This window comes from Notolepis coatsorum (genome assembly GCF_963971535.1).
Source record: "Notolepis coatsorum genome assembly, chromosome: 10".
Classification (NCBI taxonomy): domain Eukaryota; kingdom Metazoa; phylum Chordata; class Actinopteri; order Aulopiformes; family Paralepididae; genus Notolepis; species Notolepis coatsorum.
The window spans coordinates 43,001,952-43,074,040 of NC_140174.1; the positions used below are offsets into that span (position 1 = coordinate 43,001,952).

Genomic DNA, 72,089 nt, shown 5'->3' on the forward strand with positions numbered 1-72,089 from the left:
TTCTCCCCAAGCAGAAACTATTTATGAGTAACGCATACCTACTCCCATTATGGGCGGTAAGTGTGTACACAAAGTTAAAACACAGATATACACATTCTCTCCTCAAGTAGATAATGTTTTTTTTTGGGTTATCAATGAATTTTACATGTATTAACTCTAGAATTGCCACAGTTATCTACAATAGCAACGATAAAGAAGTGCCAACCACATATTATTATAATAATTCATCCAAAAATTCATCCATTTTAAGTGTTTTGGTTAATCAGAGTGTTTACCAATCGTATATTATCGTTTTTTTTTGTTCCAAGTGTTATTTTTGATTACATCACTAACAAAAGAATAAAAGAAAAAAGACTAATTTAATCAGATTAATCACTTTATTCAAATTGAGGATTTACTTTGAGGATAAAAAAAATAAATAAAAAATAAGATTTTTTTTTTTTTATATTTTTTTTATTATTGCAAAACAAAAATTATTAAAAGTCAGTACTCAACACATAATGCATAATGAAACTAACAGTCAAGGTGGTTAAAATTACATGCAAGTACAGAAACAAGACAAAAAAAAAGTCTATAATAATATTTTAACCGTATACAGTGTATATCCAGCGAAATTAACAATTATACAAATGCTTATATAGGACATACCCCTAATACCTATTTTCTAAAACCCTACACACATATGCTCCAGCTCGAACCCCCCCCCTCCCGGACCCCTCCTTGGATAGTACCTCCATTATCCCTCACTCCTAACCAGACACTACCATTATAAGCTAGCTTTTATTCTCTCCACCACTTCTACCCACATTGACATTTTGGATTCGTTGAGACCCAGAATTCTTGCTGTAGATATTTCTTAATATATCACATCGAGATATGTAAGAGACCAAACTTTCCGGCACATTTTTTCCGGTTGAAACCAGCGTGATGCGATCAGTTTTTTAGCTACTGTGATACCCGATAAGACCAATCTCTTTAGCTGTGGATTTACTGCAAACTCAAAAACATCATTTAAAAGCAATACAGAGGGGTGTACTGGTATATTCCAAGATACGAGTTTTGATAATTGATGGGTCACATCTTTCCAGAATGCCTTAACTGGTGGGCAGTCCCAATACATGTGCATAAATGTCCCTTCGTCTCCATTTGTACATTGGGAGCATTTTGAGTCCTGTTTCAGGCCCATTCTGTTCAGTCTTATAGGAGTCAAGTATGTCCTGTGAATATAGTTAAGATTGATTTGTTGATGGTCCGGGTTCCTTGATGTAAGACGGACATTTGCCCATGCTTCTTGCCAATCAAAGTCACTTTCCAGGTCTGGAATATCCCTCCTCCAGACAGTGTCTAGTTGAAGGGTTTCATACGAGGACGTTAGTAATTGATAATAAAAACCTGATACAAAACCTCCCAATGTTTCTCTTTCATAGAAAATTTTGTGGTATCTGTGGTGTTCAACTGGTATGTGTAATGGCACACCGTGAGACTTCAAACATAGGCGTAACTGTATGTAAAAAAGCCATGTGGACTCGGTGAGGTTAAACTTTGTGCATATTTCTCCATAACTACAGAAGCCCTGGTTCCTGGTTATTAAAAATATCCCCTAATGAGTGTATGCCTTGCTCTTCCCATATAGGGAATCTTATAGGACGTTTTTCCATGTTCGGATTGCATGGGTAATTATGGGGCCAAATTTCCGCTCACAGTGCTTGATTGGAAGTTTAGTGTGTGCTATGTCCTTCAGTCTCTGTGGGGCTACTATGTTTTCTTCCAATTCTCTCCAAGATACCAAAGCCTGGGGATCAAACCATATTGTCAATGGTCTTAATGTGAAAGCCTTAAAATATTGTAAAAAATCTGGAACTGCCATGCCACCGTCTGCTTTATTTCTCTGTGCGGTGGATCTTTTTATGCGAGGTGGTTTGTTATTCCAAATAAATTTGTATGTGGAGGAGTGTAATCTTTTCCAGTAGCCCTCTGGAGGGGGTAACGGTAGCATTGAGCTGATGAAGTTGATTCTTGGTAATACATCCATCTTAACTATTGATACCCTTGCCTGTACTGAGTTTTTAAGTTTTGCCCACCTGTCCAGGTCGTCTTTGATTTTGTTCTGTATTTTTGTGTAATTGTGCTTCACCGTTTGTCTTATGGTGGGAAATATTTCCACACCCAAGCATCTAAAATGTTTTACCATGGGTATCGCACCTGGGAGGGTTGTGTCTTTTTTTGCATGGATGTTAAGTGGAAGGAAAGCCGACTTCGGCCAATTTATTTTAAATCCCGATAAATCACCAAAGTTCTCTATCAACTTGAGTAGATGAGGCAATGTGGTGTTGGGGCTTTGCATGAACAATATTACGTCGTCCGCATATAAACTAATTTTATGTTGTGTGCCCTTTATTACGATTGGTTCTATGTATTGGGATTGTCTTATATATTGTGCTAAAGGCTCTAATGATAGATCGAATAGTCCGGGACTAAGAGGGCAACCCTGTCTGGCTGAGCGTGATACCAGAAAGATTTCGGAGATGAATGTGCCTGTTGTAATCATGGCCGATGGGTCCTTGTATAATACTTTAATCATATCAATGAATCCTTTTCCTAACCCCATCCTTTCTAATACTGCCCATAGAAACGACCATTCCAGCCTGTCGAATGCTTTCATAGCATCCAGGGATAGCATCGCCTTAGGTGTGGTGTCCTCTTTGTCTGCATCTAGTACGTGCAGTATTCGTCTTATGTTATCATTGATCAGGCGACCTCTTATGAAGCCAGTTTGGTCCGGATGAACTAAAGACGTCATATGCTTTTGCAATCTGATGGCTAATACCTTAGAGTACAGTTTGACATCGGTTCCGAGGAGGCTTAAAGGTCTGTAACTACCGCACTCGGTGGGGTCTTTGTCTTTTTTGAGAAGGACTGAAATGAGTGCGATATTGTGGTGTTTATGGAAGCTCCCCTCCTTGACTGAGTATAAGATCATATTTAGTAATAAGGGTCCAAATATGTCCCAACAAGAAAGGTACATTTCTGATGGGATACCGTCTCTTCCCGGAGCCTTACCATTTTTCATTCCGGATATGGCCTTCTTGAGTTCTTCTAATGTGATCGGTGCTTCTAACTGTTTAGCGTCGTCCTCCGAAAGTTTAGGGAGAAAATAAGAATTTATTTAAAAAGAATTAGAATTAAAAAAAAACCTGACGAAGTTTGAATCCCAAAAACAGGCTTCGGGGACAGGCTACAGCCTTACCAAACATTAATTATATTATTCAAATGGGACTCAAACATGTTCCGTTGTGATGTCACAGTATGATGTCATAATAGTACCTGGTTAAATAAATGTCATAATAGAACATTCTAGAACATTTGTGATGTCACAGTATGATGTCATACTGTGGATCTATTCTATTCAACAATGCGCTCAGATCTCATTGTGCATCTTCAAACAGTACTGAACAGTACTGAATATATAGACTAAACAGCCTGGGCTGCATTTCTCAACCAAGGCCTACCGTTTTGCTGTGGAAAGGCCTACTTCCAATTCATTACCTATTCGCACAAATCAGCAGACTTTCAAACTTGGTGCAGAGTATTACCGTGAGTAGCCTACCAGTGCAGACTCGGGAGCGTGCAGTGTTTCCTTCCTGCCTCCAGCGAGCGCGCGCCTCTGACCCCCCCCCCCCTCCGCTCGTGCATCCAGAGGAGCCCACCGCCTTTTAAAGCCAACGGACCCAGTATGACGTTCTCCAGTCGGCCAGAGGACGGGACGCAGTGAGGAGCCGTTGTGTCGCTCATTCGTATCCCCTTACCTGTTGTCACCCCCATTGTGTTTGTTTAGTTGCTTTCTTTTTAAACTTTCGTTTACACAATAGTTAGCTCGCCCTTTTTAGTTATGTACCGGTATTTCGGGGAGCTGCTGACCCGCTCGGCGGGCAGTGCTCTGGCCTCGGCGGGGTGCGTGGAGTCCGCGCTCCCGGCTTCCTCCGCCTTGATGCGGGTGCGCCACTATGCCGACGCGGTGGAGCAGCCCGACGACCCCAACTTCTTCAGGATGGTGGAGGGCTTCTTCGACCGCGGCGCGGCCATCGTGGAGGACAAGCTGGTGGAGGATATCAAGAACCGGGAGAGCCCCCAGCAGAAGAGGAACCGCGTGAGGGGCATCCTCCGCATCATCAAGCCCTGTAACCACGTCCTGAGCGTGAATTTCCCCATCAAGAGGGACAACGGGGAGTGGGAGGTGATCGAGGCATACCGCGCCCAGCACAGCCAGCACAGGACGCCCTGCAAGGGGGGTAAGAGACCACAGGAGCCATGGCTAGCTACCGTTTAGACTTAGCACAGTTAGCTAGCAATAGCACTAGCCCATTACAGTACTGCCTATCTGTATGTCATGTATGTCATATATGTCCTGATTAATTGAAAATGGGAGACCCTGATGTAAACAAGACGAAAGTCTTTCTCTGGTCTGCATCCCCTTAACAATTGTGTGTATTGAGCTGTACTGTATTGTACCCATTCTGCAATCTGTTAATAAAGTTTTCAATCAATCAATCAATTACTGTAACTAGCCGGTTATTACCCAATACCGTTTAGACTTAGCACAGTTAGCTAGCAATAGCACTAGCCGGTTATTACCCAATACGCACAAGCACTAAGCATACAGCATATACTGGTAACGGCTGCCCCCCGTTGATTAATGCATTTCAGTGGTTTTGTTCACGTCGTTCGTCTAAACTCTAAAGGATTGCCACGTTGACGTTAATGCAGGCCTCCCCCCTGGCTTACAACATTTTTCGTGGACAGTTGTGTCAGATTTTGAATGGTAGCTTCTTCTACAGTGACCTTCCCGTACACCTGTGGCTGTAGTAGTTGGTTAGCTTCCAGGCTAGCTGAATGCTAGCTGTCAAAACTGCAGCAGTGTCCTGTCATTCATTGTTGGTCTCAACTGATAGTGCGCTTGTGGGGCTAAAGTTATCAGCATCCATTCCATCCATCCATCCATCCGTGTTGTCCTTGTATGTCCCTTGATCATACTAACCACGATAGACATTTTTTCATTACACAACAAGATGGTGATTCCGCCACATCATTTAATGATTTGATCTGATTTGGAATGGGATGTAGCTGTTGTTTATTGTTGACTTCAGTCTGAGCAACAGATGTGTCTAACGTTAGCCTACTTAGCAGCTCAGGTGGGTGCCATAGATGGAACGGAAGGCTGGTTAGAGGCACCAGGTGGTATTTCAGCCGGCAATTGATGCACTTACGTTGCATCATATTTAGGAATAGACCCCTGGTAGGCTAGACCTACTGCTGATATACACTGCTCATTCAGGTACTAATTCATGCATTCATTCAGGAAAAGCTGTGGGTGGGAGTGAAATTGCCTGTGTGCCCACTGCCCAATGCCCATTCGGCCATTTCAGCAGTGGTATAGATGAGGGGTAATATGAGTGATACATGTTACAGGGTTCATAGATCAAGGTTCAGAAGCGGGGGGTTGTGGGTTCTGGGTTGGTGTAGTGATGCACTCTGGGTGATTTACAGACGTACAGTGAGGCAGGGGAGTTGAGAGAAAGGGGTGGTTATGTGTCTCTGTATTCCAATTCGTCAGTAGTGTGACATGTGGGGGAAGGGCACAGAGTATAGAGGAGGGGGGCCGGGGGTATTCTCAGTCAGTAGAGACGGTCATTCAGTCAGTTATAGTCATGGGCAGTCAGTCAGAGGGCATTTAATGGTGTGGGGTGGACATTCAGGTGCACTCATGCTGTTGTGCAATGGTCTGCAATGCATGCACATCAGATTGAAAAGTAACAGGATTGGGGGATTCTTAAAAGTTTTAGGCCTAACCATGAGGCTGTTAAATCAGGTACGCCACATTTGAACACCGGTATAGTACGATCCTTCAGTGTTTTCATGGCAGGAACGTAACCTTTTCATCCTCATGGCAAATTTAGCTTTTGTCAGATCACCAGACACTCATCTCAAAATCTCAAACCCTGCCCCCTTTTTCTTGATCCTCCAATCACAACTTGTTTCAGGGGGCAGGTTTGAGATACATTTTAGAATAAGAACGAGTGGTTTACCTGCCAGGTAGAGTACAGTCTAATAGATTCTAGTAGAGTAGAGTAGAGAGTAGAGTCTAGTAAGTCTAGACACACCTGTCCTACCAGCCACAGAGAAAATCTATCTGCATTTGCCTGGTACTAATTCCCCACCATAGTGTTTTATTTTCCCAAACTATGTAACATGCTGAACATTTGCAGTATTTCGATCAAGTCCATGATGATCAATAGGCATATCAAAGCAGCAGCATCCATGTCACATAGCCTAAGGGCTCGGCTATACAGTATTGATTCATCTAAAAACTGAGATAAAACAGACAATGTCTGTCTGTTGGTTCGTTTTTAAATTAAAATCTAATGTAATTGTATGTTTTCAGAAACAACAGTTTGCAGTTAGTATGACATCCATCAGATCAAAAACAGACACAACTGTTAGAGTCCTGTGTCCTACAAACAGATACTCCTCATTGGGAAATAATTAAAAACAGATGTAGACGGACTGACGCAACAGATCAATGTAGCTAGTAGCTACTAGCCAGGGCTCTAAATCCTAAACCCTGCTGTAAATCCGAAACCTCTCCACCAGGAGCCCAGGACAAAATATAACGATTTTATAATATCGATATTCCCATTAGCCTTACTTAAGATAATCTGCCATTCTCCAAAACCTGGACTAAGGCTCAACCTGCCAGTGGTTGGATCGATCGGCTTCTAATAGAATAGACCTACTAGGCCTGTGAGCCTTAATACTGTTTGGGACACTAACCGTGGATTGACCGTTGATCAGCCATCTATAAATCCATGTTAATATCTCCCTCACTCAGGGGCACCTACAGGATAAGAGGGGGGTTAATGATGGTTATTTTCCAGAGGGTTTAATCATTAATCATTGATACCACTTGTAGACCGTTGGTCCTGCTTAGATCAGTGCACAATACATTACAAAGTGCAAAGGCTGTTTTTGCATTTGCTGGTAGTGCTGGCTAATACACCCCTTACAGCCAATCAGACGATGGGATGGCCCACACTGCTCTCTACTGACATGCATGTTGTGGGTGTGTCTGGTGGGTGTGTGTGTAGGTAGGTGTGTCTGGGTGAGTGTGTGTGTGTGTGTAGGTAGGTGTGTCTGGGTGGGTGTGTGTGTGTGTAGGTAGGTGTGTCTGGGTGAGTGTGTTCGTGTAGGTATGTGTGTCTGGGTGGGTGTGTGTTTGTGTAGGTACTGGTAGGTGTGTCTGGGTGAGTGTGTGTTTGTGTAGAAATGTGTGTCTGGGTGGGTGTGTGTTTGTGTAGGTACTGGTAGGTGTGTCTGGGTGAGTGTGTGTTTGTGTAGATAGTCTGGGTGGGTGTGTGTTTGTATAGGTAGGTAGGTGTGTGTTTGTGTATGTAGAGTGTCTGGGTGTGTGTTTGTCTAGGTAGGTGTGTATGGGTGTGTGTTTGTGTAGGTAGTTGTCTGGGTGGGTTTGTGTAGGTACAGTAGGTGTGTCTGACTCTGAGTGTGTGTGTTTGTGTGGTGTGTGTAGGTTTGTTTAGGCATGTGTGTGCGTGTACAGTAGGTATGTATGGGTCTGTGTGTGTGTATGTGGGTGTATGTGTGGGTGTTTGGTGGAGTGTGTCTAGGTGAGTGTGTTTGTGTGTGTGTGTAGTAGAACATGTTAGAAAATAGTAATACCCCACTGTTAAAACAGTGCAACAAGTCATTATTTAATTAAACATGCAGAAGTGAGAGAGAGACACCCGTGCCTCGTACAGTAGCACATTACCAATACCATACAGTATATCCTCCTGTAGGAGAGGAGCCACAGGTTATTATGGTTTCAATCCCTGTCTGGCTTCGGTGTGGTTATGCTAGCTCTGTAAACTGTGTGTTTGTACAAGTGTGTGTGTGTGTGCGTGAGAGGGCCTGCCTCCTCCTCGATTTCTGTCCAACATATTTTTCCACTTGTGGGAAACAAACCCACGTCTCTGATCACCAGATAAAAAGCATTTGAGGCTGTTCATTCCCGGAGACCCGCTTCCCGCTCAAGAGGAATGTGTTTACAAGCGTGTGTTTTGTTTCCTTGGCACTGCGGTGGCACAGAGAGGGGGGGGGGGGGGGGGGTGGGAGGAATATAGTGCAGGCTGTGCAGCATAATGGCGCTTTTTGTTCACCAGGCGAGCTCGTGTGTTTATTCAGTACCACAAGTTACTGTCCTCAGCTGAGCATGGGCTGAACGGACAGTTACAAGGCTTTTCATGATCCTAGGAAGAAAATGTCAAGTTAGACCGCGCTCTCAAGATACGACACTGGGTGCTGAAATCCCATTAAGTATTATATAAAAGAAGCAGTGAAGCCAGACCAGCACTCTCAGGTTCAAAATTTAATGGCAGCGTGAAACAAACATGTTTCGGAAATATTGCAAGCTATAACACTGAAGAAGGAATACATATTTCCGAAACATGTTTGTTTCAGGCTGCCATTAAATTTTGAACCTGAGAGTGCTGGTCTGGCTTCACTGCTTCTTTTATATGATCCTAGGAAGAGGAATGAGCTTTGTATATACAGTGCAGTAGACTAGATTTAAAAAGACAGACTGTGGGGATGTATGGCCGACTTGGCCGTCATCATACAGCTCATGCCAGTCATGTCGTTTGAGATCCACGGGAGAAACAGACTAAAGGATAAACGGGAAATTATTGAGATATTGCAAAAGACATAGGGAGTGGCCTTGTTTTTGGAATGGCTGGTGGACTGGAGCAACAGCCAGGCCCAGGGGGTGGGGCTAAGAGATGATGTCATGCAGGAAAATCAGCTGGGTGGGCTTGTGTTCATCTATGTTTTGCTTCCTGTCTGACGTGGCTCTGCGCTGCTACTGATTCAGAACACACACACACACACACACACACACACACACACACACACACACACACACACACACACACACACACACACACACTCTCACTCTTCCTTGTTCTTTACAATTTGTGGTGCGTGCCTTTGGTTTCTCTGTGTCAGCTAACTTTAGATGAGCTAAATTTGGTCGTGATGGAGGCCGACACACACAAACACAAACAAACACACACACACACACGCGCACACACATGCACCCTCTGCCCACACCAGTGAGGTTGGGTAGCTAGTGTGGCTTACTATGTGGCTTACTATTGGGGCTGCATGATTAATCGTAAAAAGATCTCAATCTGCTGCATTCACGTTCACGTGTTGACTTATTTGCTTCGGAACAATCCCAGTTGCGATATCAATCACACTTACCCGATGTAAAGCAAAACACGCTATTAATTCAACATTCAATATATTTTCTTACTTTTGTGTTGACTTGTTGCCAGATTCACCAGGCGGTGGTATTCGACCTTTGCGATCTCAGACACATTGCCACACAGTACCACAACCTTCCTGGATGATTTATGAATGGAAATAGCGAATAAAAGAAATAACGATCCAATAACGAGTATACTCGTTGTTGGCGTTATTCGATTGGCGGCCAATAACGAGTATACTCGTCGTTGGCGGGGAATGAGTTAAGAGAGTGCAATAAATGTTTTTATTTAAAAAATAAGAATCGTGTGAGAGAATCGTGATCTCAATTCTTAGGGAGAAAAATCTTGATTCATTTTGAGCAAGAATCGTGCTATATTCTATTGTATATAATATCAGTTAGGGAAGGAAACAATCTGGTCCACAGATGTTACCAATTTACCATGGTGATGGAAGTTCATTCTAGCGAGTGGGAGGGAATGACTGAGGCTTTGAGGTTGATTGGACGGCTGGGATTGTCTCATCGTACTCGCCCCACCCCCCGCCGATTGTCGTGACTACCAGAAGCAATCCGGTGACCTTTGGCCTTTTTAGTGAGCAGCTGTGAAGAACATGCATACTGATTTATTATATATATGGTTGGATCTTTTCACACAGCTCTGTCTGCAGTGAAAGACAGCAGTTTGTCTTGTTTATTGATTCCCTGTGCCTGATGTTAGAAGGTGTAACAGCCTACTTAACCAATAAGTATGGTTATAGGTAATGTACGGTTCCACATACCATACAAAGCACTTGAACGGGCTCTCATTGGGTCTTGTGTGAACATTTTCTTTATAGATTAATTGAAAATATATAAATGTGTTAAAAAATGTAATAGAATATCTTCAGTTTATAATGATATATTTGGTAATAGTAGATATAGGCCAGTCATATGTTTTTATTTGTTATTACTGTAGATGTACAGATTAGTGTTGTCACGATGCTGGAATTTCGACTTCGATACGATACCTTGAAAAGTATCGATACTTTCGATACTTTCAATACCAATTTTTTTTTTTTTTTTTTTTTTTATTATAATAATATTTTTTTTTAACAAATTTTGCTTTTGTTGCTGGTTGATTCTCCTCAGCTTCTCTCTGGTACTATACGAGAAGATAAATACACTTTTAAAACCCTTTGTTTATCTTTAGATCAGAGAGAGAGAGAGAGAGAGAGAGAGAAAGAGAGAAAGAGAGAGTGGCTGCTGGAGATTTTAAGTCTACTGAGCGCACCTTTCTAGTTATGACCTGAAAACAAGGGTACTTGAGAGAGAGAGAGAGAGAGAGTTCTCCGGAGCTATGCTCGGAGCATTTATTAACGTTACATTTTCAACAACATTGCTGCTAATTGGACACTTCATGGAGGCGGGGTAACGTTGTGTCGAGTTCATGTGTGTACTGGTGTAGGATGGGCTCCGGCTCCGCTCGACCTAACGTTGGAAACGGGGTAGTTGTGTCGAGTTCATGTGTGTACTGGTGTAGGATGGGCTCCGGCTCCGCTAGACCTAACGTTGGAAACGGGGTAGTTGTGTCGAGTTCATGTGTGTACTGGTGTAGGATGGGCTCCGGCTCCGCTAGACCTAACGTTGGAAACGGGGTAGTTGTGTCGAGGTCATGCGTGTACTGGTGTAGTGGGCTCGGCTTGACGTTACTCCGTTTCCATGAAGTAATAGGTGGCCAGCTAGCTAGCATTAAGCTAACGGAGGAACGACAGCTAACGTTAGCTAATAATAGCGTTGTTTACAAACTGAAGACAGGGCTGCACTGCCCGGCTGTGAGGGGGAGGAGGCTGCAGCAGCTTGTGTCTGTTGCTCTGAGCGAGGAGGAGGAGGAGGCGGAAGGGCAAGGCTCTGGCAGCGCGTCTGTCTGTCAACAACTTGCGGGAGCAAGCCAGCTGGTACCGATACTGCAGAAAGTATCGGTACTTCGGGAAATGAGTATCGAAGCCGTTTTAAATATTCAGTATCGATATGTATCGATACTTCGATATTTTTGACAACACTAGTACAGATATTTTACAGCATTACTGATTGATTGATTGATTGAACATTTTATTAACAGATTGCAGAATGGGTACAATACAGTACAGCTCAATACACACAATTGTTAAGGGGATGCAGACCAGAGAAAGACTTTCTTCTTGTTTACATCAGGGTCCCCCATTTTCAATTCATCATAACATATATGATATACAGTTAGACAGTCTGCTACATCTATACATTTATGACATACCAGATTACAAATACAGTACTGTTTTTGATACAAGAAGAGTAAAAAAGAGAGTATATACATTTGACGAAGAAACTGTACATTGGAGGAGGTTGGTAGGTAGGAGGTTGGTAGGTGGGGTGGGGGGGAAACTGTACATTGGAGGTGGTGGGGTGGGTAGGCGGGGTGGGGGGGGGGGGGGGGGGGGTGTAACTGTAAATTGGATTATCGACGAAACCTTACTTGGTCCCAAGAAGAGGGTCTTGTGTATTATTGGGTTTAATAGGACATTTATTGTACATTGGAGGGGGTTGCGTTAGGACATTTACAGGGGCCAGTTTCGAATTGCAGTCTCTCGTAGGACGTGCTCTTTGAGAGTAGTTTTGAAAGTGGGTAGTGATTCACATTCCTTTACAGCTGTGGGTAGGGTGTTCCACATTGATGTGGCATAATTGCGAAACGTGTTTAGTAGTCCCTTGTTTGAGCCGAATCTGGGTTTAACATGATTTGTGGAACTCCCTCTGGTGTTGTGGTCGTGGAATTCACTCACCTTTGGGAAGTATTTTGACATGTACATGGGTACCTTAGTCGTGTAGTGTATCTTGTAGACCAGGCCCATTGCAAGTTGCTGTACTCTGTCGTCTACTCTAAGCCATCCTAGGTTGTCAAAGTGGGCAGGGGTGAGGTGGGTTCTAGGAGTAAGGTCAAGCAGTAGTCTGAGATGTTTGTAATTTAGTTTTTAGCGCCTTTGAGGTGCTTTGGTACCATGAGGTGCAAGCATAGTCGTAGTACCCTTGAATGAGTGCTCCTGCCAGTCTTCAGGGTATTCTTGTTTACCAGAGAGGAGATCCGGTACAAGAATCGAGTTCGTTGGTTGACTTTTTTTATTACATTGAATGCCATTTCACAGGAAAGATTTGCCTCTAGGATGGAACCTAGGTATGTAATTTCATCTTTCCTTGTGACAATATTGTCACCCACTGTAACTGAGAAGCCGTCGGTCTTGCTGAGTTTGTTATTTTAACCGAAGAGAATGGACTCTGACTGTTTTACCCAGGTGTAATGATAGTTTGTTATCAGCGAGTCAGATGCAGATTTTGCCTAGTTCCGAGCTGAGTTTTTTTTTTTTTTTTTTTTTTTTTTGTATCCACTTTTTCTCCTATTTTCCTCCCATCCCAATTTTAGTCATTATGCCAATTCCCCCCTCCCCTTCCTGGTCGTTGCGTGCATGTGCCCCCCACTGGTCGGTCTAGGGAGCCCTGAAGTCTATCACATGCTTCCTCCAATACATAGGAGACAGCCAGCAGCCTCTTTTCACCTGGCAGCGACGAATCTCATTGGTGAAGTGTAACGCATGGGAGGTCACACTACCTTCACCATTTCCCTCCCTCGCTGTGTAGGCGCCCTGACCGACCTGTAGGAGTCGCTGTTTACAACGACCAAATTACCACCCACCGGCTTCTCTCCCGCTGACTCTGCCAATTGAGCCAGTATGACGACCGGCCAAGCCGGAGGCACTGCTGACAGCCGGATTCAATACCAGTGTCTCTGCAGTGGTAGACAGACGCTTAGTCCGCTGTGCTACCAGGCCGCCCGGGCTGAGGGTTTTTTCAACCTGTAACTTGTTCTTGTCAGAGACCAGCAGGGCTGAGTCTTCCGCGAACAGGAACAAGTTGCAGTCACAAGCTGACGACATGTCATTTGCATAAATTAGGAACTACATGATAATAAATCACAACTGGAGTTGAATCTTGGAATACTACTGTAACCTTGAATAAACAGCTTCGTAGTCATACTACGGCTAATTATACGGATATCTTTGGTAAGCTCTAGATACACTTCTAACAGATTAAATCAACTGCGATTAGTCGGCAACTTCCAAATTCCACTATTAGCCTAGTGGACTGACACAAGTGTGATACACTGTAATGTATGCCTGAGAACGAGGGGTGAGACGATCTGATTTGATTCATAACGTTACAGTACATGCTACTGGCTTCACCATTCTATATTATCACAATATTCTGAACAAAACTTGAATGAAGAAAATGTATGGCTGAATAAATATTTGTATTTCATTTTAAAGGTATAATAATAATAATAATATAATGCCATGAAAACAATATGCAGTGTTGTAGTCATCCTGTCATAAATGGCAGTATGCAAAAAGTGACATTTCATATTGCTACAGTATCTTGTGGCATGGTGGTCTAATGTCAGACCCCTGTCACACAACTTCCATTGCACTCTTTAATTCTGTGGTAGGCCTATGTGTTGGCTGTTGACTGACCACTGTGTGTGTGTGTGTGTCCACAGGTATCCGTTACAGTCCAGACGTGTCTGTAGATGAGGTAAAAGCCCTGGCCTCTCTGATGACCTATAAGTGTGCTGTGGTCGGTAAGTACCAGAGCCCTACCCTCCCTCGAAGCTTCCAGCTGGTTGTCCTCCTTCTCAGCCCCCGTGACCCTCTGCCATGTGCTGCTTTCATTTGATTTAAGGCAAATCTATTCAAATCTATTCAGACCAAAACTTTAATTCCTTCCATCTTCCTGCTGTCTACCATCTGTCCTCCATCTAAGTGTGACACACATGTCTCTTGTCTTGTCTCTCTTTCTTGTACCTTTGAAGTATCCTCCTGTTTATTTGATGGCATGCTGAAAATAAAATTACACCCTCATCTCTTCATATTGTAGCTTTTTACTGTATGTGTGTTTCCAAAGCAACCAAAGCTCATTGTAATGATGATGTGTCGATGTGAGTGGGATTTATTGTTTAGTTTATTTGACACATTCAAATACAGTAGTTAAAACAATTCAGAGATATTGTCAGGGATAACATGACAAAGTCCCAGGACTTATTTCCATCAGTCCATCCATGTCCCAACAAGATGGAGACAGTTGTTCAACATTAAAGTGTAAGACATACAACTACAACATGCTACATCTTAACATTACAATCTATTTACATTTTCAAAAGGTGCAGACCATTAATAAAATAAATATGCGAATAAAGAATTAATGAAAAATAGTGCTTTTTTCCAAAGCGTTTTACAACTTATGCCTCACATTCACACATTCACTCACACATTCACTCACACATTCACTCACTGATGGCGGAGGCAACCATGCCAACCTGCTCATTGGGAGCAGTTAGGGGTCAAGTGTTGCTCAAGGACACTTCGACACACTGCCGGGAGAAGCTGGAATCGAACCAGGAACCTTCCGATTACCAGATGATCGCTCTACACCCTGAGCCACTGTCGCCCCATAATAATAATAACTTTCCTTTTTTAACCTATTTTGGTGTATTAATATGGCCATGTCCTTATTTGGTTATCTAGCAGTCTCTGTTTGACCTTTTTCTTAAATACGTGTGGGTTGTGTAACTTGTGTCCCTCCTTAATCGCAAGAGGCAGTTTTTTTTCCCATTCTCTAATCACCAGCATAGATAAAAGAAACCTTCCCCGTCATGGTTTTGAAACTTTTGAAAAGGTTTGCTAGTACCCTTTGCTCTGGTGTTGTGATTATGAACTTCTCCTACCTTCTTAAAGTACTTGTCAAGGTAACCAGGGGCTCTACCATTTTAAGATCCTGTGATGTGTGTGTGTGTGTGTACTCCTCAGTGTCTGTTCTTAATCCCAGTGGTATTTAAGCTGTAGTCTCACTCTCTCTCCAGATGTGCCGTTTGGGGGAGCCAAAGCTGGTGTCAAGATCAACCCTAAGAATTACTCTGTAAGTCAGACACCGTGTCAACCCCCCATACATCCATACACACGTGTAGATATAAGCACGCATGGTTATGTAGTGCACTGTGTATGTGTGTGTGTGGGGGGAGGGGGGAAGGGACATGTCTTGGTTGTGATGCGGCTCAGGGCTCTTTCTAGTGTGTGCACAAAGACGCAGCGCACTCCGACCAAACGAGTTGTCATGTGATTCTTAGCTGCTGCCTCTCTGGATTGATTATTTTGGGAAAGCGGCAAGCCTGTGTTTTTAGTTAAATACACATGCATGCACACACACACACACACACACACACACACACACACACACACACGGTTCTGTAGTTAAGTAGTGGGTACTGTAGCGTGCATGATGTATACAGTATATATACATGCACGCAAGGCTGGCAGCTATGGTGGAAAGTAACGCTCTGGTGCACAGGACACTGTAGCCAATCTTGTCACATCAGTGATCCATTTCACATACACACGTGCACACACACACACACACACACACACACACACACATGCACACTGGATGATTTCTCTGTTGCCAGAGGACAGAAGGACAAACAAGGGTTTAGATTTCTATCCTTTCACCTTTTCTCTCGTGTGTGTGTGAGAGGGAGAGGAGGTCACATATTTAAATTGTGCAGTCGGTGCAGTTAACTGCAATTTCTGTCTGTTCTCAAGAAGAGATCCACGTGTGGCTAGATGACTGGATGGATAGATTTGAGATGTTCATGATTTTAATGATCAGATGTTTTATTTTTAAGTGTTGATTTTATACAAGTTGTATTTTAGTGTGATTAGGCCCCATTATATTTAGCGTGTATAGACTTACAAGATACTTGTATTTTTATCTTGCGAAATGCCTCTATGACCGGCAACGTCACTCACTCACTCACTCACTCACTCACCACTCTGCCCCTAGTGGCGATTAACTGGAATGCTACTTCACGTAAGACCAGTTCCAATCGATGTCCTTGTGTTATTTAATTTTTTTATTATGTTTTTGGTAGATATTTTATTGGTTTTTACCGGGCAGTCCGGTAGAGAGAGGAAGTATGGGAGGATAGAGGGGGGAAGACATTCGGCAAAGGTCGCCGGGTCCGGGAGTCGAACCCGGGACGGCCGTGTTGCACCGCAGTGCTGTACGTGGTGTGCCACCCTGGCGCCCCTCCTTGTGTTATTTTTATTACATAGACTAGTGAGGATGCATACAGATGAGCTGATGCTGCAGCTTGAAGGGCATTGGGAACATGTCCAGCATAGTGCTTACGTCTCCATGTCCAGAGCTGGCTGTAAGGAGTGGGACTGCTCAGCTGTTTGCAGTAAGACAGACAAAGAGAAGAAGGAGGCTCATCTCTGTTTCTCTACAGTATAATGATAATATATACTGTGCAGTCTGTACGTCTGAGTATAGTGTACAGTGTGTACTCCAGCACATTGCATTTGAAATGTAACAATGACTATGATTTTAAAGGGCCAGACTTTCAGTTATATTTTGACATTGTTTACATCCATGTTGGGTGAATTGTGTAGGAATTGTAGCCCTTTTTTATTTTTTGAATACACAATAACCTCATTCTAGGGGACCACAATTAATTATACTGTAGCGACCCTGGGATTTGGGTGATTGGTCAGCCGAGCTGTCACGCTGCACTCTACCAACCTGGGGCTGGCAGGGGAAAGGTATAAGAGGGTGTGGCACCTAGGGTGCGCTCTCTTGGTCTATGGGAAGTTATGGGGATGAGTCGCACAATTGCAGGCAGAGGTGATGCACCCAGACTTGTATGCTGAAACTGATGCTAAGCGTTGAACACGCTCACACACACACACACACACACACACATGCACGCATGCGCACGCGCGCACACACACACACAGAGTGAGAGTTAACATAAATATATGTTATATTTAGATATACTAAAAAGCTATTTATCATTTTTGTCTCTCTCTCTCTCTCTCTCTCTCTCTCTCTCTGTCCTTCAGGACAATGAGCTGGAGAAGATCACCAGAAGGTTCACTATTGAGCTGGCCAAGAAGGGATTCATTGGTGAGACACACACACAAACCTTCTACCTTGTGTGATTGGTTGGTGTTTATTCACTTGTTTTAGCACTTACACTTGTATAACTGTGAGGCTATATAGCCAGTCATCTCTCTATCACACACACACACACACGCACACGCACACACAGGAGGTTAAGAGCCTGTGTGTATCGTCCCCTATAGTCCCATGTAGATTAATGTTCAGCTCAAACACCAGAGGGACAGAGAGGTGTGTCATTATTTCTGTCGTGTGTAATTGTGTATGTAGATTCCAGTAGTAGTTTGGTGGCCTTACTGTATTCATAGTATTCCGATCGCAGCCATCTTGGTCTGAAAACAACAGGTGATCGTCGTTTAAACCTGTGGCCAGTGAGCTGTGGCATTGCACAATATTGGTTGACAGGAAAGTGTCATGAAAAAGGGTATGGAATATGGATGTACAATGCTTATTTATTTTGCCCATAATCTCACACATATCCCAGAACTCACGTTCATTTAGTTTGACCGTAATGAGAGTTAGGAGTTTGAAATAAGCCCTCTAGTGGCGTAGTTGGAAGACACTGAATCCTTGTGTCCACGATGTGCCTCGTGATGTAAATGAAAAAAAGAAAACAGCAGTAACTTCTATTGCAATGTGTCATCTGATGACATCGCTGGAGGACATATTCAAACTCATTCAACTGTCTAGAATGAATGTGTGCAAAGCCATCTGGAGCTCTGGGACAGGATCGAGATTATATCCAAAAATAATCGCCATTGTTTTCTTTAGTGAAGTGCCCCTTTTAATGGACATGGAGGAGTATTACCAGCCATCTCTGGTGGTGCACCAGTTCAGAAAGAGCTTCCTCTGGTGCCTCGTCCACAAGGAATGTTGAGGCAGGCAGGCTGCCCAGAAGCCAGATTTCCAGAGTTTTCCCCAGGCTCATTTAGGCTGTGCCCACGGCTAAGGGCATCCCCCTCCCAAGCCAGCATCTGGGTATCAGTGCTGAGAGCTTAGCTCTTTCCGTGTTAAGTATGGAAAGCCTTCATTAGTGAATCCCCCTACAGGGACGGGGATCCCCAATCACACACTCCACTGCCCTATTCAGCGTGTATCTGTGTGTGTGTTTGTGCAAAACTAATGTGTGTGTGTGGACGCCCTTGTGCAGGGAAGTTCAGACATACATCTCACCTCCACATCTCCCTCTGTCCCTTTCTTCTCAGTCTCTCTCTCTCCTCCCATCCCCCACTCTGTTTCTGATCCCATTTTTAGGGGCCGGTCTCCACCATAATTATCTCATTATTACTTACTGTATTTATTATTTAACATTCAACCTTTAACACCACTAGTAGTGTCTCCCTGTCCACAGTTCAGGTTGTTTGCATGTAATATTATATGAGATAAACGCGTTGGTCTTTCTTTATTCATGCTGCCTTTGCGTGTGATGTCAAGTACCGCTACAGTATGTTGTGGACACATTCCGTTCCATTGCATTCCTCTGAGGCAGCTGGAAGACTGAAGTAAACCTTCACCTCTCACCCTCTCTCTCACACCTGTTTATTCTCTCTCTCTCTCACCCACCTTCTTCTCTCTCTCTCGCTCTCTCTCCCCCATCTCCCTCTCCCTCTCACCTCTTTATTCTCCCTCTCTCTCACCCACTTTCTTCTCTCTCTCTCACCCCATCTCTCTCTCCCTCACCTCTTTATTCTCCCTCTCTCTCACCCACTTTCCTCTCTCTCTCTCTCTCTCCTCTCTCTCTCTCTCTCTCTCTCTCTCTCTCTCTCTCTCTCTCTCTCCTTCTCGCACCTTGCAGGGCCTGGCATCGACGTCCCAGCCCCAGACATGAGCACAGGAGAGAGGGAGATGTCTTGGATTGCTGACACATACGCCAACACCATCGCACACACGGTGAGTTGGTAAACGCACAAGTCAAAACGCCATCGAGACTCATTCTTGAGGACAGACTTATTGGTGATAGTTAATAATAATGTAATTAGAATGAGTTATTAGTAGAACATTAGTAGACTAACCAAAATAAGTACAAATAGTAGAGGTGTAACTAACTATATAGATTTGGATCGGAACATAAATTCAAAAGGCAACAATCCAATTCAGTTGATCATCATCTTCCCTTCCTTCCTTCCTTGTCTGTCTGTCTGTCTGTCTGTCTGTCTGTCTGTCTGTCTGTCTGTCTGTCTGTCTGTCTGTCTGTCTGTCTGTCTGTCTGTCTGTCTGTCTGTCTGTCTGTCTGTCTGTCTGTCTGTCTGTCTGTCTGTCTGTCTGTCTGTCTGTCTGTCTGTCTGTCTGTCTGTCTGTCTGTCTGTCTGTCTGTCTGTCTGTCTGTCTGTCTGTCTGTCTGTCTGTCTGTCTGTCTGTCTGTCTGTCTGTCTGTCTGTCTGTCTGTCTGTCTGTCTGTCTGTCTGTCTGTCTGTCTGTCTGTCTGTCTGTCTGTCTGTCTGTCTGTCTGTCTGTCTGTCTGTCTGTCTGTCTGTCTGTCTGTCTGTCTGTCTGTCTGTCTGTCTGTCTGTCTGTCTGTCTGTCTGTCTGTCTGTCTGTCTGTCTGTCTGTCTGTCTGTCTGTCTGTCTGTCTGTCTGTCTGTCTGTCTGTCTGTCTGTCTGTCTGTCTGTCTGTCTGTCTGTCTGTCTGTCTGTCTGTCTGTCTGTCTGTCTGTCTGTCTGTCTGTCTGTCTGTCTGTCTGTCTGTCTGTCTGTCTGTCTGTCTGTCTGTCTGTCTGTCTGTCTGTCTGTCTGTCTGTCTGTCTGTCTGTCTGTCTGTCTGTCTGTCTGTCTGTCTGTCTGTCTGTCTGTCTGTCTGTCTGTCTGTCTGTCTGTCTGTCTGTCTGTCTGTCTGTCTGTCTGTCTGTCTGTCTGTCTGTCTGTCTGTCTGTCTGTCTGTCTGTCTGTCTGTCTGTCTGTCTGTCTGTCTGTCTGTCTGTCTGTCTGTCTGTCTGTCTGTCTGTCTGTCTGTCTGTCTGTCTGTCTGTCTGTCTGTCTGTCTGTCTGTCTGTCTGTCTGTCTGTCTGTCTGTCTGTCTGTCTGTCTGTCTGTCTGTCTGTCTGTCTGTCTGTCTGTCTGTCTGTCTGTCTGTCTGTCTGTCTGTCTGTCTGTCTGTCTGTCTGTCTGTCTGTCTGTCTGTCTGTCTGTCTGTCTGTCTGTCTGTCTGTCTGTCTGTCTGTCTGTCTGTCTGTCTGTCTGTCTGTCTGTCTGTCTGTCTGTCTGTCTGTCTGTCTGTCTGTCTGTCTGTCTGTCTGTCTGTCTGTCTGTCTGTCTGTCTGTCTGTCTGTCTGTCTGTCTGTCTGTCTGTCTGTCTGTCTGTCTGTCTGTCTGTCTGTCTGTCTGTCTGTCTGTCTGTCTGTCTGTCTGTCTGTCTGTCTGTCTGTCTGTCTGTCTGTCTGTCTGTCTGTCTGTCTGTCTGTCTGTCTGTCTGTCTGTCTGTCTGTCTGTCTGTCTGTCTGTCTGTCTGTCTGTCTGTCTGTCTGTCTGTCTGTCTGTCTGTCTGTCTGTCTGTCTGTCTGTCTGTCTGTCTGTCTGTCTGTCTGTCTGTCTGTCTGTCTGTCTGTCTGTCTGTCTGTCTGTCTGTCTGTCTGTCTGTCTGTCTGTCTGTCTGTCTGTCTGTCTGTCTGTCTGTCTGTCTGTCTGTCTGTCTGTCTGTCTGTCTGTCTGTCTGTCTGTCTGTCTGTCTGTCTGTCTGTCTGTCTGTCTGTCTGTCTGTCTGTCTGTCTGTCTGTCTGTCTGTCTGTCTGTCTGTCTGTCTGTCTGTCTGTCTGTCTGTCTGTCTGTCTGTCTGTCTGTCTGTCTGTCTGTCTGTCTGTCTGTCTGTCTGTCTGTCTGTCTGTCTGTCTGTCTGTCTGTCAGTCAGTCAGTCAGTCAGTCAGTCAGTCAGTCATATGTAATGCGGGCTCTGCGTCTTCCTTCGCCTATTGGACTTCTCTGTGTGCCTGAAAGAATTTCACTGACCAGGGCCACACCCCCATCGCTAGCATATAAGCAGGGGCTGTAGCGTACATTCTCCCTTCCTTCTCTTTCAGCTGAGGAACTCATTCTCCACTCAGCCCTTGAACATATGGACAACCCGACACCTACGCCTGCATGCTCCTCCTGGACTATAGTTCAGCCTTTAATACGGTCTGGGGCTGCCCACTTCAGAGAAGTTCTGATGGAGAGACCTCAGGTGGTGAGGGTGGGGATTAGGGAACTCCCCAGGGCTCCTGCCTCGACCCTAGACTCTTCTCCCTCTACACACCTCTACATGACCGCCTGTCCACCCATCAACTTAGCTACCTTTTCAAATTAGCAGATGACACAACCAATCCTAGGACACGGAAACAATGAATTACACTACAGGCAGCTGGTGGATTAGACACTCACCTATGGGGAGGAAAACAAAGTCTTGTTCTGAATACTGATGAGACCAAAGAGCTAATCTTGGATTTCAGGAAGAAAGCCCCACCCCCTTCTGCAATCTGAGGGTTAAAGGCATGAGGTGGAATGTGTCGACAGCTTCAGGTTTCTCGGCCTGTACAACTTAGGCAGCTGCTCCGAAAACTGTCAATGGCTGTTTCATCAGGTCACTGAAGAAAGCAGTGATCGCCAACGAAGAACCCCAATGGCTTTCAAGGCCACCTTCCCGCACATGCCAGACCGTGTCTTCTGCGTCCGCTGCCTGGGCAAGTCTCACGCTGCCAGAGCGATCGACTCCCAGGAGTGCTCCAGCTGTGCCACTCTGCCTCGAGAAGAGACCCTGTCCCACCACGCTGCCTTCGAAGGCCACCCTCCCTCTCCTGTGCTTGGACTCTGATACCTGACTCGGATGTCGACGTCGAGGAGTATTACTAGAAAGAGCCTCTTCTGGTGCCTCGTCCATGAGTAACGTCGAGGGAGGCAGGCAGGCAGCCCAGAGGCCGGATTTCCTGAGTTTGTCTCAGGCTGCGGCTAAGGGTATCCCCCTTCAAGCCCAATATTAGGCCCTGGTCAGTGATGGGTGCATTGGTGAAATGATTTCAGCACATGTGCTATTAGCTCAGTTCATATTCATATAACTAGAGTTATACTTCACAATGATCGTTATCTGTTCATCATTCTCCTATCAAAACCAGTCAAACGGGTTTTATTTAACCATAGCCAGGACAATATTTATTCTCCGGTGTTGATGTCTATTTGTGTGTGTGTGTGTGTGTGTGTGTGTGTGTGTGTGTGTGTGTGTGTGTGGCAAGCTGTCAGTCCTTCCCCTCAGAGGACATAGGACCACACACACACACACACACACACACACGTTATGTAGTTAAGTAGTGGGTACTGTAGTCAAGTAGTGGGTACTGTAGTTAAGTAGTGGGTACTGTAGTTAAGTAGTGGGTACTGTAGTTAAGTAGTGGGTACTGTAGTTACGTAGTGGGTACTGTAGTTAAGTAATGGGTTCTGTCGTTAATTTGGCTTGTCCTGAAGTGAACTTAAAATAGTATAATCTCACTGCCTTGATGCACTGCAGAGCCTCCTAACTCTGTAATGTGTGTGTGTGTCAGTGTGTAGATAATTTCAATACCTGACACATTGCCAGCGCTGTACAACCTCCTAACCGTGTCTGTGTGTGTGTGTGTATCTACAGGACATCAACGCCCATGCTTGTGTGACGGGGAAGCCCATCAGCCAGGGTGGTATCCACGGTCGTGTCTCAGCCACCGGTCGTGGAGTGTTCCACGGCATCGAGAACTTCATCAACGAGGCCTCCTACATGAGCATGATAGGCCTGACCCCCGGCTTCCAGGACAAGACCTTCATCATCCAGGTACACACAGACGGACAAACATACACACTCATGTAACCTGCACATTCTGGTAGATGCACACAGACAACTATACAGTGTACACACTAGGGCTGTACCGAATAGTTTGAAGCTTCATTCATAACGTTGACATTCGAATTATAAATCAACATTAAAATTATTATTTTTATAATTTTCTTTATAATCTTTTATAATCTTTTTTTAAATTTTTTTGTATGTGTCTATTCATTCTGTTTAAACAGGGTCTTTCTTCACAGTTGCAGATAAAGATTAGGCTACACTAATATTATAGTATTATACTATTATAGTATATGACTCGTCATAATTTTTTTTATAAAACATTTATCATAAAGTAGCCTCTGCATCCGCTTGGCGCTCGGCGCTCCATCAAGACGTCACCATCACTTTCGTACCAACCGTGCCCTTATTGGATTATTTATGTTGACGAAACTGACGAGTTATATTCATTAAAGAAAGTTGATTAAAAAAATAAATAAGACTAATTTAATCAGATTAATCACTTTATTCAAATTGAGGATTTTTTTTATTATTATATTTTTTTTTATTATGTTTAACTTCAATAGAAGCTTTGCATGTAAAAAATAAAATAAAAATGACATTCGGTACAGCCCTAGTATACACACACACACACTAGGGGTGGGAATCACCAGTGGCCCCACAATAAGATATGTGATATATATGATATACTGTAATATTGCGATATATTGTATTTATTACCTTTTTTCAACTGCAAATTATGTCCATAACTTTAACATCTGCAATCAAATATATATACATCTGGTTTATTTAATAAGATAATGTTTTCAGTCTGTTCACCTCACTCCAATAATTTCTATTGCAGTAAAATGGGATTGTCAAGCAAAATTTTTTATATATATATATATATATATTATATCGCTATATATTGGTATATTGCTGTACTGTACTGGTCCCCCCCACCCCTATAACACACACTGATACAGATGAAGACACATACACTCTAAATTGGGTGAGATGAAAAGTCTAAAGCCACGAGTGCAAGTGCTCCCTCATGCCTAGAGGCACAAACACAAAGGCTCTAAGTGCGCAGTCCTGTAGGAGTGACGCATGGGTTTTCAGGGCCTCACTAGACCAGACATCTGGTTTAGTCCGGTTCTGATTTGTCATCAGAATCGAGATGCTCTACATCTTATCTTTTCCTGCCAGGCAGCAGTGGCGCTGGAGGGAAGTCGGGAGAATTTCCTTTAGTGCACTGGGAGATGACTAGGACACATTTATAGCTTGTAGATCGAGGTGCACCAATACCAGTATCATTTGTCATCAACCTCAAAGAGTAACCACACTGCACCGCAGAGGTTTTTTCCTCAACACTGGGGAAAGGTGTTCATTTTGGCTTCAGCACAATGTCATTCATGTATTTCTATTGGGGGTGGATTTGAGTAGTCATGCCCATCCTATAAATCCTATAGCTGCACCTCTACTCGTAGGACACAGGAACCTCCCTCTCCCCTCTGCGTGTTGGTTTGAGCTGAGTCAGTACCATGGGACAGGGAAGTAGGACAACACTGATGACTCAGCATAGAACTCGTTGGACAAATGAACAGCTTGTAGGAGAGTTTAACTGATCCCTTTCACCTTTGGGTTGCGCGCGTGTGTGCTGCAGCAGTGTCCGAGGGAAAGGGTAAAGGTCACAATGCAGCAGTTATCTCAAGTGCTCTCAGTTCCCTTTGACACATGAGAGCTCCTCATGTTTCACACACACGCACGCACACACACACACACACACACACGCCTCGACCCATTTCTCGGAAGCCTTTCCATAATTACCAGTTTACATTCTCTGTGAGCCTTATGTAAGTCCATTAACCTGTTCCACCCCAGGTGAAAATCTGCATAAAATGTATACCTAGGTAAATGGAATATTGCTCCACTTCTACAAGGGCTATTTGCATATTCTTGGTATCTAGGAACATCTATGGACCTCAATGAATGTATTCTCAGTGTCAGAAATATTGTGTCTATTACTAGGCTTGCTTAAATTGTGATGAAACAAAGGAAAATATGAATTATGATTTTTCTTTTCATCTTTGACAGTGAATAAAACCATGATAATAATGACCAAACTTAAAAAACTGCCACTGAGCTCATTCAGTACCCTCTTGAGATCATGTGTACAAAAGATCTAAGGAAATTAATAAAGGGAAGATGATCAAACTGAAGGTTCTGTATATACAGTACTGAATTCTCCCATCCGGACCAATGCAATTTGAAATATTATTATAGAATATAGAATATATGCTTATACATTACCTTATTATAGCCAATTTGCACATTTATATATATATACATTTAGTATCTTTCAAATGGCCGAGTTCAATTTGGATATAGTATCACCAGGCTTGCATAATAACAGATACTGATATTTACTGTAATCGACTACTATTTTATTTCCCCCACAGTATAACCATTTTGTAACTAATTTCAGATCTAATTCTTCCTACATGATAACAATAGTGTGGAGAAACTGACTGCGTTTCAATATTTGTCAAAAACGTTACCTTTTGTAGCTTATTATCGCGAATCATAACAATTATTGATATGATTCATTCAGAACGCTGAACTTTGAACCACCATAGTGGACCACAGGAAGTGTAGAACGGAGAAATTCCAACGCTGAACGATAGCTACGAATCCCCTCTACAAAATGGCCGCAAAAAGATTCCAATTCCCATGGTTCAACATTTCCATTTCCGGTTCCGGGTCAAAAAACGATTGCAAATAGAAAACTTAAAACGATATAAGTACACTTTTAACCTATTGCTAAACTATTGCCAACCTAACGTTTTACATTCTACATGCATTTGTAACATAGTAGTGATATTAATACTTGAAAACGTTTGATTTTAAAAACGCTAATTTATTGCATCACTCATAAAAATATTAATATATGATAATAATGTCAAAAGGGGTCTGTACCGACCCGTATCTGTGTTACTGCTGGGATGAATGTACTCTCTAGATCAGTGATTCAGTGACGTGAAAGAATATAGAAATACATAATCATGCTTATAACCTTTATTTAAGCAGAACTATTCAATTGCCAAACTAACTTTAATATACTTGAGGTGTGCACTGTGCTGCTATATTATCTAGGAAAATACAAATATCAGATCGGGACTCGGTATCAGCAGACACTCTATACTACAATATTGGAAGTATAAAGCTGTCCTCCAATCATTAATCAAGTTAAATAGCTTGAAAAGGGAATAAAAGTAATTATTTTGTGTCAAAGTTCACCATTTTGTCCGTGCTTCACTGCGTACAGTTGTAGGGGAGTAACGACCAGACATCCCTCTGTTTTTAGGGGTTGTGAACCAAAAAAGGTTGAGAAACACTGCTTTTATAAAGGGTCCAGATAAACACACTGGAGAGCTGGTTAGAACTGCAAAATAAGTCCTGTTATATATTTCTATCATACATGAATACAATCACGTGATTCAAAAGTGTGTCACTAGAAAACATTGAATCAGCATGGGGAAAATAACTAGGGACTGACATACTGTACCTGACATCAGTCCTGTGATCGTTGTAAAATAGCCAATTTGGCACACATGTTTTGGGTCATGTTCAAGATTGGGAAAATTTGGGACATCAATATTTATGATGCTTTTAGATGTGCAACCAAGCCCTGCATTGGCAATATTTGGGGTCCAAGGGGATGATATTAACAGCAAGGGAAGTGCTTTTTGCATTTGCAACCTTCTTCTTTGTTTTTCTCTTATGGCACAAGGGTCTTTGAGATGAGATGGGGTATATATATAAAGGTGAGCTTGTGAGCTTCGAAAACAATAAAATAATAATGATATTTATAAAAAAAAAAAAAAAAGCACTGCAGAAAGTCAACCAGTTGTTCTCCCTCGTTGACGCACATGAAAACTCGTCCACCTCTTATCTCTCACCTCTTATCTCGGTACACATAGGAATCTGGAATTTGGCTTTTAACACCAACCTTATGGGAGTTGGGAGTACTAGGGGGATTGTGGGGTAGGAACAAGCTTGGGGATGATGACGACAGCTGATCAGTGTTGAAAGAGCTAATCCGTGTGTGTGTGTCTCTCTGAGGATTATATGGTGGTGTGATTAGATTCTTTTGGAGCTGTAGAGAGCGTTCAGATAAAGCAGATATGGTGTGACAGACCGGCGGAGGGGAGGATCCAGTCAGTGTAGGCAGAGATGTTCTAAAGCCCTTTCTTTGACACTAGTGTGCGTGTAGACGACCCCCGCCCCCCCCCCCCCCCCCCCCCCCTAATGTACAGTTTCCTCCCCCTCATATGTATATATTATCTGTCAGGATCTCTGTTTAACAGTACTGTATATTTGCATATCTTGTATGTCACAAATGTAACAGTACTGTATACCTGTATGTCATGTATTGTCATAAATGTCATGATATATATCTGTATATCTGTATGGCACCCGTAAATGTACAAACCCCCCCTCCCACCCACCCACCCCCTCCTAATGTACAGTTTCCTCCCCCTCGTATGTATATATTTTCTGTTAGGATAACAGTACTCTATATTTGCATATCTTGTATGTCACAAATGTAACAGTACTGTATACCTGTATGTCAGAAATGTCAAGATATATATCTGTATGTTGCGCGTATGTCATTAATGGCATTATGAATTGAAAATGGGGGACCCTGACGAAAGTCTTTCTCTGGTCTGCATCCCCTTAACAATTCAGATTCAGATTACTTTATTCGCCATTTTATACAGGTACAAAATGGAACGTGATTTGACATTACAGTGCATGCTTTTTTCCACAATTAAGAACAATACAACAGTAAATAAATAATTTTAAGTAAAGTGCAAGACAGGACAGAACAGTGAGACAACAATAAGACTGTGAAAGTGCGGTGGTTGGGGACATGGATACAGTGCAACACAAAGTTCAAGTCCAGAAGTCCAGCCCTAGCAGCTTGCCATCGAGGGGGGGGGGAGCAGGGGGACACCTGACTCGTTTACCAGGCGAGCTGCTGAGGGGAAGAAACTCAGTCTGTGGCGGGACTTTAGTGTCTTGGGCAGACGTAGCTGCCTGCCGTGGGGGAGCATGTTGAAGAGGTTGTAACCCGGGTGGGCGGGGTCTGCCATGATCTTCCTCGCCCTCCTCAAGGCCCTGGTGGAGTGTAGGGACTCGAGGGAGGGAAGGGGGCAGCTGATCACCCTCTCCGCCGAGCGTATCACTCCGCTGAGCCGTACTGTATTGTACCCATTCTGCAATCTGTTAATAAATAATAATCAATCAACACACACACACACATGCATACACACACACCAGGGTTTCCGTTAGAAAAAATTGTTGCTGGTCTCAGTGTCCGGTAGATTTCAATCTACTGGTCAAATGGGATCAATTCCGGTCAGAGTTTATTGAGCTTAAAACAATTGATAGGCAGGCTATATAAAGAATGACATCCTCAAGGCATGTAGATTTATAATATTTTAACTTAAAACTAGGCTACTTTTGCGTATATACAGTCATTAATATATTCCAAATAAAATAAATCCTTGAGTCTCCGTGCTGCTGCCGACTTGAGGTGTCGGTGGGCAGTCTGCTATAATCACATTTTTATGAGCTAACGAATTCCGTTATATTGGACATTTGTATTAATTATATCAAGCGAAGAACTGAGAAATTTGGCAGAGAGAGACGACAACATTATCGTGGGTTTGCGTGATAAACTCCTAGACAACGATGTGTCAGCGGGAGCTTGGTGCTGCTAGATTTGCGAGAGCATGCAGCTGCAGAGCCACAGAGCAGCAGTGTTTTCAGTTCCGGTCTGGGGACCGCTCAGCAGCGCCCCCCACCCAACAGCTGAATTGCCAATGGCTGAATTGGAGTACTGCACCGTGCGGGCACAGGTGGTGGGTTCTGTGGCTCTGCAGCTGCATGCTTCTCGCAAAATCCACCACTAAGCTCCCACTGACAACATCGTTGTCATTATTAGACCTGCTTGGTGAAGCAACGATGAAACAAATGTAATGATTGTTTCATTCATCGCATAGGCTATTTAATTTTAGCCTATTTTAATACAATTCAAATAATCAAATTGTGCTTAGAGGGAATTATTTTCACCGGACATTATGATGGAGAGATTTAAATGTTCGGACTTCAACAGATTTTGCCGGTCAAATACCGGTAATTACCGGCTAACGGAAACCCTGACACACACACACACACACACACACACATACACACTAAGGCTGAGCCCGAACGTTCGAACGTTCGTTCGTTACGCTGACATTCGGACTTTAATTAATAGGTTTGAACGTTCGGTGAAAAAAAAATAAAGGATGCGCACGGGGTTGAGGTGATGTGAAGCGGCGCGTCAGGCGCTCGGCTCAACCAGTATGGTCTGCCGGGCTGCAGCGGGATACTATTTCTCAACCAGAGCTCTATTTTGATTGACAGGTGATTCTGCCAATTACGTCACAACGCTTGCACCCGCCTCTGCTGTTACCACCAATCGGCAAGCGTTTATTCGTTTTTACTTCAGGCAACGCCGCCATTGATCTGCTTGCTTGAAGCCTCAACAGACTTACCGTAGCTACCGGGGAGCCGTAGTTAGCTCCCCGCCGAGGAAGTAATCGGTAACAAGGTTTCCGTAGGTGAACCTGCAGAAGGATCATTAATGAATACCAGCCTTTTTCGGCCACGGAGCGCGAGCTTCATGGCGGGAGGTGGTTGCGTTGGAAACAACAGCAGGCGCACGGTCTACCTCGGAACGGTGGTAGGGCGGACGGGCGGCAGGCGTGTTGGGAGCCCGGCCGTTCCGAGGTAGACGGTGGACGGGTCTGTTGAGGAGCGTGCGCCTCTCCTCCCGGCTCCCCTCCCCGTCGACCAAGAGTGAATACCTGTTATTGAACGTGTAACACTAACTATATAACGTTAATGCCACAAAACTAATGCCGTTGTTTATCTAGCCCCTTACGTGACTGCAAGGGCTATTGTTTATCATAGTAACTTTGATTCAGTAGCTTGTTTATTTTTTTCTGAGTGAATCAAATCAAATCAAATCAAATTTATTTATAGGGCCCGACAACACACGTTAATGTCCCCATGGGCCGTACAGGTCTTCTTTAAACAAGTCAAGAAGACAACATAACAATAAGTCAAGAACAGAACAAGAACACCATAAGGTCCAAACATTTTTTAGATGAATGCAAATAAATGAAAGAATGCAAGCACTCCCAGACATACCCCACGCGAAGGTAAGGAAAAACTCACTAAAACCTAACAATAGGGAAAAAAGCTCCACAGGCAGTGTGGAGGAGAGAAACCTTAGAAGGGCCATTCAAGGGGGGATCTCCCTTCTTAGATGTTGGTGATAGTAGTGTTGCAGACGGACAGTTGGTAAGCATGCACTCATGTGTGTGGTGAAACACAGATGAGTGCATGCAATAGCAACTGTAAATTTTGAAAAATTAAAGATAGAGCTAATAGCGATAGCAACTGAACATTTTGAAAGATTAAAGATAGAGTTGATAGCGGATCTATTTGAGGCACAGGGGCGGCGCAAAGAGGGTCACGTCCTCCCCGTCTTAGTCACGGGACATTCAACACTCCGGTCGTTGCTCAGGGACAGCCGGAGACAGGGAGATAGGGGGTGGCGCAGAGAGGGTCGCGAACTCCCCGACATCATCGCGGGACATCCGGCACTCCGGTCACCACTACGAGACCTCCGGAGACAGGGGGGCACACAGAGGGGGTCGCAATCTCCCGGCCTTCGTCACGGGACGTCCAACACTCCGTTCAACACTCCAGGACAGCAAGTCATAGGAAGACAGGGAGACGGGACAGGCGTTAGACAGCTCATGAGATTGTAGTAGGCGGACATAGCAATAGATACAAGTGGTAGGCATATATGTGAATGGAGTAGATATATGAAGTAAGCGTATTATGTGAATAGAATAGAAGTACTTAACCCAGCAATGAAACCGTGTTGACTGTTAATCTGTTAACAGTCTGTTAATCAGTTGACAGGACCACAGACAGACGGCGGTGAATAACTGATCCAAGGCCTCGGAGGTGCATGTAGAGCAGTCACTACAAGCTTGGCCAAGACCCCGAGGCATCCATCACCTTAGTCAGCGCCAGGAGACGGGTACTCAGAGAGAAGGGGGAGGGAGGGGGGGGGGGGGAGGGAGTGCTTTGTTTAATTACATGTTTACATGAACAGCCACCACTGTAAACATGTTTTTCACCAATAGACTATGCAATGCCGCCCTCCGTAGGATCTATAATAATACAATAAAAAAATAATTATTATTAAAAAAAATGAAAAAAAAAATTTTATTACATTTTTTTTTTATTAAAAAATTTAAAAAAACGAACGTTCGAACGTTCGTTCGATAAACCCTGGCGAACGTTCGAACCCTAAAAACAGGGTTCGGGCTCAGCCTTAATACACACACACACACACACACACACACACCAACAAATTTCTGCAGCTCCCCCTCCAATGGAAATTAGATAAGTATTCATAGGATTCAATTGCATCACCGTGGCAGACATCTTGGTAGACAAACGACAGGCAATTGCAATCAAATAACAGTTGACGCTGTCGATTGCGTTCGCCAGCACTCCACACGATGGCAGCAGAGTAGCGCTCTGTCCATGTAGTGGATCTTCCAAACATCTGTTTGTGCTTTGTCACTGATTTAATATTGACTCAATACTATTAATAGTATTTACACATTCGGTTATAACACTAAATACTGGTAATACAATGCAATAATTCACACATATTCACAATTCCACATATCTTATTTATAGACTTGACAGATTCCTGTGCCGGTACGGGGATTAAAATTGCTGACCTTTCAGGTCACAAATCTTTAGGCTAGCTCTGTCTCCATAAGTTCCATATCTTGCATCGGGGTCTTGAATCAGTCTGGCCTCATTTAGCAATAATTCAAACGTGGCCAAAGAAAAATGTCCATCTTGTACAGATAACGTTGTATTGTATGTACATAGATGGATCAACGTGTATAGATAGATAGCGGTCCATAATGGGCTATAGAATGCAGCATGGATGGCCTTCATTACAGTTTCTATACGTATTGATTGAAAAAAACATTATTAACAGATTGCAGAATGGGTACAAATTACAGCTCAATACAAAAACTGCTAAGAGGATGAAGACCAGAAAAATACTTTCAGCGTGTTTACATAAGGGTCCTCCCAGCTGTATCTAAAATATAAACACACAGATGACTTAATACATGACAATTTATTCTCCCAGGGCTTCGGTAACGTGGGTCTCCACTCCATGAGGTACCTGCACAGGTACGGTGCCAAGTGTGTGGGCATCGCAGAGATCGACGGGTCCATCTACAACCCTGAGGGCATCGACCCCAAACAGCTGGAGGATTACAAACTGGTACCAACACACCTCTTCTTTTTAGTCCCCTGTGCTCCATCACTGTGTTACTGATCAGTCCTCTTAGCACCCTGTCCTCCATCACTGTGTTACTGATCAGTCCTCTTAGCACCCTGTCCTCCATCACTGTGTTACTGATCAGTCCTCTTAGCACCCTGTCCTCCATCACTGTGTTACTGATCAGTCCTCTTAGCACCCTGTCCTCCATCACTGTGTTACTGATCAGTCCTCTTAGCACCCTGTGCTCCATCACTGATCTTTTGCTTCATGTACATATTGTCCAAATGTCTTCTCTCCCTTTGTCACTTTAATATCTTCCATTTTTTTCTCTCTCTCTCTCTCTCTCTCTCTCTCTCTCTCTCTCTCTCTCTCTCTCTCTCTCTCTCTCTCTCTCTCTCTCTCTCTCTCTCTCACACCTATATTACTTCTTCTGTCTCCATGTTCTCCTGATGGGACGTGCTGTTTCTAACTGTGTGTTCTGTGCAGCAACATGGCACCATCGTGGGCTTCCCCGGGGCTCAGCCTTATGAGGGCAGCATCCTGGAAGCGCAGTGCCACATCCTGATCCCTGCTGCAGGCGAGAAACAGCTCAATCGCAACAACGCTCCCAGGATCAAGGCCAAGGTACAGACACCCCGCCTCACATGTCAGTCTGTTATACCCATAAGGCACAGAGTCTGGGAATCTCCAGGGACATGTTAATTTTATTCAATTTCCATTATATGGGCAAAGAATTCTCGATGCATCACAATTTATTTTTATTCAGTCCCATTCAATAATATTTTTTTCCCCCAGTTAAATACTACCTCTAAATATTATTGTTACACTTCATGGTTAAAATAGAGTCAAGTAGGATTTACTTCAGTAAGTTACTGTTAGAGGGTTTAACATTGGCACACAGTTTTTGGAAAAGTATAATCAATACAAAAATTGATTATTGCATTTTGTGCATCAACCCAGAATCTTCAAAGGTAGAATCGCAATTGTTGTGATTTAGAAAGTGTGACTTTGACACAGCTGAGAAGTCTGACTCACCGACTTGTTTCTGACAAGACGTGCTTCTCGTAAGACCGGGTCACTTTCATAATGTTGCCACTTGGTGTCACTGTTGCCCCTGCCAAGTTCCTATCCTCTTGCTGCCACATATCATATCATCAATGTGTGTGTAAAAGTGACGAGTGTATACACAGTATTGCACAAGTGGAATGAGCTATGAGAGAATGGAATGAGATAAATATAATGTAACACTATATACATATGACAATGAGGATTTGTTTGTAAAAGTAAAAGTGACAAGTGTATACACAGTATTGCACAAGTGGAATGAGCTACTGTATGAGAGAATGGAATGAGATCAAAAGAATGTAACACTATATACATATAATGACAATGATGATTTAAAAGTAAAAGTGACAAGCGTATATACAACAGTGTTGCACATTGGGTGAGTAGCAGTCCAGGTTCAATAGCAGCAGTCATAGTGCAGACAGCAGGTAAGCAGATATGCAAAGTGATTTATTACCAACATTGCCCTCAGATCAAAGTCATCCATTTACAGTCCCTCTCCTTTCAGTTACCATCTCTAATTTAATTAGACTACCATTCAGTGAGATCAACTCTTTGTGTGTGTTTTTCACTTGTTTCAGATCATTGCTGAGGGCGCCAATGGTCCCACTACCCCTGATGCTGACAAGGTGTTCCTGGAGAACAACGTCATGGTCATTCCTGTAAGAAAAAAACATTTAGCTATAAACTACTGAATCTATCAAATGGACCCTACTTGGTTAGAAAGCTTGATTAATCAACTAACTAGCAAACTAGTTTAGACCACCTAAATATGTGTTTTTATTTAACTACAGTATACCTCCCAGAGTATGGCACTAATCTTTTTAGCATTTTCCATTCATATACATGAAACAGTTAGCATTAGCTTAAACATTTTCTTATAAACCAATAAATCTATCAAATGGACCCTTGGTTAGAAAGCTTGACTAATTGACTAACTTGCAAACTAGGTTAGACCAGCCAAATCTGTTTTCATTTAACTATAGCTCCTTGAATATGGCGCTAATTGTTTTAGCATTTTACATTCACATACATGAAATGGTTTGCATTAGCTTTGCTATGCTACACTTTTGAGCTACTATCAACTCTGGGAGAACCATACTAATGTGCTCTATTTTTCCTATAGTGTTAGAGGAGAGGTTTTGCTAATGATGGCTCCAGTGTGACATCAAACCATGATTTCAAACCCAAAGAAAGACACAAAAAAGTGAAATTTCTTTAATAGTCTAACTCCACGATCCACAATGTTGCTTTACCCAGACCTAAGTTAAGTACTGGATGAGCTGATTTCATGACCCATCACACCCCTACTGTAGCACACGCACGCACACGCACGCACACACACACACACACACACACACACACACACACACACACACACACACACACACACACACACACACACACACACACACACACACACACACACACATTGTAAACAGGTGTGTCTGTGTTGGTCTCCCCTGCAGGACATGTACCTGAATGCTGGTGGTGTGACGGTGTCCTACTTTGAGTGGCTGAAGAACCTCAACCATGTCAGCTATGGCAGGCTGACCTTCAAATATGAAAGGGACTCCAACTACCACTTGCTCAGTGAGTCCCAGCCTTAACCGGTTGACACAGGACACAATTACTTACCAAATGTCTTCTAATCAAATTAATTTAACTGTACTAACATGTAATTTAATCTTGAATTACGTTAACTATTCAAATTATTTTTTCTTAAAACGAGGTGAGATAATGACTTCCAATTGACCTCTCTCAAGCTCCACCCTCTATTCTTGATCCTCCAATCACAACTGTTCCTTCTCTCGGGAAGATCTAGAAAAGATGGTCAATACGAATACCCTTGTTTCAAGGATTTTCTCAAAACACAAAATAATTGTGAAACTGAAGGAATGCACCTGGCTAAATTCAAGATATTGTCACTTGTTTAAAGACATTTCATGAAACAAGTTCAGTTGGGTTGGAACAAGTGAAATTCTCATACCGCAGATAAGTTTTCCACTTTAAGTATGCTTAAAATACTTAAGATGTGGATTTTTTTGGAGGGTATATTTAATCTCAAATGCATATTATGTGTAAGCAGCATGTTGTTAATCAGTTATGTCTATTGAGATAAACTGGAAAATACAAAGAGGGCTTTTGGAGCCAGAGATGGAAAGAAAGTCTGTAGCTACTGTATCTAAAACCAGCTCCCTCTTGGCTTGTAGGGCCTTTACTTGTACACAAGATCATGCAAAAAGCCATATTTAGCTCCTCATGTTTTTTCTACACCTGATAAAATGCCTCCCAGTCGATCTTGTCCACATCGTATCTGCCGCACCTCCTGATCCTGAATCTCAACTCAAAGGTCATGACCCTAGCAGACGCCTCAGTAGCAAATGTTGTGTCCTCAGTCAAACTGTGTCTTGAGCTCTGTGTCTTTCCACCAGCGGTTAAGCACACCCTCTTTCTGTTCTGCATGCTTGAGCAACGCCTCTCTTTCTCAACACAAGCTCACGTTTTTTTTTCTCCTTATCCTCCAGTCCAGTACATTCATGCGTTGAGATTTCCGTAATGGTTTTCAATCTGCAGAAGTTCATTTTAATGAATAGCAGTTTCCAATACTTTATTTCTTTCAAAGTTATGTTTATTGAAGAAAAAAAACAGATACAAAGTTATTGTTATAAACATCACTTTCAAAGCATTCTTCAAAATATCACAATATCCACAATCTTCTTTTTGACAGCAAATCACAATGAAATCTTAACCGGTGACAATATAAGATCTTCATATCATCCACTCCTACTTACACTTCTCCTTAATGCTTTCTATTCTCGTTTATTTCCCTGTTCTCTGCATTTTATTTTCTGCTCCTTCCTCTTCACTCCAAAACACATTCTGTTTTCCACGTCCTGTCTCTTACATTCTTGGCTTTTTGACAGCTACTCTTCTCGTGCAGGTTGTGTCATATTCACCCCGTCGTTTGAGATTCGTGAAAGCCATCTTGAATTCCACCAACTTGCCTTTTGTACCGTTCAACACAACAATTCCATTCCTATTCACTATAACAGTGACTGTCGTATTTTTGGTCAGTTTTGTGTATGTGTAAGCAATTGCTCTACTGTCAGTGTCTCATATCCACCTCTTGTTTTAGTTTTGGAAAAACATCCTCCTCGAATGTCTTCAAGTTTATCTGGGTACCTTGCACCAAAACCTTTACATTGGTATACACACTAATAGTGCCTGACGCGTTTGTAAGTTTTGTGTATGTGTAAGTATAAGTCTTATTTTCCGCAGAGTACCCGTCTTTCAGTGCCTCTATCCACTCCCCTGGACATGCAGTTTTGAAGACGAGGTTGCATGTGTCAGAGTAGAGAACCTCTTCATTATTCTCCAGTCTTCTTTTTGAACCGTTTCCTTTGTTGCTTTCTTTTCACCTCTTCAGGCTAGTTAAAGGGACGGGCATCATCTTGGTTCGCCATCTATAGAAATATACAAAAAAAGGAAATTCTGAATATTTGTACTGAAGCTCTTGGTGGTTAGGAAATGCAGCCAGCGATATGGGGTGTCTAGTTAGGACACGGGAGGCAGGGATGGGCTTTGAGGAGTTTTATTGTGAACTGAATGTAGAAACACAGACGCACAGATACTATAACTATTATACTATTCCGTGGGAGTGTGGTTCTAAATGGGGGCAAAACAACAGACACAGCGTTAAATTATTCAGGCTGCAGTATCTTTATAATGAACATAAACCTCACGAGTGGGACTTTATTAAAGACTAATCTACAACAGGACTTTACTAAAGACTATAATCTACAACATGACTTTACTAAAGACTAATCTACAACAGGACTTTACTAAAGACTATAATCTACAATAGGACTTTACTAAATACTATAATCTACAACATGACTTTTCTAAAGACTAATCTACAACAGGACTTTTCTAAAGACTATCATCTACAACAGGACTTTTCTAAAGACTATAATCTACAACAGGACTTCACTAAAGACTATAATCTACAACAGGACTTCACTAAAGACTATAATCTACAACAGGACTTTACTAAAGACTATAATCTACAACAGGACTTCACTAAAGACTATAATCTACAACAGGACTTCACTAAAGACTAATCTACAACAGGACTTTTCTAAAGACTATAATCTACAACAGGACTTCACTAAAGACTAATCTACAACAGGACTTTTCTAAAGACTAATCTACAACAGGACTTCACTAAAGACTATAATCTACAACAGGACTTTTCTAAAGACTATAATCTACAACAGGACTTTTCTAAAGACTATAATCTACAACAGGACTTTTCTAAAGACTAATCTACAACAGGACTTCACTAAAGACTAATCTACAACAGGACTTCACTAAAGACTATAATCTACAACAGGACTTTTCTAAAGACTATAATCTACAACATGACTTTACTAAAGACTAATCTACAACATGACTTTACTAAAGACTATAATCTACAACAGGACTTCACTAAAGACTATAATCTACAACAGGACTTTTCTAAAGACTCATCTACAACAGGAATTTTCTAAAGACTATCATCCACAACAGGACTTTTCCAAAGACTATAATCTACAACAGGACTTTTCTAAAGACTATCATCTATAACAGGACTTCACTAAAGACTATAATCTACAACAGGACTTCACTAAAGACTATAATCTACAACATGACTTTTCTAAAGACTATAATCTACAACAGGACTTTTCTAAAGACTAATATACAACAGGACTTCACTAAAGACTATAATCTACAACAGGACTTTTCTAAAGACTATAATCTACAACAGGACTTTTCTAAAGACTCATCTACAACAGGACTTTTCTAAAGACTATAATCTACAACAGGACTTCACTAAAGACTATAATCTACAACAGGACTTTTCTAAAGACTATAATCTACAACAGGACTTTTCTAAAGACTAATCTACAACAGGACTTCACTAAAGACTATAATCTACAACAGCCTACATTGACGAGTGCATATGGATTATGAGCAGTATAATTAGTACCTCCACCAATAAAGTTGGAAGTAGGTTTTTTTCTTTGCCCCCGTCATTTCTGTCAGCAGGATATCTCAAATAGTTACCCATGGATTTGAATGAAAGTTCGTGGACAGATAAGATGTTGATGGTGATATGGATCTAGGGCTTTTCCCCCACTTTGCTTATCATTGGATGTTTTCTTTTCTTTGAGATTTTGGTAAATTTCTCCAAAACAAATAGCCTAACAGTACTTAATTACAGAACGGTACAGAATTAATAAATAAATAAATAATAGTAAAAAAAAGAAAATCATCACCAACTGACCGATTTAAACAGGACCTGGATCAGGATTTTTTTTCTTGGCTTGTTTTTCAAAACAAATATCTTTTAAAAGAAAATGTAAATAACAAAATCAAGTTAGAGTTGTTGAAGGAATGAGTTCCTCTAGTCTAGTTGGTAAGTTAATGATAACATTGATTTCAATGCATGTTTGGATCTTGACAGTTTTCTGTCCCTCTGCTCCTCCACTCAGTGTCTGTGCAGGAGAGTCTGGAGAGGAAGTTCGGTAAGCAGGGAGGGCCCATCCCTGTTGTCCCCACCGCTGACTTCCAGGCCAGAGTCGCTGTAAGAGACCACACACACACACACACACACACACACACACACACACACACACAAAGTCATTAAAGTAACGTGAGTCTTATGATTTCATTAAAGCTGCAGTGCAGAACCTTTACATAATACTGTGTAGATGAACGGCCGTTACCATTTAAGGAGTAGTGTCTGTGTAGATTTGATTTTATTACGGATCCCCATTAGCTGGTGCCATGGCAACCAGCTAGTCTTCCTGGGGTCCACACAAAAAAACATACAAAAACAATTATTGCAAAACAGAATTATTAAAAGCCAGTACTCAACATACAATACACAATGAAACTAACAATTAAGATGGCTAAAATTACACTCCCACGCTGGTGCACCGGTAGTGATGTGTGATATGTCAACCAGCAAAGATTGGTTAGTTTGCCAGAAGCCCAGAGTGGAAGAGAACAACAACAGTAGCGACTTGAGAGAATTTTTTTTCTGGAGTGGGTGGTGTGGTGAGTGGACGCTCCAGATAAAACTGTGTTCAGAGGAAGGAATAAAGTAAAAAAAAATAAAGACAAAGACAAAAGTGGATAACTACTTGCTCTCACTGCCAGTAGGGGGAGACAAAGGTTCCGCACTGTAGCTTTAATGAACATCCGGTGTCATATATTATATATAATGATAATGATGTGCATCAGACATGGATTACTCCAATTCAAGGTATTTCATAGACTACACCTCTCTGAGAGCAGACTTGCTGAGATCTACCCGGATGTTGATCCGACCTGCCCCAGCTTCCAGGCTCCAGCCACTCTCTGCCATTATGTTCTGGTCATGCCCATCATTATCCCGATTCTGGCCTTCTGACCTTTTCCTTCCTCTGTGACAGGGAGATCAGCCCTAACCGACCAACTGGCCCCGGTATTCACTGACATATTTAACCTGTCCTTAGAACAGGCTGTCATCCCCACCTGCCTGAAGAAGTCCACTATTATCCCTGTACCCAAAAAATCCAAGCCTGCTTGCCTCAACGACTACCGCCCTGTAGCTCTCACCTCCATAGCCATGAAGTGCTTTGAGAAGCTAGTAAAGGGCTACATCTGCTCCTCCCTCCCCATCAACATGGACCCCCTGCAATTTGCATACCGCCCCAACAGGTCCACGGAGGACGCCATAGCCCATGTGCTGCACACAGCAGCATCACACCTGGACAAGAGGAAGGGGAACTATGTGAGAATGCTATTCATCGACTACAGCTCGGCATTCAATACCATAGTCCCCTCCAAACTCATAGCCAAGCTCAGGGACCTGGGCTTGAACTATGACCTCTGCCAGTGGGTCTTGGACTTCCTGACGGGCAGACCCCAGGTGGTGAGAGCAGGCAACTGCACCTCCTCATCCATCACCCTCAACATAGGGGCCCCCCAGGGCTGTGTTCTGAGTCCCCTCCTCTACTCCCTGTACACACACGACTGTGTGGCTCAGCGGAGTAGCAACACAATCATCAAATTTGCTGACGACACAGTGGTGGTGGGCCTGATCTCTGCCAACGACGAGAGGGCCTACCTGGAAGAGGTCAAGGTCCTGGCGGGATGGTGCCAGGAAAACAGCCTCTCCCTGAACGTCAGCAAAACAAAGGAGATGATTGTGGACTTCAGGAGGTCGGGGGTCAAGGACTACAGCCCCCTCAGCATCGACGGGGCACCGGTTGAGAGAGTCAACAGCTTTAAGTACCTCGGAGCCTACATATCCGAGGACTTGACATGGACCACACACATTGACAGTGTTGTGAAGAAGGCACGACAACGCCTCTACTTCCTCAGGCGCCTAAGGAAGTTCCAAGTCAGTCAGAAGATCCTTAAGAACTTCTACTCATGTACAATAGAGAGCATCCTGACTGGCAACATCACCTCCTGGTTTGGGAATAGCACTGCACAAGACCGAAGCAGACTACAATGAGTGACACGTTCAGCCGAACGCACAATCGGAGGGGGGCTTCCCACCCTCCAGAACATTTACAACAAGCGGTGCAGGGGGAAGGCTAAGAGAATCATTAAAGACTCCAGTCACCCGAACAACTGCCTCTTTGCAGCAAGCGGAACGGTTCCCTCCTACCTCTGATCAATGGTCTCTAACTACACACCCTCAAGACCCCTACACTCTGCACCTTCTAGCTGTCACAGACCCACTCCTATTTGGGCTCCAAATAGCTTCTATCCCCAGGCCATCAGGCTGCTAAACGAACAATAAACACTATGCAACAACCATCAAATGCACACAGCACACACACCCACACACTCACTTAAACAAACAACACACTGCAGCACCCACTCTCCACACTTTAGATCACACAAACACACTTTATATTTATTGATAAAGGATTTGCACTACAACTCGTACACCTTACTGTAAATTGTACCTAAATTGTACCTCATCCCATTTCTGCTTTGCACTATATAGTATTGTACATTAGTACACTGCTTAGTATTGTATATTATCTGGTAACTCAGTTACGTCTATTCTGCATCGAACATTGTACATATGTCTATACTGAACACTGGGACCTCATTTTCTACTTCTAATTTACATGCTATACTATGTTATTTGATACTATCTTGTCTAGCACAGTCTCTGGAGCGTAACAGTAAGAAGCATTTTGTATGAAAGTATTCTGTACTTCTGTATGACGACTATTAAAGAAACTTGAAACTTGAAACTTAACCACTTGGTTGCAGTCTTTGGAGTGCTCCCTGGTGAAATTAGGGTATCTGTCGCTCAATCAGATGCTGTGGCCTTCTCCTCTTTGTTGGCTAGACTTATTTTGCTTAACTGGAAGTTAGCCATTCCTCCATCACATCGACGCTGGGTCGAAGATGTGATGGCACACCTAAAACTTGAGAGACTTAAATACTCCACCAGGGGCTCTACCCAGAAATGTTTCAAAGTTAGGCAGCCATTTTTAGATTATTTTAATCTAAAATTCCCGGCTGAGGATGTTTAGGCATAGGACGGTGATTTATTAGATAGGCAATTTCTGTATTGCAAGTGACAACCTGTATAAGAACGATGCAATTTTCTTTTCTTTTCTTATTATTATTATTTTTCTTTTTCTATTTCTTTGTTTACTGTATCTTTCATTTATTTGAGGTATTGTGTGGTTATATGTAGTCATGTATTGTACAGTATGTATGTTTGTATGTGTACATAATGTTGTTGTACCTTAAGAACCAATACAAAACTATTTAAATATAATGATAATGATGGATTCTTCCTTTTCTTCTAATCCCCCTTTAACCAGGGTGCCTCTGAGAAGGACATTGTTCACTCTGGGTTGGCCTACACTATGGAGAGATCTGCCAGGGTAAGTGTGTGTTGTTTGTGTGTGTGTGTGTGTGTGTGTGTGTGTGTGTGTGTGTGTTATCTATTAATCTACAAAGCAAACATTTATTATTATATTTATATATATATATATAATGTTCCATCTTATGTCATCATAAATCAAAACTAAATTAATTTGAGGCACCACGTGAAGCAAATGTAACCATAGAAGTTACTTCTTTCAATGTTCGTAAACAAAACCACAGGCCCTGCGTAAACGACAGCGGAAAGAGCATCTTTTGAGATCGCTTCAAACTGCACTGCAGGTCCCTCGTGTTCCTCTGAGGACACAGCTTGGTTATTCACTTAACGGAAATATACCATTGAACTTATTCATTCTTAGAATTAAAGTTATTAAACACAAAAGCAAGTGAAGATGGGCTTACAGCCTGGTGTCAAATGTGGCCAATACATTGTTGCAAGAATGTTAAGAACTTGATCTCTTAAAAAAAACAATCGCTTGGTACCTCTTTGCACTTAGTGCTCATTCATGACTTTACATGACTTTGTTTTCATTCTGTATTTTTAAGAACATGTTGGATTATGCAGGTGTAGGTCCAAAAATAGTCTGTGTGTGTGCTAAACCTGTTTTGAGTGGTGAGGCCGAACGGGATCATTCATAGTGGCCATTATGTAAAGCCCAGCCCTTGCTCCAGGCAGTATACCCTGTGTGTGTGTTTATGAAAAGCAGCAGTCATCGTTTTCTGTCCAGTACGTTCTGATTGACCTGAGTCACCCCATATGAACTCAAAATGAATATGAACTTGTACCACAATGGTTAACTGCTCAGTGATTGATTTGCCACTGGTGTAACTCATGTATGTCCTTTCCCGCCCTCCAGCAAATCATGCGCACAGCCGCCAAGTACAACCTGGGTCTGGACCTGCGGACGGCCGCCTACGTCAACGCCATTGAGAAAGTCTTCAAGGTCTACAATGAGGCCGGGCTCACCTTCACATAAACAGCCAATTGCAACCCTACATTCAGCCACACATGTAGTTCCCCGTACCTTCGCTATTGGCCACTGCCCCCCCCCCCCCCCCCCCCCTCCCGCTTCATCATCGTCATTGTCGCCCAATCAAGCTTTCAGATCACGTCAGTGTTTACATTAGAGAAAACCTGCCGCCCTTTCTCTCATGTCACATACTGCACAGTGACACACGTCACTTAGACAGAGGGACTCACCTCGACGTCCTGTTGTTAATCTGGTATTTGTCCTACTTCCTGTAATCTCCGCAGGCCGCTGCTGCCGTGTCATTCAGAGCCACGTGATGCGGCATAGCTCTGTTTTTGTCTTTTAATTTGAGATCTGGTTAAAAGAGCAGTTCAGTTCAGTCTCCCCCCCCCCTGTTGCCATGGTTTCAGCTGACAGCACTTGAAGATGCCTTAGCTCGTGCGGAGCGCTACAACGGAGACGCCACTTCACTTTTAATCCCCGGGATTATATGTTAAAAAGGGAAATAGATTTCACTTTTACGTGAATAATAGAGAATAACGTTAATTTATTGCTCTTGACCTTATCTCACATACTTAGGGTTAGGTGTTGGCATTGAAACGACTATGGGGTTAGGCTTCCCAGTAGGTTTTAACTGGAACGCCACTAGATTCTATTGAGTTTTAGTTTCAAGGTAAAGTTTTACACTGCTCTCCGCTGTGACATGTTCATTCCTCTCTGCCTTCCAAGCCCCCCCCCCCCCCCTCCTCCACTGGGTGAAAGAGGTGTAAGCGGTAATGAACCCTCTGATGGAGGAGAAGAAACTTGTCACCGTGACGAGCCGTTCTCCCATTTTAAAATGTATCCTTTTAACCGTCCAATGCTTCACCTGGAAATTGCTTTAAAAAAAAAGAAAAAAATTTGTATTGCCTTTTATTTTGTTGTTGTTGAAAACCAATAAAATGTCAACAAAAACATACAACAGCGTGTGTTCAGGTTTGATTTTTTTTATACAATAACAGCACCACACAGTACTAGGGCTGACCTCGACTATTCGAATAGTCGACTAATCGATCGAAAGGAGCCGTAGTCGACTGCCAATCTCACAGTCAAATGCAGTCGACTTATCGGCAAATTTTGGCCAATCAAAGTCAACTATACAAATCCTTAGTCGGGGACAGGCCTACACAGTACAGTACACACACACACACACACACACATACAGTACACACACTGTAAAACCGTAATGAATCGTCCTGGTAGAGGGAAAGGGTTTAGGGGGAAAGGTGTTTGGTTTGGGACATTGGGAGGGACGGGGCACAAGAGAACTGCATTTTCAGAGTAGCGGTTGTCCATTTGGGATTAGGCAACGTGGCGACAGTTATCCAAAGAGTTTCTTGCCGAAACTCATAGCTTGATCCGCTGCGCTATCAGCTGCTGCATCTTTCACTACTCCAGAGAGAATTCCACCGATGCCTGGGAGAAGAGGAAAGATGCATATACCTCAGACTACAGTACATCAGAGTTTATGCTGCAATCGTTTACGGAGGTGGGAAGTTGGAAGTGGGAAAACGTGTCGTCTCTGATCTCATAATTTGTCTTTCATGAACTACAATTCACAAAGACAGTTTACAACGACATATAGCTAATGTACTCTTAAAATAGCTAATAACATTGACTTTCATACAATGTGGGTGGCCATGTTGAAATTACGTCAAATGATGACGCTGTTGCTTGAACTGGGGGTTGAGAAAGCATACCTTACTAGGAACTCCTGAGTGGACGTGCTGTTTTCTTTTTTTATTTAAATATTTTTTTTATAGTAGGAAGTCAGAATTTCCAACCTCTGAGTTATAATTGAATGTAGCATTAACCAAATGAACACATGGGCCTGGTTGGCTGGTAATACTTTATTGTATGCAGCACAAAGATGATTAAAGGAACATGCCAACATTATGGCAAATGTGCTTACTATCTTAAGAAGATAGATAGCTACCAGTTTCCTCATTCTGTAGAAAGCTATCCGGCTGCACGTTAGTCTAGTTTAGCACAATGGAAGTGGACGGTACTGGTAGCCTAGCTTAACCTCTGGGACAGGTGTTAGTTGGCCAACGCCTAGGCCTAGCATTCCACATGTTTATGTATAGTTTAGACATGTTAAGAGTTAAAATTGTAAATTGTATATAGTATAGTAGTGTATATAGGAACCAGTTTCTCAGGAACTCAGCATGTCTTTTTTTTTACCATGCATATCTTGTGTTTTACCTATTTAATTTTTCCTATGTTTATTTTTTTCTATGCCTATTTTATTGTATTTTGCACAATCAACCCGCATTTCACTGTATGCCCTGGTATGTATGTGACAAATAAACCTCTTGATTCTTCTTGATTCTATTCCAGTGCTTGGGAGTGTGTAAATCCTCATAACTCTAAAGGTTATCTTAAAGTGGTATGTTTCAAGTTCAAGTTTCTTTATTAGTTGTCATACAAAAATACAGAATACTTTTATATGAAATGCTTTTTTCTGTTTAGCTCCTGAGAGTGTGCTAGATAAAAATAGATAAAGTATAAAATAGAAAGTCAAAAGTATGTAAACAAAGTGTAAACAAAAGTGTTCATCAATATACATATATACAATACAGAGTAGAAAAATGTGTAACTGAGTTACAATGCAATATAGTATACAGTACAATGCAGAAATGGGATGAGGTACAACTTAGGGTAAGGTGCAATGAGGTATGGATTGTAGTGCAAATCTTTTTACCAATAAATATAAAGTGTGTTAAAGTGGGTGCTACAGTGAGTTGTTTATTTAAAGTGAGTGTGTGTACGTGTGGATGTGTGCTGTGAGTGTATTTGATGGTTTGTTACATAGTGTTATTGTCGTTGAGCATCCTGATGGCCTGGGGATAGAAGCTCCTTCTGAGTCTCTGTACTGGCCATGAGACTCCGGTATCGCTTGCCTGACCGCAGCAGTTCAAAGAGGCAGTTGTTTGGGTGACTAGAGTCTTTGATTATTCTCTTAGCCTTACCCCTGCAACGCTTGTTGTAAATGTCTTGGAGAGTGGGAAGCCCACCTCCAATTGTGCGTTCGGCTGAACGGGCCACTCTCTGTAGTCTGCTACGGTCTTGTGCGGTGCTATTCCCAAACCAGGAGGTGATGTTACCAGTCAGGATGCTCTCTATTGTGCATGAGTAGAAGTTCTTAAGGATCTTCTGACTCACTTTGAACTTCCTTAGGCGCCTAAGGAAGTAGAGGCGTTGCCGTGCCTTCTTGACGTGGTCCAGTTATGCTGCTATGCTACGTCCTCTTGAAGTTGGCAGGCTTCTCATTTTAAAGTACATAATCTTTATCAATATGCCATGGTTTCTATACAAAATTATTTCTTCTAGATAAATGTAGTAGAGTAAAAAAAAAAGTACAATATAATATATTTATAAATGTAATTTATTTATAATATATAAGATAATTTATAAAACATTATAGTTCGTCGTTAGTTTCTTGGTACCCATTGGTTCATTATATGTGCCCTCCAAAGTATTAAGTGTTACAACATTGTCTTATTTGAAAGAGTAAATAAATCACCTCCGGTGTCTCCCTTCTCCTTCTCCTGCTCCTGCTCCCCTCCCATCAGCTCCTTCACCTTGTCCTTTGCCATGTCAGCTGAGGGATCACATAATAGACTTTTTCAGTTACAGACATATTACTCTTATCTGTCTGTGTTCAATTAGCCAGACAATGAGCCAATGAAAGAACTATATACTAGTACACTGCTGCCAATGCACATATAGCACAATGATGTGGCTCGGTCATTTGGGACATCATTCTCACATGCTGATATGTTTTTTTTATGATTTCTAATTAATTAATCTAACCTTTATTTAACCAGACAAATTATTATTATTTACAATGACGGCGAGAGGACAAAAGGGCCTCTCGAAGGGTAACAGGGAAACGGGGACAAAATAAATAAATAGAAAAGAGAGTATATTTTCTTTGTCTTTTGAGTTTCCATTGTCATCAAGACAAATGCATGCACATTTGCAACAATAATAAGAATAATGATGAATAATAAATAAAGGGTTTCTGATTTACATTTTAGTATTTGAATGAGACATCTGTAAAACAGAGAAGATAGCCTCAGATGAAAGAGTGATACGTTGACTAAATAGATCTTGAGATGAGAAAGAATGTTGAGGTATATATCTCACCCCCTTTATCGACCGCAGAATCAATGATATTGCCAATATTCATCTCAGCTTGGCGTTGTGTCCTCCGTTGCTTTCCTGATACGAAGGAGAGTGAGTGGTGGAGTGAGAATGTCAGGGTCTGTGTGCAGTACAAACTTATATAGGCCTACCGGTCTGGGCTTGTCTGACACTCAGCCTATTTTTTTTCCATTTGATTGAATGCAGGTAAAAACAAGTGACTGTTGCCAGGGAACAACAGAAATTGAACGTGTGTATGAAAACACATTTTTGGGAGTGACAATTGACGAGAAACTAAACTGGAAATCACATAAAAAATGTAAAAAGAAAAATATCCAAAACCATTGCAATATTATAGAAAATGAAATATATCTTAAACAAGAACTCATTCTATTTGTTGTACTGTTCCCTCATAGTTCCATACATAGCGTGATTCATTGATTGAAAACTTTATTAACAGATTGCAGAATGGGTACAATACAGTACAGCTCAATACACACAATTGTTAAGGGGATGCAGACCAGAGAAAGACTTTCGTCTTGTTACATCAGGGTCTCCCATTTTCAATTCATCAGGACATATATGACATACATGACATACAGATAGACAGTACTGCTACATCTATACATTTATGACATACCAGATTTGCAAATACAGTACTGTTTGTGATACAAAAAGAGTCCAGAAAAGGGAGTATATACATTTGACGTAAAAACTGTACATTGGAGGAGGTTGGGTGGGGGTGGGGGGGGGGGGGGTTGGGTAGGAGGGGTTGGGGGGGGGAAACACTGTACAACTGTACAAGCAAAACTGTACATTGGAATATTTACAACCATACTAGGTAATTTTCTGTACATTGGAGGGGGGGGGGGAACACTGTACAAACAAGCAAAACTGTACATTGGAATATTGACAAAACCATACTAGGTAAATTACTGTACATTGGAGGGGGTTGGGTTAGGACATTTACAGGGGCCAGTTTCGAATTGCAGTCTCCTGTAGGTGTTCTTTGAGAGTGGTTTTGAAAGTGGGTAGTGATTCACATTCCTTTACGGCTTTAGGTAGGGCGTTCCACATGATGTGGCATAATTGCTAAACGTGTTTAGTCCCTTGTTTGAGCCGAATCTGGGTTTAACATGATTTGTGGAGCTCCCTCTGGTGTTGTGGTCGTGGAATTCACTGACTGTTGGGAAGTATTTTGACATGTACTGTGTGGAGGTATGGGGAAACACATATAAAACACACTTAACCAAATTTTCATAATGCAGAAGAAAGCCATAAGAATTGTGAATCAAGCAGATTAGTATGAACCGACAAACGCACACTTTATTAAATCAAATACATTAAAATTGGAAGATCTTGTCGATCTTAGCACTGCAATAATAATGTACAAAGCACATAAAGCACTCACTTCCAAGTTGCATTCAGGAGTTGTTCCAGACGAGAGAGCCGGTATAGACTTAGGGAACTTGTGTATCGCAAAGGCAAGGACAAATATAAAAAGTCAATGTATATCTGTTAAAGGGGCAAAACTATGGAATAACTTTGACAAAGAAGTAAAAATGTGTAGTTCGCTACATACATTTAAGAAATTACTCAAATCTAAGGTGATACATAAATATAAAACCTTATTATTATTATCCTAATCATATTTGATCTATAACATAACTGTATTAAAAAAAATGATATATATAAACAAAACTAATAAATAAATGTGTATACGTTTTGTACATAAAACTATGTATGAAACTTTTGTAACCTTTCGTTTTTGCAAAATTATGTACTGAATTATGTTTCTTTTTTGTATTTAATTTTTTGTATGTAAATAATGTAATGTAAAAAGGTTAGGCAATTATAAGCCTCGGCTTCAGCCTACACCTTTTCGGTCAGTTTTAATTTTAATTAAAAAATTTTATGTTCTACTACTATGATTTGTAAAAGAAGTCCGAAATAAAAAATTTAAATAAAATCATTAATTCAACAAGCCATTAATGGGCTGATTCCAGACCAGGGCAGAAGCAGGTGTGTGATGAACACGTTATGTCAGGTATGCGTGCCAGTGTGGTTACTGCTGCAAAACAGGAAATACCGGCAGTGATAATGATGGCTGTCATGCACTGTCAACGATAACATGAAGTCACAAAAGGAGCTTTTGGCACATACTGCACGTGTTGGACAACGCCTTTTGACTTTTACAATGTGGGTGTGTTGGGGAATTTCTATGTTGTGCTCCACCCAGGTGTGGCCCGTCTTCATTCTGCCCCTGGCAATCACTTAACTTTAATGTCTTCATCCTGCCAAACAGCATCACTGTGGTGCACGTGGTGTGTGAACTTGTTACTCAGCAGGATAATTAAAAGAGGATAAGGATAATTAAATCATACAATACATACGATATGATGCCAACTCGCTGGTTGGTGTGTAAGTCACACCAAAGGGACAATGCTTGGCCCCCTGCCTGTTACCGTGAGCGAGGAGTGGGTTTTAAAATTGGTCGGTGCGACGTCCGGAGCGAGAGTTCTCCGCTCACGCGGCCTGCTGCCAACCAAAGCTATTTTGGTAAATGAGCTGATAACAGACCATAGTCTCAATTTATTGGGCCTCACTGAGACATGGCTTAAACCTAATGACTTCCTGCCTGTAGAGCATTGTGCTAGTCTGATACACAAGCTTGAGACGTGACGGCCCCCGTACTACTCTGACGTCACTCAGGAAGTAAACACCGGTCAGGTTAGCAGCATATAGCACTAGACTGTAACGTATCGTCCCTGTAAGATACTTGTATTAAATACCCATCTACGCCCACCTGCCTACCTCTCGTTCTTTCTACATGGTGTCAGACGTTGTGGACACAGTAGTCAACCCGCGTCCGAAAGTGAAAAGCGAAGGTTTAGGAGGTAGCCTATAACTAGGATATATAACGCGCGAGGAATAACGTGCGAGGACTCACGTTCAGCATGGCGGAAGGATTCCGCAAACCAGGCCCACTCGTGTTTGACAGCCACGTCGCGGAGAATTGGAGAATATTCGAGCAAGAGTATGATATATTCATTGCTGCCGCACACTATGACAAGCCGCCTCGCTCTCAAGCCTTCATCTTGCTAAACCTGGCTGGCTCGGAAGCCATAGAACGGGAACGGGCGTTCGTATATGGACCAGCCCTGTACGATGGAGACGACGAGCAGGGAGAAGAAATAGTCCCCGCCCAATCAAGAGAAGACCCGGAGTGTTTGAAGAGGAAATTCCGTGAGTTATGTAATCCACAAACAAACGTCACTATGGAAAGGCACAAGTTTAATACAAGGAGCCAGAAACAAGATGAGACCATTGAAGCTTATGTCAGTGATTTAAAAATCAAAGCAAAGAGCTGTCAATTCTGAGATTTGCGCGAAGAGCTAATCAAAGATAGACTTGTGTGTGGCATAATAAATGATGGCATGAGGAAGCTACTACTCCGTGACAGCAAACTAACTTTAACCAAGGCAGTGGAGACATGTCAGATCCACGAAATGACAGAACAACACACTAGGACACTGGCTGCACCAAAGCAAAGCACAACCAATGTAGATAGCCTACGGCACAGAATAAAAGAACGTGTTTACAAGAAGAAGCCAAACACAGAACACTCAACTCGGTCCATAGCCAGCTGCAGCAACTGTGGAGGCAGCCATGAGCCCAGACGAGAAAGGTGCCCTGCATTCGGCAAACAGTGTCACGGATGTGAGAAAATGAATCATTTCAAGCAGTACTGCAAATCCACTCCAGGGAGTCACAGAGACAATCCACAGCACCAATACAGAAAAAAGCACGCTGTGAACCAGGTTGACAGAACAATATCGTCAGGCGACAGCGACGATTCGTTCTACTGTGATGGAGTCACAGTAGTGACAAACACAGTCAATACTGTGGGATCACCAGCGACACAAAAGAGTGAAATATTCTGCAGAGTCCAGGTCCACGGAATCCCCGTCGAGCTCAAAGTGGACACCGGAGCCAAGTGCAACGTGATATCTCGCAAAACGTTCAACCAAGTGAAATACAAAGAGAGAGTGGATCGCTCCAGGACAGCGAGGCTGGTTGCCTACGGAGGAAATGAAATACACACATTGGGGACAGCAACCCTAGCATGCTACATAACAGATAAGTCCCACTCCCTACAGTTCCACGTGGTGCAACAAGACGTCCAGACGCTGCTGGGTTTACAAGACAGCCTTAGCATGGGACTGGTCACACTCAGTAAGGAGATACACCAGCTACATCTGACAGACGAGGAAAACTTTTCACACACGATGTTCTCGTTATATTCAGACCTCTTCAAGGATGAGGTGGGTAGGCTCCCCTACACCTACTCCATGAAAATCGACCGAGAGGCCACGCCTGTCGTCAGGCCAGCACGCCGGATCCCAGTCGCTATGCGAGAGAAGGTTAAGATGGAACTGGACAGAATGGCAAGCACAGGCATCATAACACCAGTCTCAGAACCCACTGAGTGGGTATCTTCAATGGTAGCAACCCACAAGAAGAACTCAGACGACATACGCCTCTGCATTGATCCACGAGACCTAAACAAGGCGCTCAAACGCCCACATCACCCAATGCGCACTGTGGAGGAAGTAGCAGCGCACATGCCAAACTCAACCGTGTTCTCAACACTGGACGCCAAGAACTCTTTTTGGCAAATACCGCTGGATCACAAATCATCGCTACTGACTACATTCAGCTCGCCATTCGGACGATTCCGTTTCCTCAGAATGCCCTTTGGCATAAGCAGCGCCAGTGAAGTCTTCCAACACACAATGGAGCAAATTTTCGCAGGATACCCCTGTGCAGTGATAGTCGATGACATTATCGTTGGAGGAAGCAGCGAGAAAGAGCATGATGAAAATCTCAAGAAAGTCCTCGACAGAGCATGTGAAGTCAACTTACGGCTCAACTCCAAGAAATGCAGGTTCAGACTGAAAGAAGTTGGCTACGTTGGACACCTGTTCACAAGTCAGGGTCTTAAGCCAGACCCATCAAAGACGCAAGCGATCAGCGAGCTGCCTGCACCAGAAGATGTAACGGCTCTGCAGCGATTCCTCGGCATGGTAAACTACTTGGCCAGGTTTGTCCCAAACTTCAGTGAAATCTCAGCCCCCTTGCGACACCTAACGCACCATGACACGGAATGGTGTTGGTACAAGCAGCACCAAGACGCATTTGATGCGCTGAAACAATGTCTCTCAAACCCACCCACACTGATGTACTACGACGTCCGCAAGCCTGTCACACTCACGTGCGACGCTTCCCAGTATGGCCTAGGCGCGGCGTGTCTACAGGACGGTGTCCCAGTCGCTTATGCATCCCGCACCTTGACGGAGACGGAGAGGCGATACGCACAGATCGAGAAGGAGCTTCTCGCAGTAGTGTTCGCGTGCTCCAAGTTTAATGACTACGTATACGGAAAGCACATCCTAATCGAAACAGATCATCAACCGCTGGTCACCATCCTGTCAAAGCCCCTACACACGGCTCCAGCCAGACTGCAGCGTATGATGCTTAGACTCCAAAGGTACGATTTTGAGCTGAGGTACAAGAAGGGGAAGGACATGTATCTCGCGGACACGTTGTCACGTGCTCCCAGACAAACCACAGACCGGCTTAGTGGTGAAAAGACAGACTTTGAGGTCATGGCAGTGAGACACATTTCCTCATCACGTCTGAACGAGCTCAAGGAACACACAGAAAGGGACCCAACCCTGCAGAAAATATGCAACATCATCAACCACGGATGGCCTGCGAGGGAGTCGACGCTGCCGGCAGGGGCTCGCCAATACTTTGCATTCAGAGATGAGCTCACAATCGACGATGGCGTCATCATGAAGGGCTCAAGAGCCGTCATTCCCAAATCACTGCAAATGGACTACATCACGATCCTGCACAGAGGCCACCCTGGCACAGAGTCGACCAAGCGCAGGGCGAGGGACATTGTGTTTTGGCCTGCCATGGCGAAGGATATCGAGGAGAAAACGGCATCATGCCACGTCTGCAACAGCACAAAACAACACCAACAAAGGGAGCCACTCAAGCTGCATCCCATTCCAGACTTACCGTGGTCAACCGTGGCGACCGACATCTTCGAGTGGAATGGACGTCACCACCTAGTGCTGGTCGACTCATACTCAGGTTGGTTCGAGGTGGACCTGCTGCGTGACATCACATCCAACACAGTGATAACAAAACTGAAAAGACACTTCGCTGTGCATGGAGCCCCACACAAAGTAATATCGGACAACGGGGCCCAGTACACAAGCCAGCGCTTCAAGGAGTTCGCCTCGGCCTGGGACTTCGACCATGTGACCAGTAGCCCGGAGTTCCCGCAGGCGAATGGACTAGCAGAGAGAGCTGTGCGCAGCGCAAAGCAACTCATGGAGAGGTCCAGACGGGACGGAACAGACGTCTTCCTAAATCTGCTCAACCTCCGTAACGTTCAACGTGACCAGTCACTTGGGTCACCGGCTGAGCGGCTCATGTCAAGACAGACACGTACCACCCTACCCATCTGCAAGACACTACTGGTTCCTAAGGCGAAGGACAACAAGATGATCAAAGCACAGCTCGAGAAGAAACGCAGCATTCAGAAGTCGTGCTATGACAGATCAAGCAGGCCCCTCCAGCCACTGGCCCAGGGACATGTAGTGAGGTTACAGACTCCACGTGGATTCGACCGGATGGGCACAATCAAGAGCATCTGTAAGGAACCAAGGTCCTACGTCGTGGAGTCAGAAGGAGGAGAGTACAGAAGGAATCGGAGACACCTTCTTCCCGTCTCGGAACCGCCACAGGGTGACCTCAGCGACCCCGATATCACTCTCCAACCTCCGACTGGCCAACCCGAAGGCAACAGTCACCCTGTCACCGAGAAGGCAGACGCTCAACAACACGCCCAGATACAAGAGACTGTTCAAAAGACTAACCCGCACACTCAGTCTCCGTACATCTCACGGGCAGGCCGCGTCTGCAGGCCAAACAGCAGATATATGTAGTGTTTGTCACAAGGACTGTTAAGAAAAAAAAAAAAAAAAAAGGAGTAATGATGTTCATACTATACACCTGTTGTGTATTACCACTTGAAGTACAGTTAACCTGTGGTTTGTTCAAATAGCCACATGCTAGATATTAATAGTAATCACTTCATGGCGTAATTTGTTATAGCCTACTAGCCTGTAGAGCATTGTTAGTATTTACATTAGAGCACAACTTAAGAGGAAGGATGTAGAGCATTGTGCTAGTCTGATACACAAGCTTGAGACGTGACGGCCCCCGTACTACTCTGACGTCACTCAGGAAGTAAACACCGGTCAGGTTAGCAGCATATAGCACTAGACTGTAACGTATCGTCCCTGTAAGATACTTGTATTAAATACCCATCTACGCCCACCTGCCTACCTCTCGTTCTTTCTACACTGCCCTTAAACGAGGCTTCCCCCCCTAATTTTAGTAGCTCTCATATCGCACGCACCTCCAAAAAAGGAGGCGAAGTTGCTCTGATTTACGACTCCAAGCTCAACTTTATATCCGACTCAAACTGTAAGTTTTCCTCTTTTGAGGTGCTCCCTCCTCCCTTTTGAGGTGCTCCTTGTGACGGTAACGTGTCTGTTTTTAAATGTACGTATAGACCACCGTAACACTTCCGGGATTCTGAAATCAGGGAGGAGATTGCGGGGGGGGTCAAATGAATGAATGTGGACGAGAGCCGTGATGTAAGTGGTTGCCGATACGGCTGTGGGGGTGCTAGAGACATGATCGAATAGACGTTTATGCGCCTCGCTCTCCTGAACACGGCGTGACCCATAACTAATCGATCAGAACTAAATCGGCAGAGAAAAAGCCCGTTTTAAAGCACCTATTCCGCATGGACATGCGCAGAGTGCCCATGGAGTCTGGACGACGCGAGATGACGCTCGAATGAATGTGGACTGTTCCATCAGAGGGGGGAGCTTCGATGGTCATGTAAGTGGCTACAGACCGCTGCACTTAAATATAAATATTAGTCTACCTGGAGACTCAATGAGGTAATTGTAGATGTCGCCATAAGACGTGTCTGGCCATTTAGTGGGATAATTTTTTCATTATCCTGTTCGGCTGAAAGGACATTGGCCACCGAAGCTCCCCCCTCTGATAGAACAGTCCACATTCATTCGAGCGTCATCTCGCGTCGTCCAGACTCCATGGGCACTCTGCGCATGTGCATGCGGAATAGGTGCTTTAAAATGGGCTTTTTCTCTGCCGATTTAGTTCTGATCGATTAGTTATGGGTCACGCCGTGTTCAGGAGAGCGAGGCGCATAAACGTCTATTCGATCATGTCTCTAGCACCCCCACAGCCGTATCGGCAACCACTTACATCACGGCTCTCGTCCACATTCATATGCACCCCCGCAATCTCCTCCCCGATTTCAATGTAACGCGGAAGTGTAGTGGTCTATAGCTACTAGATCGTTCTTCTCTATCGTGTATAGTGGAGTAGCTTTCTTCTCTGCGCTTCAAAACACGTTTTCATTCATTTGATTGGCTCCTTGGAAATTACTGAGTCGAGACCGGCGCGTCGGGTTCAAACAGAACTCTCTCTGTGTTTTAATGAAAACCACAGCTTAATCATCAGTTTTTACAGCATGAATTACTTCTATTCTAAATCAGTCTTCCTGGAGGGCTTCTGGTTCGCGTCTCTTTTCTCGAACTGTTCAGTGGTGGATTCTCCCGGGATCAAGTCGTCTCTGCATCTCCATCTGTCTGTGATTCCCCCATTCAGTTTTTCCTGCATTTAAGAAGAGAAAACCACCTCCCTGTTTTCTGCTCCGTCATGTGACGTCAACCCAGGGACCTGGCTTCTCTGATTGGCTGAATTACTTATAGATGGTAGCCATTGTGAACACGTCATATTGTTTTTGAGAAACGTATCCTTTTAAGGTAGTCCTGAGTTGTTAGACTGAGTTTTACCGTCACTCGAGGGCAGTCACTATAATTACTATTATCCATTAGCAGTTTTACATCAAATCACTATTCTTATTGAATGCATTGTTTTATAAGGATTTACATGCTTAGATTACTTTCTGTTTAGTAAACTAAAGTAATACCATTCTTTCTCCCGATTTCTATAGCCTATCTTTTAACCTGTTTTTATGGATCTGATCAAACTTAGTTCCTCTATAAGTTAAAATGGTACTTCTAACTTTTGTTTATCACTGTTTTTCAATTACTCATACATTCTAACCAATTTCTAATGTGATTCTATAATGTTTATGGCTTAATTTAACTCTTAATTGATCCATATATTTCTTGTTTAGTTTTTAAACTAAGTTGATTTAGTCTTTAGATTATTGTTCTATGGGCAGAATATTCCTGATAATATTCTGTCTTTATTATAACTATTAGATTGGTTATAACCCTATTTTACCTCTGTCTCAGCAGCCAGAGTCTCTACTGAGTTTACTGTTTGTCCAAATTTAGGCAATTACTTAAAAATAGTTCCTTGTGGCCAGGAGGCAACCAGGTGTCCTCTCCTTGGACGCGGGACCCAATAAAGATTGAAATAGATTATTTACTCAAGCCTAACAGTGGCCCTTTACACAGAAACTCTTTCCTGCTAACTCCATCCAGCCTTCAAGCTGCCATATTATGGCCTAAAGTTATTTACAGTGGGCCTACTCAATCACACTCCGTTGTGTGAGGGAAGGTTTTAATCCTATGCCATTTGTTCAACTGTTTAACTTACTGCAGCCAAAACCTGCTGTTATCTAAATGACCTTTGTGGCCTTCCTATAGAAGCTATGTGAAGGGGGGGGGTTGCACTTTAGGCTTTTGGTGTCCTGCTCCTTTGCCAGAGGAGACCGCTAGATGATTTGATTCGGCCTGTAGAATAGTAAACTGAGAACTTTGATTTAAACAATTTACCACAACGGTCTGATTCCTACCTCCACTGCATCCTGAGAGATTTCACTGGTTTTCATTATGGTTATAACAGAAGTACGTAGGTAAAACACCTTTTAAAGCAAAGTGGGGTTTAGCCTCTCTCCTACATCAGTATTAGACTGATACATTTCTGTGTAGAAGCAGGGCCTTTGAGAGAACCATAACAAAGATAGTGGTCGCCATGGCAATGCAGATAGACAGAGTTAGACATAAACGGTTGGGCTTTTCCGAGAGAGTTGCTCAAGGTTGGCATTCTTGGATGGCACAGTCTGCTCATGACTTGGGAGTGATGGGGGATGGGCAGAGTGCTAGTAATGTGAGAGTGAGCGCGAGAGCGAGAGTAGGAGAGAGAGCCGTTGCCTAGGTAATGAAAGCGAGATAACGAATCTGTCAGTAGACATTGGTAGGTCGCTCTAGCAAGGCAGAACAGAAGAGTTTAGATACCGAGACGGACCACATCAAGCAGCTGAGCCAGCCTCTTCGGAGGCTGGGGGGGCAGGGAAGACCATGAGGTAGAGAGATAGCTAGCGGCTAACAGACAGGCTTCGGCTAACAGACAGAACCACCGAGCGGGTATCGACAGAGATATAATTAATCTATTAATCTAGTTTCTTATACCACAAAATACTTTCAATTGGTTTCATTCTGTACGAATGTATATCCTGCTGATATGAGACGACGACTCTAAATACATTCTTTTGTCCGGAGCATTAACAAGGACAGTGTTACAGCCAGTAAGATTGCCTCAACAAACAACAAACAAACACAATGCAGAGACTTTACGGAAGGTAATAACGATCAACAAGGAGGCTGTAAACACGATTATCTAACAATCCTTTGTAATGGCTGTCCTTTATTGCCCCCCAGGCCCTTACTCCCTCTTTCTAGATCAGTTTTCCACTCTCATCTGAGCTTGTTACGCACCGACTAATTGTTGGTGATTTTAACATTCATTTCAATAAAACTCTGGATCCCTTAAACAAGGCCTTTACCGACATCATTGACTCTGTCAGTCTCATTCAAATCGTTCACCAACCCACTCACCGTGGTGGGAACACCCTTGACTTAGTCCTAGTGTCACGGGTGGGGGTGTTTGTGTGTCTGTGTGTGTGTGTGCTGGATGTACCTGCTGGACCCTGAGAGGAGGACACGCCCAGCGATGGTCCTGATGAGGACCTATAGGCTTACTTGGCGGTTTTAACAGGCAAGTGCATATCCGACTGTTATATATTGGAATTTCCTATCGCAGTACTGCGCCATGCTGTCCCTTCTTCCCTGCCTAGATGAGGTCCATGGAGTCCCGGTGAGAGAGTGGGGAGCCGTCCTGTGGAGATGGTGATATGTGCTGGGGCCAGTGACAGCAGGCGAGTACAGGGCCACCAGGGGGGGATAGTTTATTTCAGTCATGAAGTCTACACATGGAGGTCCCTCTTTCTTATGCTGCAGGGGTTTGCCACTGGAGGGAGCAGGAGATTGATTGGCTGGCTGGCGTGGAGGGGCGGTGCCATGAAGCCCCGGGAGCTGTTGAAAGGGAAATTCGCAGGGTCGCAAGGACGACACCGGAGGACACGGAACTGTGGGGATACTAGTGTCGCGGGTGGGGATATGTGTGTATCTGTATGTATGTGTGTTGATGTACCTACGAGACCCTGAGAGGAGGACACGCCCAGTGATGGTCCTGATGAGGACCTAGATGCTTACCTGGCTGTTGTAACAGGCAAGTGTAATTCCGACTGTGTTGTGTATTGGACTCTCCTATCGCAGTACTGCGCCATGCTGTCCCTTCTTCCCTCTTAGATGAGGTCCATGGAGTCCCGGTGGGAGCGTGGGGAGCCGTCCTGTGGGGATGGTGAGATGTGCAGAGGCCAGGGCCACCAGGGGGGGATAACCTATTTGCAGTCGTACAGTCTACACATGTGGTCCCTCTTTCTTACGCAGCCGGGGTGTGCCACTGGAGGGAGCAGGAGATGGATTGGCTGGCTGGCGTGGAGGGGCGATGCCCGGAAGGACGGCGCACTGTTGAAAGGAGGATTCGTGTTTGGCAGTAGGCAGAACAGAGTCGCACGGACGACACCAGGAACGCGGAACTGCGGAGATACGAGGACACGCTACCCTTCCCTCGTACCTTTTTCCACGGAAGACACTTACTGCTCCAAGCCTGCTGTGTTCACCATCTCTCTGGGGAACGAGTGAAGCTGAAACCAAGAGAGAGACATTGTAGCCACGCTACACGCCGCGAGTAAACACAAAGTATCGGTATATCTGCGCCGGATAGATAGATAGAAGATAGAAAACTTTATTGCCATTTCAACACATGGTTGATTGGGATTTGTCTTGGTGCCAGCACATACAGTACATACATTATAAAAACATACAATATAAAAACACAAGAATACATGCAATACAATCCCCACAATAAAAGTTTTACACAAACAATTAAAAAGAAAAAATGCTACAGTACCTAAAATAAATAGCTCAGTGTTCCAGTGCATATTGCCTTAAAGCGCCGGATGAATGTACTGTTTCCTGAGCTAAATGGAATATATGAACTGTGCTGTAAGGAACTTTGGATAATACAAACTGACATTACAATTGAAGAGAATTGAGAGCACCGCATGCTGAAACGCTGCTACTATTAACATGGGCCGCTCGTTGGAGAGCAGTACAATGGGGCGGCCATTTGACTAACAAATGAACGTAGGAGCTCGACGTGTGTAATTAACTGTGCTATTTCCTTGCCGCCAGGAGGACACTACCGCATTACCCTGGTCTGCTCTGTACTAAGAAGTACCCTATTCCCCGGTCCCAGTCGGAAAGCTTTTCAGCCCGGGGCCGTGGGAGAGAGAGGGAGGGGGGAGAGACCCCCCGCCCAACGCACCTCTGGGCCACGTTATATCCTTTTTGTCGTATTGTCTACCAACTATGACCAGCGCTTTTCACTGCCCCAACCTAGGCTAGGATGTGGGAGGAACATTCTGGCCCCAGACCTAAACCTCGTAGCACCCCATACCCACTACCCTAGACATGCCCCCTTATCTTTGCTGTGTGCCACCAGTGTGTATTGTTCTTAATAGTACTTGATTATGTGCTGTGACTCCTTGAGACCAGATGTGTGGTATTTATATTCTCAGGCTATGTTTGTAGTATAGTGTGTAGTGTGATTCTGGATTAGTTCGTGACAGTTTCCAGACCTGGGTGCAATATAAGCACCATCCCCCACGTGTGCAGTGCTTTAGGGGCAGGAAAGGTAGTGTGGGTGGAAATATCAGCTTGGGGTTGGCCTATAGTGCAGAGAAGCGCTTCCTCTTTTAACCCATTACCCGCCAAAATCGCTGTTCAGCGTTATTGCCTGCCATGCGTTGTCTGCCAATATCGCTGTACAGCGTGTTTCAAGGTCATATTTCATATTTTCGTCATGGAATTCATATTTCACCCACGGAGCCTTGTCATATGCTGCGGGAGCCATCACAACTCTGCAACGCTTCAATACCGCCACCCGGTGGCTTATCGGCGAGTTGCCAAACCGGAAATGCCCGTTTCAGCTCGGTCCGTCCCCTAATTCGTTTATCGTCCCGGGACTCAATCTACACACCGTGGACATGGATCGTTGCCATAACTCAATAAACAACATGATTTGGGCGTATATTAGTATTATACAAACCGGAACTGGATCGCCTCGATCCCCACCACATAACTGGGATCTGTTTGTTCCACTCTCATCGCCCAACGGTACAAGGAGATGGACGTGAGTTTCAGCGTTTTTCTTTATCATTTTCGATACATACTGCTCTGATCAATATATCACCCATACTACATAAATCATTTAACGTCGGTCACGGAATTATAAACGACCCCCCCCCCCCCCCCTCCGTTCACCCGCAGATGATCAGTCATACCGTTTAGGACCATGTACAGTTTACATTTTTAATATAGCATGGATCGGTATCAAACTGCATTTGATAATCTAATATATGCATTTATGCCTATATCTCACGTTCTATGAAATACTGCAGAAAACGATAAAAACATATTTATACTCTAGCCGGTATTTTCGTATGAATGTGTGAATGAAAAAGTAAAACGTTCCTACATCCTGAACGATAGATAATTGATGTTGAATGGGCCATAGTAATGTCAATTTAGCAATACAATTGAAAAAAAAGAAGGTGAACATCTCCATAGACAAATAGCGCTGGCAGAGAATGGTTTAGGATGATCAAAGTGGTGGCAGAGAATGGGTTAATCACCCTAGGCCTAAGGGCACTGGTCTTTTAGATTAGCTTAGTTAGTAGTTATTTATATGTATTCATGAATTTGTATGCTATATATCATGTAATAAAGTGTTACCTATTGTTTCTTGAACATTCTCTCAGTGTCTGTTTGTGGTCCTGGGGAAATCCATGTTTGGTAGGTGTCATGAACCAAGCTCAAGGTACAGACAAAAACAAGTCAAGTCAAGTCAAGTCAAGAGTTTTATTTGTCACGGCATACAAGTATACAATGAAATGCGGGGGTCTCTGCCTTATGACCAACAACGACTGGACTAGCCCCGGGGAAGTGCAGATACTCTCCCGTTCATGCTCCGCCAACATGGAACACCTCTCGATCCAATGTCGCCCCTTCCATCTTCCACGCGAGTTCACTGCGGTAATCATGACTGCAGTGTACATTCCCCCCCAGGCGAATGTCGGCTTAATGGGATTGGTCGGAAAGTCACTGTTGACATTTGGAGAGGGAGCGGTGTAGAATCTGAATTCTTCCCAGGAACAAAGTGCTTAGCGTGCATTTTGAAATGACCGTATGTAAGTAGTGTTTTTAATAAATTATAGGCAGTTGTTGGACATATTATAGCATTTCTTCAGTTTCCGACAGTTTCTAGTGTTTGTGAAATGTTTTGCGGTCATTTTGGTGAATCTGTTTCGCTCCAGCAAACATTTCTATGAGCCACAAGCCTTGGGAAAAAATACCCCAGAAAACAGCGTTCATCCCCGGCACTCGTGCAGGGGCTCGGATCCGTCAATTGCCAGAGCGTAACAATGTTTTTCTAAAAAAAAAAGTGCTGTTATTAGTGTATTGATTACTGGCTCATATTCTATATATATATTTTTTTGATCAACTGGATCAACCGGAGATGCAGATGGATGGAATATCCGGCGAGCCGACGGTAGAAAACACACCTTCCGCTGAAATCTTTAGGCCGGCCACCAGATGGCAGCAGAGCTAGCTTTGAGCTAGGTCAGCATCATCAGCACCAACTCCCCACACTGACCCCCCCCCCCCCCCCCCCCCCCCCCCGAACCCGAGAGATCAGGCTGGCAGCCTGGCAGAGAGGAAGACAAGGCTCGAGGAAGAGAACGGAGTAAGTTTGAATAAAAATTTTCACACACACATTACATTATTATATAAATAATAGGCCATCAGAATGCTCAATGACAATGACACTATGTAACAACCCATCATCTACACTCACAGCACACACATCCACACGTACACACTCACTTTAAATAAACACTCACCTTAACACCCACTTTACTCACTTTAGACACTTTAACACACTTTATATTTATTAGTAAAGATATTTCCACTACCACTACTGCACCTTACCCTAAGTTTGTACCTCATCCCATTTCTGCACGATTTTTTTTATTTTTCTCCCTTCCCCAATTTCGTATTGTCCAATTCTACCCTCCCCTGTCTCGAGCGTTGTTAGGCCATGCCTCCCACAAGCCGGCTGCAATGTGGACGAAGCCTTGCATCACTTGTCCCCTCCGGTACACGAGGAGGCAGCCGTCGTATCTTTTCACCTGCACAGCACAATCTCTCAGCGGCGAGGGTCTGCATGGGAGGGACACGCCACCCCCGTCGGCCGTCGCTTCCTGATTTTACTGCACAGGCGCACCAACCGACCTGTAGGAGTCACTGTCCACAACGTCCGATCCCCACCCACCAGCTTCCCACCCCCTAATACTGCCAATTGTATTAGTATGAACGACCAGCCAAGCTGGTAGCAACGCAGAGAGCTGGGCTCAAACCCAGCATCTCCTGCGTTGGTAACGAGCGCCTTGCCCACTCCGCCACCTAGCCACCCTATTAATAAACAAACTTGAACTTGAAACTTGAATAACAAAAAAAAATTCTAAATCCTGAATGAAGATTTTTCTTTTTAGTTAATTAATTAATTCATAACTTTTTAACAATAGATGATATTTCTAATTTGTAAGCTGTTCTATATTGCACACAACATTGGCTAAATATCATCCACTCAAATATTTCTAATCCCAAGTAAGTAAAGTGGTTGAAAATTATTTTGTTTGTTCAAGTTCAACTCAAAATATTTGCTGTACATATGAAGAATAATAACAATAATAATGATCAAATCAAATCAAATCAAATTTATTTGTAAGGCCCAACAACACACGTTAATGTCCCCATGGGCCGCACACGTCTTCTTTAAACAAGTCAAGAAGAAACATCACAATAAGTCAAGAACAAAACAAAAACTCCATAGAGTCCAATTTCTTTTTAAATAAATGCAAAATAAATGCAACACTCCCAGACATACCCCACACGAAGGTAAGGAAAAACTCACTAAAACCTAGCAATAGGAAAAAATGCACCACAGGCAATGTGGAGGAGAGAAACCTTAGTAGGGCCATTCAAGGGGGGATCTCCCTTCTTAGATGTTGGTGATAGTAGTGTTGCAGTAAAACAGGCAAACAGTTGGTAAGCATGCACTCATATGGGTGGTGAGACACAGATAAGTGCATGCGATAGCAACTGAACATTTTGAAAGATTAAAGATAGAGCTGATAGCGGATCTATTTGAGGCAAGGGGCAGCGCAGAGATCTAAACTAGACAGATTAATCTAAGGGTCAGTCCCCGACCAGGTGAGATCAGGGTAGGTTGAAGGAGAGAGAGAAAAGATGGGTCTTAAAGGATAACTCCACTATTTTGGGAAATTAGCTTATTTAACATCTTCCCTGGAGTTAGACAAGAAGATGCATACCTTTTTTGTCTCTGTGCGTGCATTTTAGCTTTGGGAATAGATGCTCCGTTAGCATAGCTTAGCTTCATCACTGGAAGTGAGGCAGGACAGTAGCCTTACAGTGCCTTACAGTGTATTGCAAGGTCTGACATTGACCAAACTTGATATGCATGACCTTGGTGGGCTCTAGGTCAACTCCTGAAAAGGGGGTCAATGTCAGACCTTGCAATCAAAAGTTAGGGGCGCACTGAAATTATGGCAAGGGTTATTAGCCCCCTAACTTTTGATTGCAAAGTCTGACATTGACCCCCTTTTCAGGAGTTGACCTAGACCTAAGATGTTAAATAAGCTAATTTCCCAAAATAGTGGAGTTATCCTTTAAGCAGGGATTTAAAAGCTTCGACATATGAAGAATAATAACAATAATAATGATGATAATCATACACATATTTTATATAATTGGAAAGCCCTAGTTGTTATCTTCAAAATGGTACCAAATATGAGGTACTTTGACATACCCAGTAACTAATAATCTATCCCAAACGTATGTTCAAGTTCAGGAATTTTCTAACTGGGCCTGGGAGGGGTAAGAGGGAACGTGTCCGGCCCATGGGAATATTAATGTGTGTTGTCGGCCTTACAAATACATTTTATTTGATTTTGAATGCTGAAACCCATGTGAAAAAGAGTGTGTATGTGTGTGCCATCATGGTAACAGTGCTCTTAGTGGCTAATCGCTGTACACTGTCTTGATCTCTCCCTGTATTATTGTCAATCATCATTTGCGTCCAGGTCGTGGAATCAATCTTTGAATTTCCCTTAATCCTTTTTTTTTTATTATTTCTTTTCTCAATTATTTTCTCCTATTAAAGGGACACTTCACCCAAAAAAACAAGGCTACTTTATTTTGCACATAATCAATGAAATTATTTTGTGGGAGGTCAGGGGGTGTGGCCTTGATGGCATGGGGCTTGTAAAGCCCTTTCAGACATGCAAGTGTGAGTCATTCAAACCTATATTTAAACTCGAAAGGTTCACTGAGGTTGCCCTCATTTACAGTGACGTTGTGTGACAGATGAGTTCAAATCAGTTACATAAAACACAAGATTAAAAAAACAAAAGAGGAAAATCAGCTAAAGCATTTACACATTGACACACAGTGGTTTGTGATCATGGTTTTGGCAGGAGCACTCATTCAAGGGTACTACGACTAGCTTGCACCTCATGGTACCAAAGCACCTCAAAGACGCTAAAAACAAGATTACAAACATCACAAAACAAACTGGTCAGACTACTACTTGACCTTACCCCTAAAACCCACCTCACCCCTGCCCACTTTGACTACCTAGGATGGCTTAGAGTAGATGACAGAGTACAGCAACTTGTAATGGGCCTGGTCTACAAGATACACTACACCACACAGGTACCCATGTACATGTCGAAATACTTCCCAAAGGTCAGTGAATACCACGCCCACAACACCAGAGGGAGTTTCACAAATCATGTGCAACCCAGATTCGGCACAAACAAGGGACTAAACACGTTTCGCAATTATGCCACAACAATATGGAGCGCCCTACCCACAGCCGTAAAAAGATGTGAATCCCTACCCACATTCAAAACCACTCTTAAAGAGCACCTACGGGAGGCTGCAATTCGAAACTGGCCACCGTAAATGTTCAAACCCCCCCCACCAACCCTCCTAATAGACAGTCTCCTCCCCATCATATGTGTATATTTTCTGTTAGGATCTCTGGGTAACAGTACTGTATATTTGCATATCGTATATGTCACAAATGTAACAGTACTATATACCTGTATGTCATGTATGTCCCTATGTCATAAATGTCATGTCATGTATGTTGTGTATGTCATAAATGTCACTATGAATTGCAAATGGGGGACCCTGATGTAAACAAGACAAACGTCTTTCTCTGGTCTGCATTCCCTTAACAATTGTGTGTATTGAGCCGTACTGTATTGTACCCAATCTGCAATCTGTTAAATAAAGTTTTCATTCATTCATTCACAACTGTCCATAGGTTGGGAGAGTATTGATTGCAAGGAGTATTGGAGTTCATTCCATGAGTTTTATAGCCTAGACCAGTGGTTCTCAACCTGGGGACTGGGGGAAGCCCAGGGGTCCTTGAGCTGCTTCCAGGGGGTCCCCAGAAGAATGTGTAGTTTAATTTTTATTTCATTCAGTAAAGGTTAGGCCAATGAGAGAATATATACGACTGACTATTCTGATCATAGGTTTTACTTTCTTAATCATATCGAACAACAACTTTGAAGTATCTTTGATGATTAATAGTTGCCTTCTGTCACTGCTGTCTGCAATGGTTGGTCGCAATTCGGAGTTTTGGCCCACTGAAACGACTTCCTGATATACTGAAAATTATAGGTGTGCACACACACATTATACTGTATATACATTCATCAACTATTTTCCACGATAACATTTAAGAACGAGGCAAATGTCGACCAAACCATAGAACACGAAAGTAAAAATATATACAAATACAAAAGAAAATACATGTACATTTGTGATACAATGTAATGTAATGACATGAAGACAGTGTCCATTCAGCATCTTGTTCTGGCAGAGAAGTGCTGGCAGGGCGCTTGAAGCACCAGTCACAACAGCAGCACCTTTCTGCGGTTCTTTCTACTTAAAAAGCAGCTGTTTCATACACTCTTTCCTCAATAGGAACAATTGAAAAAAGACACAAGCGCTTGGAAGATGATGCTATATATTATGGACACAAGGCCTAATACGACACAGTAGATGTTAAAACTTTGAAGGGTGGGATGTTTTTAGTTTGGTTGAATTCAATGTTGATTTGAAGCTACTTGCCTACAATTGTTGGTAAATCAATTATTTAAAACACTTTATGCTGGTAACAATTTTCATCAACAATTAAAGTCCCCAAAATGCTAGCAAAATGCAATTTGATTTTGCATATTTACGTGTTTCCTGTAAAAACAGGAAGCTAGGGAAGGACATGTCGTGGATATTTATTGGCATTTACAGTAGCCAATAGCGATGAATGTGCGTTACGGTCAACCCATTAGCTAGCAATGTTATCAACGTTATGAATGTTGAACATTGAACATTGATTTCGTTAACAAGGCAGAGTGCTAGCTTAGTTACAAAGTGTTATGTACCATGACCTTGTTTGCTCCTGTGTCACTGGGCATGCAGGTGAGGGCTGCTAATTAGCTAATTGCTGCTGATTGGTTACCTGCTGGCAGCTTTAAAACCAGCCCTTGAGTCACACATGCAGGGTCTGTGGTTAGAGGAGTGTGGGTTAACAGAGAGAGTTATCACGTTCTTCTATTCTTGTTTCTTTAGTTAATATCCGTATTTCATTGTTAAAGTAGTCTTTTTGGGTTAACACAGGTTTTGGTGTCGGTTTTGCACATAGGTTGCGTGCCTTTGAGCCAGGGTCGTAACACAAAGTGATGTCATTCTAGAAATCATTTAATTGGACGCAAACATTTTATACTTCCCTGTGTGCAGGATGACTCATTAACATTCTTTAAAATCATTTTCCAGGAAATGACAAACTCTAAAATACCATTAAGAACACCCACAAAATAATCTTTTTGTCATTGTTGGGACTGTCTGTACAAACTGGCTGAGAACAACTGAAATCTAGTCCACAGTGCACACAAAGTAGAATTCAGTTCAGTCAATTAGCTTGTACAGACAGGAGCTTGACCCCATTTACTTTGCATTGGTTTGTTCATATTAAAAAAGATCTTAGCTTATAATACTGAACATCTTCTGAGGAAATATACATAGTAAGGCTATGGCATGTTTTGGATATAATATCCCCATTTATTAAGAGACATTTCATTTAAATTCAACCCTGCCCTATGCATTCAATCCATGTACAGATAATTGCCCGCATCCCATTTAATGGGAATTCAGTAGAATGACAACCCTCTGCATGCAAAGTGCATTCTCCTATCACAGGTGCAGTGCACTCTTCTATCACATGTACAGATAATTCTCAGCATCTTGCCCTTGAATACTATTAAGCCCACACTATTGCACTGTCTGGGCCCAAGAACTACAGACTCTTTGTTGTTCAATGAAAGAAAGAATAAAATTTCAAGAGTCAGCTCATTTAATTAAAGTTCAACTCACTAAAAGTAACCTTTTTATTTATATTGTATTTAATTTGTAAGTGATTACAAATATGTCTGGTTAGTAAAATGTTTATGTCTATACTGTCTGCACATGAGATTGTAAATACAGCCTTTGCAAATAACCCATATTATTTAAATGTTCCCCATACATTCCTGTTAATTCTCATATATTCCTGCTATGGCTCAGAGGCAATGGAACATCTACAGGCAGAGGACTCAGAGGCATTGGAACCTCGACAGGCAGAGGACTCAGAGGCAGTGGAACCTCTACCGGCAGAGGACTCAGAGGCAGTGGAACCTCTACAGGCAGAGGACTCAGAGGCAGTGGAACCTCTACAGGCAGAGGACTCAGAGGCAGTAGAACCTCTACAGGCAGAGGACTCAGAGGCAGTGGAACCTCTACAGGCAGAGGACTCAGAGATAGTGGAACCTTGGCGGCTACGTGGCGTAGTGGGCAAGGCGCTCGCCACAAAATGCTGGAGACGCTGGGCTCGTCAGTTCGAGCCCAGCGCTTCACATTTGCTTTCAGTTTAGCTGGTCGTCCGTACTAATACACATTGGCCGTATTAGGGGGTGGGAAACTGATGGGTGGGGATCGGGCGTTGTGGACAGCGACTCCTACAGGTCGGTTGGTGCGCCTGCGCAGTAGAATCAGGAAGTGTCGGGGGCAGCGTGAGCCTCCCACGCGTTACTCCTCGCCACTGAGAGATCGAGCTGCGCAGGTGAAAAGATGCGACTGCTGTTACCTCAAGTACCGGAGGGGACTTGTGCTATGTATGACTTAGTCCACATTGCAGCCGGCTTGTGGGAGGCAAGAAACAGCGTCCGTGACAGGGGAGGGTTGAATTGGATGATACGAAATTGGGATGGGAGAAAATATAGAAAATGGGAGAAAAAGTGGATAAAAAAAAAAAGAGATAGTGGAACCTCGACAGGCAGAGGACTTGGACGCAGTGGATTTTCAATGGGCAGAGGGCTCAGAGGCAGTGGAACTTCGATGGGCAGAAAACTCAGAGGCAGTGGCACCCCTATTGGCAAAAGGCTTAGAGGCAGTGTAACTTACATGGGCAGAGGGCTCAGCGGAAGTGAAACTTTGACGGGCAGAGGGCTCAGAGGAAGTGGAACCTCTATGGGCAGAGGGCTCAGTGGAAGTGGAACCTCTATGGGCAGAGGGCGCAGTGGAAGTGGAACCTCTATGGGCAGAGGGCTCAGCGGAAGTGGAACTTCGATGAGCACAGGGCTCAGAGCCAGTGGAATGTCTGCAGTCTGAAGATTCAGAGGCAGTGAAACCTCTACAGGCAGAGGGCTCAGAGGTAGTGGAACTTCTATGGGAAGAGGGCTCAGAGCCAGTGGCATGTCTGCAGTCTGAAGACTCAGAGGCAGTGGAAACTCTACAGGCAGAGGGCTCAGAGGCAGTGGAACTTTTGTGTCGTCTTCGTCCTCCTCCCACTGTACACAAATGGTGTGGAACCATTTGTGACAGTTATCACACTGGACCCACAGCACTAAGCCCTCGGCCCTCGGATGGGTGTCGTGGGTCTGGCCTGGGAGGAGGAGGTTGATGCTCCTGATGGTCCAGGAATACAGGAGGCTGCAGACACATTAAGGGGACCACCACTCTCATTGACAATGAAGGGAGACTGATGGGAGACTGATTTTATGGACCCACAGAACATTTGTTTTATTTTTATATCCAGATGAACTTTATTCTATAGTTGTGGTCTCAGTTCTGAACTCCCTGGGTACTCTGTCCCAATTAACTGTTTATGGAGCAGCTTCAGACTGGATGACATCACAAGTTTGAGTTTTAGCACTCTAGTTTTTTAAATTTGGGAGAGTTGTTCATTTGCAATATGTTTGTACTGTCTTAGACCAGAGGCATGTAGACCAGAGGCATAACATGTATGAATTCTGAAATTGGGCGTAGTTCCCCATTACCTTGTTTGTGACATATATAATTTGGATTCATAAAACTGATAACTGAAACCTTCCACAAAAGAATTAAGTGACATTAATAGCTTATTCTACACAAAATTGTTACGGTTTGTAAGCGACCCCAATAGCACAACACAAGACAGGTATGAGAGTCAGCCAAAAACAGGGCATAATTTATTGTACAACAAAAAGCGGCACTGTCCCTTTAAGGGAGAACAAAAAATACACTGGTGAATACACTAGAGTCCATGAATAAAATGAAAGTTCTGAGTCTGGTCGGTACAAGACTCACCAGAGCACTGCCGACAGGCAACTCAACAATCAGGGGTCCACAAAAAAAGAGCGAGAACGCAGGAATCCTCCCGGGAAAAAATAGGGAGCGACAACGACGTCTCACACCAGGAATGAGGAGCCTTTAAGAGAGAGAGAGAACGCACACGCACAGGAATCCTCCTGGGGAAAATAGGGAGCGACTTGACGTCTCACACCGGAGACGCGACAGTAGGTGGTAGTGTACAGATGGCACGACGTCTCACACTGGAGACGCGACAGTAGGTGGTAGTGTACCGATGGCACGGCGTCTCACACCGGAGACGCGACAGTAGGTGGTAGTGTACCAATGGCACGACGTCTCACACTGGAGACGCGACAGTAGATGGAAGCAACAAGACGACCTGGCAACGAGTGGAAGGCAGTCGGCAATACTTATGATCTCCCGACGAGCTGATTGCCAACCACTCTCAGGTGCGTGAAACTGATTGTTCGGCACGCCCCTCATTGGGAAGCGCGCAGAGTTCCACCAGCCCTCACAAAAACAGGGCAGCCAGCAGGGTGCGAACCATGGGGGAGCTCCCCTAGATGAGACATCAGCTCCCCTGAAAACATGATTTGTGAATTTTTGGGGGGTCTCTAAAATACTGACAATAAATGCAATTTTTGCCATGCATTTCAAATTTTTCTGTAATTTTCTGTATCGTTATCATCGTGTATAATGCGTAAAATGTGGCTATTTTGATGTATGATTTTTGATTTGCGCACTAATTCACAGTTGGTTCAATGAATAGATGGTGACATGCATGCTATTCTTGCAATTACCATTCGGAGTGTGGCGGCACTGCAGCCTGCAGGCACAAATCAAACTTCACCTGCCGTTTTAAAAGAAAGAAAATACAGGTATTCAGGATAATGTCGAAAGTTAAACGAAAAATCAAAGAAGTAAGCCTTCTAACTAATTTTGGTTTTACAAAGAAGGCGAAGCAGCCAATCGACTCAACTGAGCAGGAGCCGGTAGGAGCATCTACTTCAATCGCAGACCATTTTTATTGACTGCTGGCGACGCTAAC

At 43.4% G+C, this 72,089-nt stretch overlaps 1 protein-coding gene and 1 long non-coding RNA gene across 2 annotated transcripts; one reads left to right on the forward strand and one right to left on the reverse strand.

The window, feature by feature from the left end:
* The first annotated feature begins 3,720 nt into the window (after positions 1–3,720).
* glud1b (glutamate dehydrogenase 1b) lies at positions 3,721–44,490 on the forward strand. Its single transcript, XM_084323302.1, has 13 exons — positions 3,721–4,289; positions 13,878–13,958; positions 15,237–15,292; positions 17,275–17,338; positions 19,128–19,222; positions 22,917–23,096; positions 32,401–32,538; positions 33,025–33,162; positions 34,185–34,265; positions 35,073–35,196; positions 39,141–39,232; positions 42,495–42,557; positions 43,416–44,490. Exons 1-13 carry the CDS (start codon positions 3,890–3,892, stop codon positions 43,533–43,535), a joined length of 1,632 nt encoding a protein of 543 aa, XP_084179428.1. The 5' UTR covers positions 3,721–3,889; the 3' UTR covers positions 43,536–44,490.
* A 9-nt stretch (positions 44,491–44,499) lies between these two features.
* On the reverse strand, positions 44,500–47,875 carry LOC311235805. The gene is made up of 3 exons (XR_014620166.1): positions 47,721–47,875; positions 47,095–47,172; positions 44,500–44,984 (listed from the first exon to the last, which is right to left on the reverse strand). It is a non-coding gene; the product is annotated as an uncharacterized lncRNA (long non-coding RNA).
* Between the last annotated feature and the right edge of the window lie 24,214 nt (positions 47,876–72,089).

Excerpts from the sequence above, each read along its gene's own strand:
- glud1b (XM_084323302.1), top strand. The coding sequence starts at position 3,890 with ATGTACCGGTATTTCGGGGAGCTGCTGACCCGCTCGGCGGGCAGTGCT. Across the intron at positions 4,290-13,877 it reads CAGGACGCCCTGCAAGGGGG|GTATCCGTTACAGTCCAGAC; the intron begins GTAAGAGACCAC and ends GTGTGTCCACAG. Across the intron at positions 13,959-15,236 it reads CTATAAGTGTGCTGTGGTCG|ATGTGCCGTTTGGGGGAGCC; the intron begins GTAAGTACCAGA and ends CTCTCTCTCCAG.